Genomic DNA, 71,878 nt, shown 5'->3' on the forward strand with positions numbered 1-71,878 from the left:
TGACATGTGCTGAGGTTTTGGGTTTTATTTGTTTTTGCCCTTTGAAGATGCCCTAGGTTTGTTTTTCAGCAGCTCAAGTGTAAGATGCCTTGGGTGGGCCTCTTTGGGTTTATTCTACTTGGAACCAACTAATATTTTCATATACTTGTCTTTCCTCAGATTTGGGGTTTGGGCAATTATTTTTTTTAAGTAAACCCATTGTCCCTTCTCCTCTTCCTGAACCCTCATAACATGTATTTGGTCAATATCATGATATCTCCCAAATCCTTCCAATTGTATCTATTTTTATTCATTCTTTATTCTTTTTATTCCTCACAATATTTTTAAATTACACACCTTCAGGTTTGTCTGTTTTTTGCTTTCCAATGTTAAATTGTTTATGTTGCTCCCTTCCAGTTCATTTATAATAATCTTAGCCCCGTGTTTGGTTATTTTTTTATAATTTGAATTTCTTTGTTAACACTCCGCTTTGTTCATGTGTTATTTTCTTCTTTTATCTTTTTACTTCTTTCCTTTCTTCCCCCTTAGCTTTTTGATCAAGTTTGAGGCTATTGTCTTAAAATCATGGAATAAGCACTCTAAAGCATGAGTCTCTTGAGCTTCCGTGTCTGGAGATACATTCTCATTCTTTGAATAAACTATCTTTCCTTATTTCATAGTATGCTTGTGGGATTTGTTAAAAGTTGAGACTCTTAAAGAATATCCAGCTCTGCAGACTGGCTCCTTGTAGAAGACCCTCAGTGATGAGCGGAAGTGATAGTTGGGGATCTCTTCAAGTCTTTCTGGAGCGTGCATTTTACAGGTCTGCGTGCTTATGCACTTGCATAAGCAACAGACCTTAATTTTTCTAAGAGTCTTCTTGGAGACTGCATGCTCTGCTGTATTCCTCTGCCCCTGCAGCTTATTCCCAGGTACCCATGAGTCTATCGCCTCCTTGTTACATCTTTTGAACCACAATGCTCATGGCTGCTTACAACATCCTTCAACCTTTTCCAGCCCAAAGTTCCAGAGCCCTTCCACAGTCTCCCCAGAAATACATGTTCAGGTCTGTCAACAGAAATAGACTACTCTTTGGTACCAATTTCTGTCTTAGTTGAGGGTTTTATTGCTGTGATAAAGCACTGTGCTCATAAGCAACATGGGGAGGAAAGAGTTTATTTGGTTTACAATTCCACATGACAGTCCACCATCAAAGGAAGTCCGGGCAGGAACCTGGAGGCAGGAACTGATGCAGAGGTCAGCTAAGTGCTGCTTAATAGCTTGCTCCCCATGGTTGACCTCGCCTGCTTTCTAATACCATCCAGGACTACCAGCCCAAGAATGGCACCACCACCCACCATGAGTTTGGCCTTCCCATGTCAATCATAAATCAAGAAAATACCTCACAAGCCATTCTGGTAGGAATATTTCTCAACTGATGTTCCCTCCTTAAATGACTCTAGCTTATCAAGTTAATGTAAAACTAGCCAGCACTAAAAGGTAGTATTAATTTTTGAAAACTAAACCAAAGTTAGAACAGCAGGAGCTACAAAAATGGCTCAGTCAGAAAAGTACTTGCCACACAAGCATGAGGAGAAGCTGAGTTCACATCCCTAGCACCTGTGTAAATGCTGGGCACAGCTACACTCACCTGGAACCCCAGCAGAGAGGGAACGGGAACTGGCAGGTCTCTGGCACTGTCTGGACAGCCAGTGGGGCTACCAGTTGAGCTCCAGATAAAATAATCAATGCGAGAGTGACTAAGGGAGGCACTGGCTGTCCACTTCTGACCTCACACACACACCATTCGTGTGCATGCAGTTGTACATGTGCACATGAACACACACACACACACACACACACACACACCACAAAATTAGAACATCATGTTCAACTATAGATAACTATCTGACCAAGGCGAGCACGGCCTCCCTCACCTTTTCTGAGTGCCTCCCGAGTTTCAGTGCCTGCTGCTGTGACATATCACAACATCCGGTGGGTGTACTTTGGGTGCTTAGCTCTCCAGCAAGCGAGCTTCACTACCAAGAAGCAGGCAGTTTAGCGGAGCTGAAAAACAAAAAACAAAAACCACGTGCCGTGGGGTTATTATTTATAGCATATTAAAGAGAAGATGTGCTGTAGAGGAAAAATTGAAACATGTCGGAAAGGAGAGAGAGTCAAGGTTGTAAGATTAACTAGAATGATCTGGAAATGGCCACATGAGGATCCAGTGTGCAGAGACTTCAGTGAAGAGGAGAGGTTAGGTTGCTGTCTAGGAAAAAGACCATCAGAGAGAACAGCAGGTAAAGGTCTTGAGGCGTGAGTGACAGGCTGAGTGACAGTCACTGAAAAGGCTGGTTGGAAATCAAATCAGAGAGCTGTTAGGGTTGGTGTAAGTCCTAGTAATTGCCCAAGTCCTTGCACGTCGCCAGTCCTTGGACCCTTCCTCCGTGTAACAAATGGGTGCCACGGCATGTTCTAGCACAAGAGTCAGATGATTTGATTTGCATTGTCAAAGGCTTGCTCTGCTCTTTCTGCGTAAGTCTAAAGGGAGTTGGCGGTTGTTTCTGCCATTGTAGGTACATTACAGCTAACACTGACACAGAAGAACAGAGTTTCCCGGTCCCTAAGGCTTTTAACACACACATAGAGGAGCTAAAGTTGGATGCACTCCTTCAGAAGGTAGACCGTTTACGGATAAACGAGTCTGACAAAGTGGAGAGTTTTGAGCTACTTTGTGACCACAAAGAAAAGGTAAGAGCTGCACTAGAGCAGCATGTTCATACAGTTTTCATTTGTTTATTAACGTGTCACCCCACTCAGATTGAAACTATTAATACTATGTCACAGTTCCCAGAAACAGAATTATTGATGTATTTTTTTAAATAAAAGTGTGTGTGTGTGTGTGTGTTTTAAGTAAGATTGAGTTAGTTCTGTTCATCTAAAGTCACAAAAATAGGAACCCACCTTATACAGATTGATTTTGATTTTATTAACTTGGGTATTTAATGCATATTTTATAATATGAAGAATAAGGCTTTATGCTTAGGCATAATGTTTTCTCTGGAAAGAATAAAAATTGTATTTTAAGTTTTCTTTTTATTGTTGTTTTGGTTTTTGTTTGTTTTTTAAGACAGGGTTTCTCTGTTCTGTAGACAAGGCTGTCCTTGAACTCTCAGAGATCTGCCTGCTTCTGCCTTCCAGTTGCTGAGATTAAAAGCGTGTGCCACCACACCCGGCTAAGTTTTCTACATTGATATCAATACAGAATCTATCGGTATTTATGGCTATTTCTATCAATAGTCATTCTGCAGTGCTTAATGGTGGACTTGAATGGCTAATCCCTCTCACCCTCAGCACTGACTGAAAAGATACAAGGGCTCATGATAGCTCAAGGAGAAATAAAATCTCTTTTTTTTGCCCATGGGAAATTAAGCCTAACCTTAGTCAACTTCAACATACTGTGTAAAACCTGTGAACCCTAACTGATCAACATAGAGTGTACAAATATATCAAATGATCAGACTATATTCTGTAAGAAGGTACAAGAATTGTCTGTCAGTAACGTTTTTAAAACTTTTAAACTTATCTACAATTATAATTAAGTCATTTAGGTAAAAATTGTAATGTCTTTTTTGAGTATATCACTTCAGTGCACAAATAGTACCTAAAATGCGCAGTCAGCTATTTATTATACTGATACTGACAGCAGATAATTTACAGAGGATAATAAGAGAGAGGACGTCCTAGTTCAGGGGGAATGTGTAGGTTCTGGCACCTGTCAACTCTATCTTCTACACAATTAGATCTAGTACCTATATAATATTAAATGATTGAAGATCCAAATGTAATACTATATTTGGCCATATATCTTAGCCATAAATATTTATATTTATATATTATCCATATGTATAAATTCAGTTATCTATAAATACCATTGTACCTGCCTACATTTTTAAAAATACAATGAAAGCAATTACAGCCCATCTGGACAAATTAACGTATTAACCTATCTTTCAGTTTAGTGAAGAGATAGAGTTTCTGTGGCGGCTTGCCCGTGCCTATGGAGACATGTATGACCTCTCTACAAACAAACAAGAAAAGAAACATTATGCTAATGTTGGTAAGTAATTTGTCAGGACTGGGTGTTCTCAGCTGGCTTTATTTTCCACAATAAACCATCAACGGGTTTTAATACAAGCAAAATCATCTAAGTTAAAGACTTGATCTATTTTGATATATTTGATAACCAAAAACTGTACACAGTCTCAGAACAAAATGGTCTTCTGGGACCAGAGTGAATGTTCCTTAAATTAATTGAACTAATAATACTAAAAGGGGGAACTGAAAAAAAAAAAAACAAAAACTATTTCACTTTTTAAGTTTGTAATCTCACAGAAGGCTAAAACACCTGGACTAATACTTGAGGTGCAATAATAAGCCAAGGAGGCTCGTGGTCTCCATCTGTGACCTGTCACAGTTAAACTTACCATTCCCTTCCCATAGTATGCAAGTCCGGAAACACAGAAATAACCTCTCAGCTGTCAGGGATTTCCAAAAGTGTCTGAATGAAACAAAGTCAGCCTTGATGATTATTTAAGATGATTACCTTATGCTGCCATGTATAGATTTTGCTTATATTTGAAATTTTTCATAATAACGATAATCACAATAAAAACTGAGGAGAATGTCAAAGTACTATTGCTGTTTGTGTTGTTTCATTGGATGTCAGAATGCTTTCTTGCAAAAGCTCCTGAGCACCCTTCTCTCTGAGCTTCAGAATAATTGATGTCATGGTTGTTTTTATTCTCCTTCTGTTCCAAAGCTGTCTCTTTTCCTCGATTTTTAAAAATGATAATATGAGAAAGAAATAGCAAGTGAGAACTCCTCCCACTCCAGTCCTGGGCATTTTTATTTCCATGAATGAAATATGACTGGAACTGTGGTAGTCTCTCTTCCACTAGGAGATTTCATTGCTGAGTGTCCTCTGCACTTTAATTGCTCCCTCGTTGGAGGAAGATGGGAAATTTCCCCTCTTGTTCTATGCATATTTACCTGTCACCTTTCCAGCATCAGTTTTCTGTAGCAATCCAGTTGGCAGGCACTGTACATGGTAGTTTTAGAAAAGAGATAAATTTCAAAGAAAAGAAAATTTCAACCAGAGCCTGAAAGGATTTATATTCTTATCTGCTGGGGAAGAAATAAAGCATCTTAATGTAAAAAACTGTTTTTCATCAGCAGTAAAGTGTCTCTTTTTCTAGCACTTCATTCTCTTGGGAGTTCTGTTAGCAGAGGGGATTAGGAGTACAAAATTGATGAGGTCTCTAAATAGACTGGGGGGGGGACACTCTGATTTTGTTGGGAAGGAGATACTGTTGACATAATAATATGTAAAGGGACAGAAATGTGCTGTTGTTTTAAGAGAACGCAGGGTGTTGCCTGTGTATAACAGAAAGGAGGGGTTCATAGCAGGAGCCACTTTCATGTAGGGAAGTTTTCTCATAAAGATAACCAGTTCACGTAGGTACAATCCTTTACACTGTGTTTTTAAATGGAATGGGAGCTTGAGTGAGTTGATTTCTACACTAGATAGATCCCATAGTAGGTAAAGCTATCACGTGAACCTTGAGCAATTAATAAATTAGAGAATTATTTTAGAAGATCCCTACTTAAGGCTAACTCAGCCACTTTTTGTAGAATGTCCTTTTGTAGCCACTGGGTAATGTCTTCAAAGCACCAAGTGGGGATGGGAACAGGGAAGAAAGAAGTATAGAAAAAATATTCCTTTTTTTTTTTTTTTTTTTTTTTTTGAGTCTCAGAACACAGTCAAGCCATTAGACAACCTCTATGAAAAACAGTCCTTACAAGATTAAAAGCTGACAAACTGAGTATAATAATTTAAGGCCAGTATTTATTCCCTGAACCCATTCCAGTCGTGAATGAGCAGGCCAAGGTCCTACCCCTTCACACACTGTCTACTGTGCTCTACCAACTCCTATAATGATGCTAACCTCAGTCTCTGTCTTCCAGGAAAAACTTTAGGAGAAAGAGCTATCACCAGAGCTCCCATGAATGGACACTGCCATCTGTGGTAAGCACAGGGTCCCTGCAGCCATGACATCCCAGTATACATGCCTCTGTCTACCCCGCAGCGGGTTTTGAAGAGTAGGATTGCTGCACTGAATGGGTCAGGCACACTCACAGAAAAGGTGGTGGACAATGCTGCAGCTGCTACTGTTCTGTTTATTCTCGCATGTTTCTCGTTAGATATGTTTTAAATGTGAGTATTTCATGAGAATCTAACAAGTCTCATGACTTTGAGGTAAACTATAATTAAATATACCAGGTTTGTTTGTTTGGTTGGTTGGTTGGTTTTTTTGCAAACATATACTAAAGTTTGGGCATGTTTCTGAACAAATTGTGGAACGAATGCCCCAAACAATGAAATCATGGAGGTCATTTTCTTTGACCTGATAAGCCATGGGAAACAAATTCCACAGGTCAGGGAAAATCCAGTCTGAGCAAGACTTGATGTCCTGCAGCGGGTTGGTGGGAGGAGGAGGAACTCCTCTTTTCTGAGGAGAAGGAGAGGGGGAAGTAGGAAGGAAGGTGGGAGAGTGGGAGTGGGAGGAGAGGAGGGAGAGGGGTGTGATCGAGATGTAAAGTTAGTAAATTAATTAATTAATTAGAAAAAAGAAAGAAAGCACAAAGCAACATAGCTATTTGGGTGGGAATAGGATGGGCACCTTTGGAGCAAAATAGAAAAAATTATTTTCTGGTTCTGTTTGTTTTGTTGTTGTTGTTTTGTTTTCTTTGAGGGGGTGGCTCTCTTCTACACTGAAAAACAGAAAATTAAAAGAACCATATTGTTTTAAGTTATTCTTCCATTTATTTGTTGTTTTACAACAAATTTGTTGTTTTACATTTTTAGAATTTTAGTTGCTGCTGCTGCTGCTATGGGCTTTGTTTTTCTCATGAGCTATCCATACAGTTACCCTAGATATTAAAAATATACAGTGAAAAATTAACTTATGACCATTTCTTTAATGTATGTTTCCAGAAATCTGTCCACTTTTGGGTTATTTTCTTTCTTTAGGAACATCACTAGGCAAAATCTGTCTCAAAACAACCACCTTTTTGCTGTTCCCGTCCCTAAGGATTGGTTCACCAGACAGAGCTGTCTGTTTATTCTGCGCGTGCGCGCATGCACCCCAAATCCTAAGAAACACACCCGAAAATGTGAGCTTTACGTGACTCAATTCCCCCAGCACGCCATACATTGGTAGTAGCCCCTTGAATAGAAAGAGAGTGGAAAAGGCAACGCTGGCCTTGGTGCTCCTGTCAAACCCGGAAGAAGCTACCTGCTGGCACAGCCTTGCACTTTATATCTTCAGTCACTTTGCCCAGGTCGTCTAATCCCCATAGTATAAATGTATACCTACAAACTGACACGTGTTAACACGTTTCTGTTTCCGCACTTTAAGGAGTACCGTAATAAGTTTGTACTGAGCAAGCTATTTTCTCTCTTCATCTCCTTGGAAACTGGGGATTTGGGACCTAGTTAGGCAAATAAATATTTATTGGATAGCTGGAAAAATATGTCATCTTAGAGAGAACTTCCCTGTAACTTTAAGGCTACATAAACATTCGACAATATTCTAATATCTTTATCATTTCAACCTAAAACACTCTGGAATCAAGATAATAAAGTATAACTAGGTGGCGGCATCACACACCTTTGATCCTAGCACTCGGAAGGCAGAGGCAGGAGGATCTCTGAGTTCAAGGACAGCCAAGACTACACAGAGAAAGCCTGTCTCAAAAATAAAAACAGCCACAACAAAGATAATAAAGCATATGTTGTCCAAATGGGTTTGGCTGTAAGTGTAACTATATCTTCAATAGGAGTTATCCTCTCCTACCCACACACCTACAGCATATGAGCCACAGGGCAGTCTGTTTCCATTTCTAAATACAAAGCAAAGCCCCCTACGTACGTGTGTGTGTGTGTGTGTGTGTGATTAGTAAGCAGCAGCACACAGTAAGTAGAGAAGCAGGAACTAGATGATGTTGTCTGTTGCTGTTTCCTGCCATCCTTCTATTCCGAAGGGCTCCCCTGATCCTTCCCATATATGTAATGTTGGTGCTGAATCGCAAATAGTGCAAGAAATGAATGGAATTATTTCAGGAGTTGTGGAAATAATGACTGCCATACATTAAAAGTGTATTCAGTTCACGATGCAAATACATACATATTTATGCATGTATACATGTATGTGTACATGCATGTATTATATGTAGAATCAGAAATCTTGTGAAAGCAACAGTACTTCAAACAACCTCTAGATGGAGGTAATTCACCATAGTGTAATGTAACTTTCTTTAGGATTCCCATCAGACTGAGTTTGAGAAATTAAAATATTAAATTACATTTTTAATAAACACTATAAAAATAGCATTTATATAGTTAGAGTTAATTAGAAGAAAGGAAGTGATGACCTTTTGGGAAAAAGTAAGCTAGTGACCTTGGAGTTTGTGACACAGAAGAAGGCAAATCATGTTTTAGACTCAAAAAACAGGTTTCAGAACAGATTATAAATACCCTAAGACTCCAGGGACATATTTGAGAGGAAAAGAGCACTTCCTATAATGTTTATAATTCATGGAATTTCTTTGTCTTTTCTCCTCACTCACAGTAATTTGGGAAAAAAATGGATAATAAGAACAGATTAAAAACCTAGAGGTTACATAAGTAACCCTGATCTTTTCAAAAAATATAAGAAGTATTTTTCTAAAATTGCAGAAAACACGAAAGTAGAAGGTACTGGATTTATGAAAGATGACAGTAGTAATTCAAAACATTTAGCGTGTGCTGAGGTACAAAACCCAGTCTCCTTTAAAATCTGTGAGTAGCAGTCTGTCTTAGCTAGGTTCTGGGGTCATTCCTAACAGGCTGACTTGATTGTCTCTCCGCCCCCCCCCCCCCCCCCCCCCCCCCCCCCCCCCCCCACTTCACCCCTCACCCTTCCCCCGTCTGCCCAGCCTCTAACTGTATGTAGTGCATTCCATTGGCTGGAAAAAGAACAAAGTCAGCTGACAGGGTCCTGTTTCCTGATTGTGTGTGAGTGAGTGCTTGACTTCCATTGTCCTTTGTCCCCCAGAATGGTTTTACTCTTCCAAATTAAGAAATTGCCCACTTAATTTTAGTACTTAGAAGTTACACTTATTCAGAAAAAATGACTGAGATAGCATTGAAAACCGTATTCCCAAGCTCAATTTTTATAACAGTGCAAGATACACTCTTAAAATAGTTAAATGTGTATATTTTGCCTCAGGCAGCAGCATTCTGACATCCGCTGAAGACTTGCACAGGTGTGAAAAACAGTGTATCCTCGGTTTTAAAGTAAATAAAGTAACTAAGCAAGTTGCTGAACAAATACTGCATCCAGTCTGTGGTCAAATAACCATTTCTGTAAATGTGGTTTTCCCAGTGGCAGGGGGCAGGGGGAGATGTCAGTCATCATAGATGCGCTCTTGTCCAAATGCAGTGTTTCCAGCAGGAATTGAGAGAAAAGGAATTTTTTTTTCAAAGCATGCTGTAAGATTATCTTTAGTTTTATTTGATTTAATCATGACGGTGGTTTTGTTTTCAATGACATTTAAGGAGGTCAGGAAACCTTCAAAGAGACAATGGTCCTTAAATGTTGGTTTAATATCTCTTAAATTTTATTAATCTGTTAACACATTGTTATCCAATTTAGTACATGACTAGACTTTTTCTGGCAGCCTAGCACCTGATGGTGGCATCTGGCATTGGCTGAAACCTCTTAGCTGCCAGGCATTAGCATTACATTCTGTGGCTCATTCGCCCTCAGCACATGGGTATGGCATAGACAGTGTTCCTGTGCCCAGTTATGCTTGAAGAAGCTGGCTTCATTTTAATGTCAAATATCTGTTTGCAGGGCCCCTGCGTCTGTATTAATGCCTCTGTGAGACATTAATATATTATTATTAATATATATTTTAACTGTTATATGATAGTGGCGTTTGATGAACTTTTTGCATGACAACCACTGTTGTTGTTGTTGTTTTTTTTCTCTTCATTCCCAGGTATGCAGTTTTGTGTGGTTATGTATCTGAGTTTGAGGGCTTGCAAAACAAAGTTAGCTGTGGACAACTGTTCAAGGTACTTCTTGGTGTTCACACTGTCTCGTCTCACTCACTGGTATGAGATTGTTCAGCATGTTAAATTCTAGCAATTTACTTTGATGTGTAAACAGCATGAAATAAAATGGTGAATACTGTAACAAGAAGGGTCAGACCATTTGTTTGGCTAAATATTAGCCAAGATGACACAGCATAGTACCGACACAGTAGGTGCATGTTGGCGTTTCCTACCCCCAAAGATGGAAGATTAGCTGTTTGGGCATGAGCTCACTGACATCACAAAATATGGCTGGGAGTCGGCAGTCAACAGTCTCTGCTTGTAGTGCCTCTCAACCTTCCCAATGCTGGGGCACTTTAATATAGTTCCTCATGTTGTGAGCCCCAACCATGAAGTTATTTTGTTGTGGGCTGGAGCGATGGCTCAGCAGTTAGGAGTACTGGCTGCTCTTCCAGAGGTCTTGAGTTCAATTCCCAGCAACCATCTGTAATGGAATCTGATTTCCTTTTCTGGTGTGCATGAAAATAGAGCACTCATGCATAAAATAAATAAATAAATCTTTAAAAGGTTATTTTGGTGCTACTTTATAATTGTAATTTTTCTGCTTTTATTAATAATAATGTCAGTATCTAATAGGCAGGGTATCTGCTATGAGACCCCAAGGGGCTCAAGACCCAGAGTTGAGAACCATTGCCTGACTTCAGGGCTGGGAGTGGGGAATGTAGCTTAAAGTTAGCATGATGAATGATCAAAGTAAGCAACTTTCCTACAGAGCATATACTGTTTGCTGTTGATTTTATGATCCAATAACTAATCTGTGTGACTCAGTAATTGTAGTGGAAGAAAACCGCTCTTGCCTGTATCCCAGCTTCCAGTACTCAGCCTGACAGTGCTGGGGGAACCGATTCCCGGCCTCTCCAGTGCTGCTGTTTCCTTACATTAAATCCTGCCTCACGCTTTCTGCTACCTACAAACTCACTTCTGGTCAGTGTGTCTTCACTGGGAAAGTCTTGGACCCAGAGACATTTGACATGGATGTATTCTAGTTTCACTGTGGTGCCTGGCACACTTAAGCATGCCCTCCTTAAGGCACAGTTGCAGCCTTAGATCCAGGTGTAGGAAATGTGACGTTGGATTCTTGCTGAGATTTGGCTGTGTTCAGGCTATGGAATGGGGAAGTCGCTGTGACGTTTTCAGACCACTGAGGGCCATGGGCTTTGGCACACAGGGTTTCAGGAGAATCTGAATCTAGGTGATCCTTCTGTGAATTTCTTTTCAGGAGCATCTAGATATGGCCATCCAGCTCTTGCCTGAAGAACCCTTTTTGTATTACCTCAAGGGAAGATATTGTTATACCGTAAGTTAATGCCATTGCTTAGAATACGATGTGGGTATTTGATATATTTGATATATTTTCAATAGCCTACTTACTCTTTTACGTTTCTATCTGTTGCACACTAGAGAGCATTGTAAAATTACTTTTTAATGTATGATATGGGTGTTTTGAAATTGAGTATTAATTTTCAATTATGATGTATATTTGTCATCATTTATAAACTTATGTTTTATATATCATTTTAGTTGTGTGTGTGTGTGTGTGTGTGTGTGTGTGTGTGTGTGTGTGTGCATTTTCTTCTTATGTTTCCATGGGATCGCAGAAGTCATACCTGGACTCTCTCAGGCTGAAGTCAAATACCAGTCGCGTGTTGTGTGCAAGTGTACCACCCACGGTTCTGTGGAAAGATCTCTTTTTATTTATAAATTGTGTGTTTCGTTGCTGGCCAGACAATGACTTGGTTTTTGGTGCAAAATACTTTTTTTTTTTAAGTTTGTGGTGCCAAGGATCAACCCCAAAAACACCTTACACATTCTAGGCGAGTGTGCTACGAATCTGCAGCCCCACAAAGTGTCTTTACATACGGTATAGTGCAGGGTTCCTTCAAGGAACCTAAACTGAGGCATGGAAACAGCTCCAATAAGGGCAACTGGTCAGCCCAAGGCCCAGTGTCTTAAAAATACTATTAGTTTACAGCCGAGTTACAGAATGTAAAAATGTATCTTAAAAAGTGCATGAAGAAAGTGCAGGACCACAAGATACAACTTGTAAATAAGGAAACTAGAGTGTGCAAATGAGGACCCTTCTCATTGAGGCCAAAGAAGGCCTAGGGAGAAGGAGGAGGCTCTCTTCCGTTATTGAAGACCTGCTGTTGCTACGTGTGCATTTTACGATTTACATATCTTAACTATAAATAAATAATGTGCTCCTGATAACTATAAAATAAAACTGACAAAATTATGAAAATATGTCTATACTTTCAAAATCCTGGTGGGCTTCACATGCTTCTTGACGGGGTTGGGGTAGTGTGGCCTGTGTGGCTTGTGCACGTGGGACCAGCAGTTAACACCAGATGTTTTCCTCGGCGATTCAACACCTTATGTTCTGAGACAAGATCCCTCTGACTCTGAAGCTCACCAGTTCTACTAGACTGTCTGTCCAACAAGGACATGCCTGTGTCCATCCCACCCCTCCCCCAGGGCTGAGCGCACAGTCAGGTGCCCTGCTCCTTACCCTTCACTTGAGTAGTTGGCCACTGGACACGGCTTCTTAGGTTTTCCTGTTTACACAGCGAACCATATGCCTGACCCCTAACCTGCCTTTTTAGATAATTAAAGGATCAAGAATATTTTTAAAAGATTCCTATGTAAAACACATAATAAGGATATCAACTTCCACACTTAATAATGTATTTAAATGACTGAACTTCAATTATACCGTCAACCAGATTAAAGCAATGTTAGGTTAAAAAAAAAAAAAGGAAATAAATGGTGTGATATACTTTTACAAAGCTTAAAGTAACAAAATTAAGCAAAACAATAAGTAAAATTGTGCCGAAAAGCACGTGGCCTTGTCAGCCACAGAGCCGTAGCCTTGTGGGTCCCTAACAAGTGCTCTCCCTCGGATACATTCCTAGTTCCACGGGTTTTGTTTCTTTTGTTTTGCTTTGTTCTATTTTTTTGTCCTTTGGTTTTGTTTTTTTTTTTTTTTAAGGGGGGGGGGTGTTGTTTTGGTTTTTGGATTTTTGGTTTTTTGTCTAACCAAAAGCTGACTACCTAGAAGTTTTCAAATGGGTTGAGAAGGTGCTTGATTTCACTGAGAGCACACACATGGCGCATCCGTGCCTCTAAGCGGCATTTCTGAAATATGATTCATGCCCAATATTCAGATTTGGGGAAAATGAAAAATAAGCCAAATGGCAACATGAAGTTGAAACTGATCACTTTTTGTTGTCTGAACAGTTCACATGTGCACATAGTTTGTGTTGTTAAAACCCACCCCCATTCCTTCCCCTCTAAATTCTCTATCCTTCCCACCGCTCTTCCCTCTCAACTTCACATGCTTGTTCTCTTTAGCCGCTGAGTCCCCTTAGCACTGCCTGTGTGTGCCTGGGTGTAGGACCAGGCTATCAGCCGATAGCCTCCAAGGGCCTGAGTACTCACTCGGTGGGTCTTCTCGGCCTCTGAACTCTGTCCAGACTAAGAATCGTGTTCTGTGTCTATGCCTTAGAAAGCGGCTGACTCAGGAGGATAGCTGGCAACGGGAAGTTGCCAGGCAGGAGCAGCCGAGGCAGGGCCAGTCACCACTGCATACTGTGATATTCTAGTGTGTTTATTAACATGTGTTGTAAGTAAGTGCACATAGATACATATATGCTTACATATGTAACTAGAGAGACATCATCCATTCAAAAGATGAATAGTTTTCCAAGAGCGATGTTCCTTTGTATGTGTAGGTCGCAAAACTCAGCTGGATTGAGAAAAAAATGGCTGCTACTCTGTTTGGGGAAATACCCTCGTCAACAGTTCATGAAGCTTTGCAGAACTTCCTCAAGGTATGTTTATCTGTCACTCTAGTCTCAGGCTGCCTACCATCTGTACCAACATCAGCTGTCCTGTTGTCAAGGAAATATGTCTTCTCTCCACGTGGAAAGCTCTAGTTGAAGGCCTGGATTGAACTATAGCCTTTGACGGTGTTGTTTTTAAGACTTACAGGAGTCATGTTATGTTTCAAAGCTTTTTGGATCCGAAATTATGCTCTTAGTCCGAGGAACAGCACAGTAATTTTCTTGGTTTGTCTGTTTTTAAGACAGGGTTTCTCTGTGTATCCCTGGCTGTCCTGAAACTCACTCTGTAGACCTTGAACTGGCTGGCCTTGAACTCAGAGATCCACCTGCCTCTGCCTCCTCATGCTGGCCTTAAAGCCTATGTCCTATGCCCCACTGGCACACTATGTTTTAAAAGCAATTTGGTAGCCTAAATAAAGGTGTAAGGATGGGCTGGAGAGATGGCTCAGGGATTAAGAGCAAAGGCTGCTCTTTTAGGGGCCCTGGGTTCAATTCCCAGAACCCACATGGCAGTTCACGACTGTTTGCAACTCGAGTTCCAGGGGATCTGACACCCTCACACAGACATACATGCAGTCAAAAGACCAATGTACATAAAATAAAAATAAATATTTTTAAAATAAAGATGTAAGTAGAGCAAGTGTTTCTACCAAATCTGAGAGCAAATTATTGAACTTGCTCCCAACATTCCTCATGAGCTTGACACAGAAGCAGTACACAGACTTCAAAGAGTCTGTTGTGTGACTTTTCTTGGGTGATGAGAACAAATGTTCATTTGGACCAGACAGGACATTGATGCCAAATTGATTCTAACCAATCATAGCTGGGTGAGCCAGAGCTTTTGGGGTTAGCTATGGAAGCACAGATGTCTTTTAAAAAATAACCTATTTAATTTTATTTTACATACATTAATGTGAAGGTGTCAGTTCCTTGGAACTGGGGTTACAGACAGTTATGAGCTGCCATGTGGGTGCTGGTAATTGAACCCGGGTCCTTTGGAAGAGCGGTCAATGCTCTTCACCACTGAGCCATCTCTCCAGCACGGATGAGTTAGAGCAGCTGCACCACTGAAAAGAACACCCCAGTACAGGTGATGGCTGGGGAAGCAGCCTCCCTGCAGCTCCCCATCAGCCTTTAGGCCACTCCACTGAGCAGTCTCTTTCCCAGCAACTGTTTGCCCACCTTGAGGGGAACGGGGCTTGTGAGTCTCATAACTCTCTAGACTTCCAAAAGTCTGTTTAATATCCCTGAGTTTCATGTTCGTCCCAAGTTTCCTTAGCTTCTTGGGTCCTGTGAGTTTTCCTCCTCCCTCTAGGAAAGAGTGTTTCAGTTGAAGCAAATAGCTATTCAAGAGATGTGAAAAATTATCTCACAAACCACTTTGCAGGTTGCAGACACTTGTAGAGAAGGTTCTTCAGGCATCAGATCAAACCAGTATTTTGAGTCTTGCTTTAACATATGCAACGGCTTTGATGATATAACTTCGAACAATTAAGTGAAGTATTGCACACATCTAAGCATGTGGTGTATCACCTGTTAACTTAACCTCCTGTTCAGCTGGTCTCCGCCTTACTCTGAAAGCCGTCATCCAGTGCTACAGCCACAATCTGGATGCCCCTCATCAGAAACCCACAACCGGAAATGCCCCCCACACCTCCAGTCTTGGAGTACCTTCCTGTCGTCTCTCAAACTTGACACATATGAGATTTCCAGCTCCCAGAGTAGACATGCCTGACTCGTGATGTCTGTGCATGTGTTCTGGTTATCTTGAAGAAGAGAGCACAGAGCAGAAGTTATCCAGATAGCGTGTTCACAGAACTAAGACAAGTACTGAACAGAGAAGGAGGTGCAGTGGAGTGGTCAGCCTGAGTCCTTCTTGGGATGGCTCAAGAAAGATTCTTATCAAATGAGAAATACCAAGATGGAAGTGACTAGAGAAGAAAAACACCCGGTCAGCCAGAGCCCGCCAGCACGATGGTGGTCCTCTGGCCCCTTTTACCCTCCAGGCTCTCCAGTACATCCAGAGCTCTAGCCAGGACTGAAATGACAGCTTCCTCTGCTCCATCAGCAGCTGTGCTGTCTGTCTTCCGTGCCAAGGCCGTATATTGTTCACCTGTCACTCTAAGTCTCTTACAAATGTCGCTACACATACAGACAATATATGGGAGCAAGTGTGTTCTTTGATAATGAAAACTGAGAACAAATATAAATGTCTAATGGGAAGTACTTAATTTAATGAGATTGTGTGCAGAGTTTGAAATGCACCTTTAGGAACAATGAAATAGTTCTAAGTATGCTAACATGAAAACGTGTCTGTGGCCCCAGGAAGAGAAAAGGTATAGAAAAAAAAAGTCCCCATTGTAGATGTTGTTTTAAAAATACTATTTCTGTTTCTGTGTTCAACAAATCATCTGGTGGGATGACTGCTGATTGCGGCAGTCCTGGAACTCCTGGAGAGTGATACCGAAGCTGAGGATAAAATTAGAGAGGAGAAAGTAAACTTTTTAATGTGTAACTACCTCACGCTCTAACAATTTTTCTTTTTTTAAAGTCTTCCCTTAGGTTCTGTGTTCCTCCAGGCTAGGCACTGGAGTCAGGTCAGGAGCTTGCAAGCCTAGCCACCTCTGCCAAAGGTGGCTCAGAGGCAGACTGAGTTGGATCCTTAGAAGAGCTGTCGTCTAGTCCCCCATCTCTGAAGGGATTCTTCTCCCCCAGAGATTAGGGACTGAGTGAGAGTGGAGATGGACACACCAGTAGGACCCACTCTGTCTACTGCTCGGACTAGCTCTTTCAAGGATCCTATGTTTCCTTGAAAAGCACTACATGAGCTAGAACCCAGGTGTTATTGAAGTCCCAGTCACGTGGCATGTGTCCATAAGCAATCAAGTCTTAATCTAATAAGAGATGCCTCCATGGGGTGACAAACATGCTCTACTCTTTTCCTAAACCGACTGTGGAATGAAGAGGACCTGTCCTGGGGAGAGTATGTTGCCAGGTGGGTTTGTTCTCAAAAATAAAAAAAAGATGAGAGAGGCTCAAAACAATAAAAAGAAAGGTAATGACTGTATATGAACTAATCCTGTTACTGTGGAGGCTTAATGACCATAACGGAAATGTCAATTCACTTTAATAGCTATCTCCGAAGGCTGTGTTTCCATACGAAGACACTTAAGCCAATAATAATATTAAAATATGAAATAAGCCGAAGTCGTGTTGCAGTCTGGTTCCTAGGTCTGATTTGTTGAAATATATCCTTTTCGTTATGACCAGGACTCTTGTCATAACATTGCCCTGTTATTCCCTTCTCTGCTTTCTCTTAATTCAGACTGAAGAATTGCAGCCTGGTTATTCTATATCTAACTACATGTATGCGGCCAAGGTAAGGAAGATAACTGCTTAAAGACCACTCCTTGCAGCCAATATGGATTACCTTTAGAATGTCTTTTTTCACTTTTAGTGCTGCGTTGAGCTTGGGGAACCCCAGGATGCTTGGAGATACTGTAACTTGGCATTATTACTGCCTGTCGCTACCAAAGAGGTAAGTCTAGGCAGTGACAGAGTGTGAGGGCCTCACCAGCACCGAGGTTCAATTATGAACAACAGGAGTTTTCTTTGCTCGTGTAATAGTTGTACTTGTTTTATGATCCCAGATTTACTGCAGTATAGTTAACAGATAACTATGCGTATGAAAGGTACACACTTGGCGTTTTGTGTGTGCCTATAAGGTAATTACCACAGTCAAGCTAACAGATGCATCACCTCACACCACAGTTTTCATAGTTGAAACCACCAAGTAGTTGATGGAGAATTCCTAGCTATCGCTAACGTGCTGGGCATTAACTCTGCAGAACTTTCTAATAAATGCAGCTTTGCTTCCTTTAACCACTTGGAAGAGAAAGGGAAGATACTGGAAATCATGGCTATTCTTTTTCCCTGTGATGAAATTCTCTTTTATAATAAAACTTGGATTTTATATTACATTAAAGTTTTAAAAGTAGCTAAGTCTCTGAGGAATAACTTGTCACTAGGAGGTCACACACACACACACACACACACACACTCACACACACACACCTTCCAGACACATACAAATCATGAGCTGTCACATACACATCCTGGTGGTTACTGGGTGTGAAACTGCAGGAAGGGGCTGGCCAGATGTGTTGGTAGATAAGGTGCTTCGTATACAACTTGGAGGGCTGAGGTCAGACCCCAGCACCACAGCACACACAACGCTCCACACTCCATGCCTGCCATCTCAGCCCTGGGTAGGATGGAGATGAGTCTATTCAGGGTCTTGAAGCAAGCCAGTCTAGACCATGCAGCAAGTTCAAGTGCAGTGAGAGACACTGTCCCAAAACATAAGGTGAGGAACGATAGAGAAGATGGCCAACACCAGCCTGTGACAAACACACAGACACACCAGACAGACACACACCAAACATGCACATAGACACACCAAACAGACAACACACTCACACACACACACACACACACACACACACACACCAGACATATGCACACATATAACAAATACACACCTGTATAACGAACACACATGCACATATATAAAAATGCATACATACACATATAGCAAACACCCATGCATGGATACACACATGTACACACATTCAATGTATACACACATTCAAGCATTACAAACATACATGCATGCACACAGAGGAGAACAGCATGATTCTAAAGACCTGTTGACCAAATAGTCAGCAAAAAAAATGCTAGGCAGATTGCCAGTTAAAAGCACATTGATCAACAGGTCTTCAGAATGGTGCCGTTCCCCTTTGTGTGCATGCTTGTGCGCTTGTTATATGGGCACATGTGTGCTTGTTGTGTGTGAATGTGTTTTTACATATGTGCATGTGTGTTTGTCATATGGTCACCATGCTCAGTCCCTACAGTATATGGCTATCCATGACCATGAAACTAAATAATAACAATGTGTATTACAGAGTTTCTTAGTTTAAAAAGACACTTTTGTTGTGTCTGGCCATGGTATGTAGCAATTCAGAATTCTGGAAGTGCTATAGGTTCAGACATTCCTCAGGATTAGCATCCAGTCTGCATGCCCATGAGTCATCTGTATTCTGAACGAATACAAATAAGACAGCATTTTTCTGCTCCAAACATTGTCACCCGCAATTCACAAAGGGAAAGAACTGGCTTGGGGAAAGCATCACTCTGTGCTGGGACACTGATGTTTGTGGAGATCCGGGGTAGAAAAGTGAAAACGTGCCTCTTATGTGTCTTGCTTTGCACCTGTCATAATCGTAAGCTCAGGGAGCTTCTGAGCAAGAGAAAAACAGTCAGTGCACATCCAGACACGGTGTGTCACAGTCAGAGAACAGAGCACTGAGAGAGGTACTATCAACTCACTGCAGAGATTTCCAAGGGGTGAGATCAGTTTCTTCAAGCAAAGACCAGGATATCCCAGAGATGGACTCTGAAGTATCAGTATAATGTGCAAGTGTGGACAGAGGACATCTCATGAATGTAAGCACGGAATGAGAAATCAAAGATGTTAGTTAGCTGGGACGGAAGGAGCATACAGTGCAGTCATCGGAAATAAGACTGAAAGGGAGCTAAATAAGACCTGCCAAGAAACTAAGGGCTTAGAGCCAGCCAGACCCCATGGCCACCTGGGCAGGGCATGGTGCTGCTATGTCTTCTGTATGTTTGGGATTTCCATTGTGTCTATTGTCCTTCTGCCACATTAGTAGTGGGTTCCATCAGTTAGTAATAGTGACAGGGTAAGCCCAGCATCATGGAGCATACCTGTAATGCCAGCAGCAGGAGGCAGACACAGGAAAATTACCACAAGCCTGAGGTCATCCCAGACTGCATAGCAAGTTCTGGACCAGGCAGAGCTAGGTAGAGAAACTCTGCTTAGAAAACAAGATGCAGAATAGCATGGGTCCCTGAAATCTTTCTCTATAACACAAAGGTTTTGGTTGACAATGGATTTTGTCCCTCTGGTTTCTTGCTGTGTTGATGATGGGCACCTTATTATCTTTTAGTGTAATTTAGTTTATATACAGTCATTTCAACCAAGCATCTGTGTTCGTATTAGAATGTCATAGTGCTAATGAGGTGCGGTGCCTGGTTTGACATGCAAGTGTTTATGCATAAACTTGAGAGCTTCACGGCTGGGCTAGATACTGACAGTGCTCAGAGTCGGTCATTGGTCTGTAGGTCTCTTATCTCTTCTCCAGTCTTCTTCCCACCCTTAAACCTCTATCTTCTCCATGGCTTCAAATGGTATCTACATACCAGAGCCCCTCAAATTGAAACCTCTAGACCTCTTTTCCAAGTTGTAGACTAACTTCTTACCTGACAGGCATCTCTGCTTCAGTGTCTCTCAGATGTCGGATTCAACTTGTCATCAGATCTTGGATTTGTTCTCACCAGTCCTCTTTAGAAATCACACAGACAAAAAAAAAAAAAAAAAAAAAAATCACACAGACACACTCACACACACATATATCAAGCTGAGAAACCATGAGCCATCTTTAATGCCTCATTTGCCCTCAGCACCCCCAAACCTAGACAGACAAACACCTGGTGATAAAAATCTCTCAATTCCTCTTCTAAAAGGTGCCTGGAGCCACTCTGCTGGCTCTGTCTCCAATGCCGCTGCCAGGGCACAGTACCAGCAGCCTTTCTTTTGACTACAGAGCCTGAGAACCTTCCAGCTGGCCCCACAGTTCCCATGTCATCCAGCAGACCACCTGATACCCCTCTCTTAGTTTCCCTGCAGACCGTGCAGCACAGCTGCGATTGCATGGGTCTTTGTGTGATCATTCCTTTATAGTAGCAGCAACCCTATTTTATTCATCACCATATTCCTAGTGCCAAGTACGCGGCCTAGAGCCTCTTCCTCTGTGGGCTGGCTAGGTCGACCCGCCAGGGGGAGGTGATCAGAGAGCAGACGACTGAGTTCACGTCAGAGACAGCCCCTGCTCCCCTTACTGGGGAACCCACTTAGAGCCTGAGCTGCCATGGGTCAGACTGAGGTGGGGGTCTAGGTCCTCTCTATGCATGGTCCTCAGTTGATGCATTGGTCTCTGTAGGATAAAGTCAGTAATAAATTCCATTATTATGGAATGGTTTATACTGTGGTTTATACTGGAGATTACTCTTCTATGAGTGATTAATATCATCTGAAAATATTGTAGAAAGTTAAAATACAGTTTCTCTTTCAGATTAGTACCTCTATCACTGTAAAGCAAAGAAAGCATTATAATTTCTTTCCCACCTGAGGCTTCCCCGTACACTCCAGGCCACTAGACTTGAGTGTTTCCTCTAGGTAAACAATGGCAAGGCTATTGATGAAGTCATTAATTCAGCAATCACTGAATATTTACTTAGACATAGGAGCTCCTTTTATTTTCTGTTTTAAAGAATGTTTCTTAGGATCTGTGATTAGCTCCTTACAGTGAAGAGATGCTCACAACAATAATTGAAGTACTGTAGTTTCGAATTCTTTGAATGCAAAGCTGCTTATACACATTAATTTGGGCTCTAGAGACCAAATGGCTGACAGTCTGAGTAGCAACTAGACGTGTGATAGGTTTATAATATCCTGGTGAGAGACAGTAGACACATCGACAAAATAACTGTAATGCAAAGAAGTTACAAGGGCCTCAGAAAAGATGAAGGATGCTATGAAAGCTCACAGGCAAGGGAGACAGCGAAAGGTGGGGTGTCCTCACTGTAACTTGCGGTGCTGTTAGTTTAGTAGTGAATAAACTAGTTACAAAATCACTGATTGGAAGCCCGGCTTGGTGGTATGCACCTGTAATCCCAGCACTTGGGGAGGCAGCAACAGGCAGATCTTTGTGAGTCCAACGCCAGCCTGGTCTACAAAGCAAGTCCAGAACAGCCAAAGCTACACAGAGAAACCCTGTCTCAAAACAAAACAACAGAAAAACAAAAACAAAAACCAAAATCACTAAGTGGCCCTAATTCAGACTGAAAACCACTTTTAGAGGCAGGTGGCTATACACATAAATCACTTTATCCTATGTTCTTTACAAAAAGGAGATTGAATTCCTGACTCTACATATACAACTTAGAAAACAATAATACAAAGACTAGAAAAACTAAAAACCCACGGTGATCATTTGCTCATGCTAGTTTCCTTATTATAGAAATAGTTTCATAATGTCCGGATTTTGAGGCTCCATCCACCCTAGAGCTGCTTACAGTCACTGCTGAAGCTGTCCTCCTCCTAGTGCAATGGCTGCTGTGGTTCTTCGCACCAACGCTTTCAGAGTGCTAACATGTAGGCTAGGGTCAGACAGTAGGGGAGGACCTCCCCTGTCAGTGGGCTAGGGGGGAGGTGTGTGGGAGAAGGAGGAGGGAGGGTGGGACCGGGAGCAGATGAGAAAGGAGGCTACAACCTGGATACAAAGTGAATAGATTGTAACAGTAACAAGAACCACAACAACAATAATAATAAATGTACAACATTAATGTGACATATTTGAACGTGTAAGCTATGTTTACATGACTCTTCCTGGGTAATCTTGGGTGCCTTCAAGTCCTGCTGCTGGGGCTATGGCTGCTTCACACTTAGACAAGGGAGACAGCGCTACTGCCGACATGCTGGTAGACCTGTGTAGGAGACTCTCCCCTCCTGAATCCCATTCCAGCTTTCATGGAGAAATAGCTTCCCCATGAACTACATTCACATAGATCCATATCCTGCAGGGTCCTAAGAAATTCACAGTCTATTTGTAATAGCCTTTCAGGAAATATTCCTACATCCAAGAATAGTCCATTTCAGAGTACTTAGAATATCGGGATAAATGTTTGACATTTCATTGTACATTTGTGTTTTCTTTATAGGACAAGGATGCACATAAAGAGGTGAAAAAAATAATCTCTTCTTTGAAGAGGTAAATAAAAGAACTTATTCTTCCGCAAACCCAGTACATGGTTCTAGGATTTATCAGAATTGTATTTTTGATAATGCTTTTTTCCTTAATGTAAAGATTATGTGTTCTCATTTGATTTGAAGGTCTAGCCATGTGTTCTGTAGCAGCTGTACTATGAGACAAATCATGTTGTTTGGAAACAGTATTTACTCTGATGTTCACATATAATGACCTCTGAACATGTATGCTTCATTTTTTCATGTCAATAAACTATGGCCTTTAGAATGTTTGTGTAGCTAATACTTAAATCAATCTAATAAAATGTACCCTAGTGAATGGTTTCGTTGTTTCAACAGACCTTATAAAATAAAATAATTTCATTCATAAGGATGAAAATGTAAACAATGGGCACAGTTGCTAGAAAGGACAAAAGAAGAAATATAGCTAGTAATCAGAGAATTGTAAAGAGAATTACAATAAAAATACTGTTTTACTATCAAACTTTGAAGTTTTTTTTTTCTTTTTTCAGGAAGTGGTCAATATTAGCAGTATTACCACAAGATGAAATGTGTTTATATGTTGTTAGTGGGAGTATGCTTTTTGCTATAATTCTTGGGTTAAAATATAACTAAAGTCCAAAACGTGTTAAGTCTAATCATGCATGTCACATCATAGGAATAACCCTAGAGAGACAGCATGGATGTGCATTCCCAGCAGCCTAATACTGTGCCCAACAACAAGAGACCAGTCATTCATGCTAGAGCTTCACTGCAGTAGAAATAGTTTATATTAAAAATAATTACATGTTCAACATGGTGGCACACTGGTAAATCCTCTCACTCAGGAAAACGGGATGGTATGATCATGAGGCCCACGCTGGTCTGGGTTAGAGAGCAAGTCCCTGTTTCAAAAAATACACACACATATATGATATTATGATATGATATAAGATATTATATGGAGAGAAGCAGGAAGGTCATGAATCCTACATGGACTAAAAAGCACGACTGTTTCTCTCACCCGTGTGTACGTGTGTGTGTGTGTGTGTGTGTGTGTGTGTGTGTACTTTATAGGAAAGTTCATAGAATATCTTGTGAACAAGACAAAATAGTACATTGATGTGGTGTCAAACTGTGTAAAAGTACGCTAGAAAATTATTAGTAGAAAACAAACTAAACTAATACTAGCCCTGCTTCTGTGAGTCTGTGTTTTATTTGCTATATTTCCCAATTTTTAGTAATAAACTAAGACAATTTTTAAAAATTAAGTTTAGTCATCAGTGACTAATAAAGATCCTCTGGTATACTTCGACCATTCTAGAAATCAGAGTAGAACTTGAATTCTCTGTTTACTGTCCCCAACACACACACACACACACACACACACACACACACACACACACACTCTCTCTCTCTCTCTCTCCCAACTCCCAAGCCATCACTTAGAGACTCCAGCTAGTTAAATGGAACTGTTTCTTCTCTGTTTGAGAGCATATATGGCCAGTTGTGGTACCAAATCATTCACTTTCCTCTACAGGTGGTCTACTGGCTACATGGGGCAGGAAACACATAGGTCACCTCACAGCCTTCGCAGTGCCATTGACAGTGACCTGCTGGCTCTAAAAAGCTAAAAACAATAAATACTGCTACCAATGATATGCAAGCTGAAGCAGGCTCTTCCGGCTAGCAAGAAATGGCACGGTTAGTCATACCATAGGCTCCTTGGAAACAGCTCCCCCGCCCCTCCCAACAGAAAGCAGTTTAGAGACTTCCTCTAAGGAATCTGAGAAGGAGAAACAGTGTCCTTGACAAATAAAAAGGACTTGAGGCTCTGGTCCTAAGACTAAATGCTCACTGATTTTAACCGAATTCCTATCTGCTCCCTGGTGTCAGTATATCTTCAGTGGGCAAGTTGGTAGCCACTGGTCAGATAATGCAACGTAGTTTGTGGAAAAGTCCTTGATCCAATTAGTAGTGTGACACTCCTACTTTAGCAATTTCTGGCCACATGGCAGTTTCTCCCACAAAGTGTTACCAGAGGAAGGTCCCCAACCAGGACCCCATCAGAGTCACACCTCCTGAAATATGCTAAACCCAGGCAGTCTGAGCTCTACCCCATCTCCGCCGCCTCTGGAGCACTCACATCTGCTGTCCTCACCGAAACATGCGCCACACGAAGCACGTGTGACGGGACCAACTCGAGCGTCGGCATCAAACTTCTTTGCCTTATAAAAGCTCTTTTCTCTTGTACCACCAACTGCCTTACTTAAAGAATGTTAAATCCCTCCAGGGAATTTCACACAAATTTGCCTGTGTAAACACTAACTTTCTGTGGTTGCTTCGCTCACCTCAGGATACCTGACCACGGAAAAGGCAGATCGCGGTATTCATCCTACGTGACCTGAGGATGTCTTCTGGTGGATCGCCGAGGCCAGGCTAATGGGACCCCTTCCACTTAAAGATGGAGTACACAAACTCTGACCTCTCAGGAGACTTCGTGCGCAGTGCTGGGAAAAGGGAGTTCAAATCCAGAGCTTTGACTATCTCCCAAAGATGTGAATCAAAACTATGTTACAGTTTCTCATAAAACATTAAAGAAGTAAACAATGTCCTGTTGACATCTTAATACTTCGATGTCCCTTGAGTTGTGTTCTTAGCTGTCCTTCCTGAAGGACGAATGGAAAACCAAAGTCACTTCAGTTGTGCCCCAACGTTTATAGCGAAGCTTTTTATTTTGCAATGTCTTTATAGTTTTGAATTTAGAAATGTATTGGTTAAAGCTGAAAGGAAATGCAAACACATCTTTTACACCAGACTTCCCATTGTAACAATAAATAGCTTAAGCTCTGATGTAAGAGGAACATAGGTGGGGCCACAGAATTTTACTGGCCAAGCCAGGACTCTCGTGTATTCTCAAAGCTGCTCTGAGCCTAAGGCTGCTTACATGTCATGATGAGAGTCCAGTGTGCCCGGCATATGATGGGCGCTTTTAAAATGCCTTTAAAAAAATCCTGACAGACTTTTGGAGCTTTCACTTCCTCTCCAAGGGTCTCTAACATCACACAAGTTTTGGTACACTGTGTTTTCACTTTTATTCAATGGGAAATTTAATTTCCATTTTTATTTCTTCTTTGACACATGAGTTATTTAGACATCTACTTAGTTTCCTCTATTTAAAGATATTTGCAGAGATCTTTCTGCTATTGGTTTCTATTTTAATTCCATTGTGATCAGAAAACACATTTTCTATGTGTTGAATTTTTTAACTTGTTGAGACTCTACAGTACAAATAGTTTCTATTTTGGTTAATGATCAGTGTGCATTTAAAAAGAACATGAACTCTTTTTCTTTTATTTTATTCTTTTTTGAGAGAGAGAGGGAGGGAGAGAAATCTCTGTACTGTCCAGATTGATCTCACACTCTAGCTAAGTGACTCTTCTACCTCAGCTTCCTGAGTATCTAGGCCTGTAAGTATTAACTATCATTGCTGGCAGAAAACATATTCCTTGTAGATCAATTATGTCAAGTTAGAGAATAGTGTCACCAAGTCTTTCAGTTCCTTTGGTCTCCACCACTTTCTCAAGTCAGTAGAATTGGGTTTCCACTGCATAGTCCAAAAACTCTCAAGGCGGTGAGCTGGGGCAGCTGTAGGGTTCCTGTTGTGGCTCATCTCTTAGGCACCACTCCTTCCATCTCTTCTGTCCAGTGTCTTAAACCACTGCTGCCCTGCTCTGTCCCTGTGGAACTTTGGAAAGATGCGTTTGTACATAAACACGCATCTCCTTGCCACCTTTCTAGTCCCACAAACTATTACTTGGTATGCAAAGCAAACTCAGAAGTCTCACATTCCTTTGTTAGGCAAGCATTCGTAATTTTCAAATACATCTGCTTTATAAAGTGAAGCAACTAATTCACCTAGGAAGTTGGACTTTCGCCTAGAGCTGAGAGAACTCTTGCTTGTTTTTAAACAGCATCCTTGCTCTTGGTGATAAAATTAATTGCTTATGGGAAGTAAAGTCTTACTTTCTCTCTCCTTGAGCCTTTCATGTTGGTTCATCTGAAACAATTGGAAAATCTAATTTAATCCTAGGGAAATCATGTGCTGGGAATTACTGCATTGGAAGTTATTACTGCCATGTAACCGCAGTTCCAGCAGAGCCTCATTGGACAGTCCCTCGCAGCCAGTGAGGCTGGCCCTGCAGTGCTGGCTACAGAGCATCTGGCTCACAGTATAACCCGCTAGAATTCTTTCAGCGTCTCGGTCATAAAGATAGCAGTTTTACAGCCGAGCCATTGCTTGTTTTCATTCTTTTAAAATGTATTTTTATTCCCCTTGTTTCCTTTTGTTCTGGGAGCTCAGGGTTTCTTGCAATTGTAATTAATCAAACATTTATTGAGCTAATATTAAGAGACCAAACGCTGATCCAGATTGTATGGGGACCTGAAGCTTATATAATTTGTGGAATTTTAATAGAGAAATACAAGAAACATGAATACAAATTATCTTTGAAAGTGATTATATTTTTTTACAGTGCAAAAGATACTCCAACAAATTATAAAATTTCAAAAGCCAAAATTACAATAACCATTATAAAAATCCAGAAAAAAAAATAACCCTTTATTATAATCAGCTGTAGGGCATGGCTTTGTCGTGCTCCAGCCTTTTACATTCTACTCTTTGTTCGTGTCATCATATGAGCCTGAATTTTTCAACGCTGTCAGCCTTTCCTCTAGCGTTATAGAGTAACATCTGTGTTTCACAGCAGGTAATGTAGACAAGCTCCTCTCGGCCCCAGTCCACGTTTGCAGTGGCGCGTGGCGGAACTTCTCAGCGCCCCTTCTTCCTAAAGTGATTAGGCTGCCACAACTATGGGACCAGTTATATCTGGCTTCTGTGCTTCCAGAGCGCCCCTCCGTCCCCCATTTCATCTACAGCCTGGAAGTTCCCGGGAATCCTTGAAGCTTGAGTCATGGGGCCCCTCGGCAAGGAAATGGGGTCTTGTCTTTAGAAGTCAAAATAGACGACTAAAGAAATTCTTAAAATTTGTATAATTATTAACTTGGCCATACATATAATAACATAATATTATATTCTTGGCCAAGAATATAATAACAACTGCCTCCCATGAGAGAGGGAGGAGATGAGGAGGTGGTTCACTGGAAAGGAAAACCGTAATTTAAGGGGAATTTGGGAAAGAGAGCTTGGTGGCCATATGAGATAAATTCATGGGAGTGGCCTTGTAGGGGACAGTTTACTTGTCCCTGCTAGTGGTGATTTGTCCAGATGTTTCTCGGTTATACTTCATGTTCGCTTTTTATATCACATAAATGTAAACTTTCACTGCTACAGAACTGCAATTTGTACTTCACAACATGCCTGAAATCATGTCTTAATGCTTACAAATCCCCACCTGAACATCCCCTGAACTGGCCAGAGAAACTTGGGAGCAAGGGAGTTCATCTGGGTTCTCCCAAACTTGCTCAGCTAAGTATTGTTAGCAGCCCATTTCTTTACAAAGCATAACTTGCTGGCTACAGTGATGCCACATTGTCTCCTGACAATGGAACCTTTTCAGGATTCGCAGGGCCTATGAGGAATGTAGTGATCACAAATAGCTACCCACTCCGGGTAAGGTCTTGTCCAAGGGAGAGCTGATGAGTTGGATCAGTGCCTAAAAGAATGATCCTACAAAGTAGCTAATATAGCACAATGACTCGGTCTGTGACTCACTCAATGCTTTTACTAGTAGTTTCGGAGACCAGCTGCATACTGTGGACCTCAAAGAGTTCTTTCAAGTGAGTGCTGTCTCCGATTTTCTCAAAACTCAAAAGCTTTCTTGTTTTTACATCATATGTACTGAGCTGTAGATTATATACAGGAAAATGCTGATAACTGAATTTATCATTTGATGAATCCTCAAAAATTTACATGCAATGTAATCCCCGGCATAATTAAGATATAAAATATTTATATCACTCTTTTACCCTCTCCCGTTCAGGTTCCCCTCCACCTCCATCCCAGCCCCATGAACCTCCTGATCTGCCTTCTCTCAGTCTAGGTTCATTGTTTCCTAGAACTTCTTAAGAAGAACATGGAGATCCCCAAACATGGCTCTTTTGCTGAGCATGTTTTTGAGATTCACATATGACATAGAAATGTGTAATTTTAACTGCTTTTGAGTCATTTCTAGCATGGAAACACCAGTTATTTCACCGCATGCGGTGACTTGGGGCTTGGAATTATGAAGAGCTGACTTGAATTTTCATGCACAGGTCTTTCTGCAGATTTCATTTTGGTTGGTTGATTGGTTGGTTGATTTCTGTGTAGGTGTGCTTTTGTCAAATGAAGAAGAAAGTAAAACACTGGAAGCGGTGTTGGTGTTTCTCACAATGAGTGTGCATTAACTTCAGAAGCCACCAAGCTACAATTCAAACACGGGTACATTTTGCGTTTTGATCGGAGAGGCACACCTTCTGGCTGCTCCCCACACTCCCACCTCATGGTGCTGTCCACCTCAGTCTTTACTCTTACACGCTCTCGTGGCTGCATCTCCGTGCCCTTTCATGCAGATGTTCATGGTTGCTGATGTGGAACACCTTCCCCGTGGGCTTTGAGCATCTTCTCCCTTGACTGGCTCAGTGTCACCAACTCTGATGAATTCTACACACAAGAGCATCATCGTTAGCCACCAGGAAACTGTTATTTTGGTTTTCCTTGACATTTCATTCTTGTCAGTACATTAACTAATAGCTCTTCTTTTCCTCCCATCTCAGGTGGAGATCACCAAACATGACCTTTAAAAGTCTTGTCTGTGAGAAGATGGAGCCTGTGTCGTCATACTTGCCATTCAACCAAATGCATAGAAACTCCCCTGGATACAATCCCATCAGCCAGTTTGTCCTTGACCTCTCCCCACACTTTCCAGACTTCTTCTTTTGTTATTCAGTTACGTTTTTTGCTAAATTGTTATCTCATCCATAAGGACACATATATATTCCCTAGACATTAAAAAGACAATGTGGGCCTTTAATCCCAGCACTCTGGAGGCAGAGGAGAAGGATCTCTGTGAGTTCAAGGTCAGCCTGGTCTATAGAGAGAGTTCCAGGCCAGCCAGGACTACACAGAGAAACCCTGTTTTGAAAACCAAAACACACACACACACACACACACACACATACATACACGCACACACAAAGATAACTTGGTTTACCTTGAATCCATGCTCTTTCCCTTTTCCTTTTGAGACATTCATTCTGAGGTAAATTTTCTTCTACATTTCAGAGAAATCATTTCGTGGCAACCCAAAATTTCATCACTAGGATATTATGAGATTCCTCTCTGCAACCTCCTGCCCTTGTTGATGACATAAAACAAACCTCGTCTGGCCTGGGTCTTATCTCCATGAAATAGTCAACATATTGTTTTGAGTTTTTCACTGGATCTATTAATTTTAAAACCCAACGCATGCCTTGGTTGAGTTAAAAAATTGCAGAAACCCAGGGAATAAAAAGGAATTCTTAATCAAGATGTTAGCGGCTCCAGTTTTCTTTTTCCTTTTTCTGATGAGAAATACTGACATCTCTTTACTTTTCAGAACCTCCTGGGGGATGCTTGGGCAGAAGTGCTGAGCAGAAGTCACTACTGTGCAGGAGCTAGGCTGTGGGACTTCATGAGGTCTGGATGCCTGATCTGCCTAGAGATGCGCCAGCTCCTACACCACGACACTCTACTGTGCTAGACCTGGTGCACAAAGGCTGGACCAAGGCTGTGCTGTCCTGCACCCCAATACTATAGTTTGGTGGCCAGGTGGCAATGGTAGTGAGTTCTGGCAAGCTTAGCTTCTCTAACTGTCCCAGATAGAGGAGGCTCAGGCATGAGCGTCAGTTGATTTCAGAGAACGTAAGCTTCCCAGTGACTGATTCTCAACAGACCTTCTGTTAATCAGGAGGATAACCAACAGCCATAAGTTATCCAGAAGCATTCAAGATCCCAAAGTATATCCTGCATTGTCACAGAAAGATTAAATTGTAGGTGATGATTAAAATACTTTAATATGCTGCTAAACAGTAATTCTATTAAAATGCTCAAAATCCAAGTTCTCCAAATTTTTCTTGTTTTGCTTGGTTGGTTTTGGATTGGGGGCTTGGAAAGTTTTGGTTTTGTTTTGAGACAAGTTCACACACTGTAGTTCAAGGTGCTCTTAAACTCATAATTCTCTTGTCTAGATCTCCTGGGTCCTGGTTTTAACAGAAGCATGTTCCCGTACTCGGCTTCCAGATATTTTAATTTGCACTTTACTCATTATCATTATTATTATTATGTACATTTAAATAAAGATGTGTGTGTGCCATAGTGAGTGAGTGTGTGTGTGAGTGTGTGTGTGTGTGTATGTGGAATTGCTTCTCTCTTTCCACATTCACATGGATTCCAGGGGTCAAACTGAAGTCTTTGGGTTTATACAGTGTAAGAACACGGTCTAGGAATGGAGTTGTGAGGAGGATGCTGAGTGCCTGTGAGAACACTCCAAGAAAACAAGAGTTTTGTGACCTCAGTTTCTTCAAAACAGACTTATCCTCAGAATGTGTTTTCGCACTGCTCCCAGGTCTAGCGGATAGGAGTGGGTTTACTTCGGATTACACATTATTGCTTGCCGCTGTTTTCCTCCCCTGCCATCTGCCCATAGCTTATCAAGTCTCATCAGGACTATCTGGATCCTCTTCCTCTGTGGCCTGGCAAGGCCGCATCACCACGGGGAGGTGATCAAAGAGCAGCCGACCAAGTTCATGACAGAGACAGCTCCTGCTCTCCTTACTCAGTAACCCACATGGAGACTGAGTTGCCTATTGGCTATATCTGAGCAGAGGGTCTCGGTCCTCTCCATGCATGGTCCTTGGCTGGTGCATCAGTCTCTGCAGGACCCTCTAGGCTCAGATTTTTTTAGTTTTGTTGGTCTCCTTGTGGAGCTCCCGTCCCCTCTGTGTCCTTTTATCCTCTCTCTTCTTCTATAAGACTCCCTGCACTTTGCCCAAAGTTTGGCTGTGAGTTAGCAACTGCTTTAGAACTTGTTTATTCGTTAACTTCCCCTAGCACCCTGGTGTTCACTCACTGAGGGACAGCAATTGTGTCTCACCTGTCACATTCTAAGCATTCCCATTTGTATCATGACACAGTAACAATGACATGGTATGAGCATGCTCAACACAGTAGCCAATCAGCAGAGGTGACAGGTACATAGAGCAGCATAGAAATGCCAGGTAGGAAGGATATAAAGAGTTAAGAGAAATGAGGATGGGGGTGGGGGTGATGAAGAGAATAGCCTAGTTTGACACACTAGCTAGAATCCTTTAGGTATGGCTCAACCTGAAAATACAGGAATGAATACAGAAATGGCTGTACTACAGAATGGTGAAGATCTCATCACAGGGATGCCTGATGCATCATCAGAGAGGAATACATCAGCCCTGAAGTGGCACAACACCAGGGGCCCACAGTCGTGGCTCTGCATGGTCTCAAGCATGCCTTGTGCCAGTTGCATCCAGCTCACAAACGGAAGTACACTTTCCAAACCCCGGAAGGTGCCCAAACTACCAGCCTTGTTTATGACAGGCGCTCACTTCACTCTCACCTTTTACCTTCATAGAAGCCCCGAGTGACATGGCCTACCCAGAGCCAGTAAAACTTCTCATAGTTTTTGGTCAAAGAAAGTTAAGGCTGGGAGCCATGGACTGATCAGCATCTTCTTGATGCCCTGTCCAGGTGCAGGTAGAGAAAGCAGCTTTGCCTGCGAGCCTCCTGCTCCATTTGCATTCACATTGGCAGGCAGTGGTGATGGGCATAGAGCTAGGCCAGACAGGCAGCAGTGAGGACATTCCTGGATTTAGAACTCACATCAGAGCTCTGCTCTCCTGTGCTGACATACAAACAAGGGGGCTCCCAAACTGGGGGTCACAACCCCTTTGCAAGTGAACGACCCTTTCACAGGGGTCACCTAAAACCATCAGAAAACAGATAGTTATGCTATGATTCATGACAGTAGCAAAATTACAACTATAAAGTAGCAACAAAAATAATTTTATGGTTGGGGATGGGGTCACTGAACGAACACTGAGAAACCTTATTAAAGGGTCGCAGCATTAGGAAAGTTGAGAATCACTGCTTTAGCAGGTTTGGTAACACCACGGAACTCTTGGGCTCCTGCTAGGGAGAAACAGGGCCAGGGGTAGGCAGTGCTGAGCTGGCAGATGCAGGGTTCTCTGCTCAAGTCTTCTAAGAGGGCCGCCTGGTGAGGATAGTCCTGTACTGAAGGGTGCAAGGACAAGCAAGGCTGTCGATGGAATGCTGGTTTTCTATTTCGAGATTGGGGAAAGGCAGTACCAAGAGCAGAGAACAAAGGGACGTCTCTGCAAGAGCAGAGAACATAGGGAGTCCATCAATCTCCTAGAAATACGGGCTTCTGGGGAAAGGCAGCATGGTAGAAAGGAGAAAGGGGCATAGCCTGGAGCCTGAGTCCAATCCAGACCTTGCACGTGATACTAATTGCACCTTGAAATGAGTGGCATCTCCCCAGCCTTCCTCCCTGAAGGACAGGCATTCTTGTGGCTCTCTATACCCTCCACAGATACCCTGACTTGCTTTCTACATCCACGCCCCTGATTTCCTGCTAACATGACTCACATTTGAGAACTCAACAAAACACGTTGACTGTTCCCCTAGATCCTGCTTGTTTAATAGATGTCTTCAGAAACAGTCAGCAGTGGGTTCTCTGCCCAGTATCTCACAGGGGCTTGGGAACACCACAGGGCCCCATGAAAGTCTCAGGAGAGGAGCTGTCACTCAGTTCTCATACACTGCTGCCCAGAGAATGAGCCACACACTCCCTAATGGGTAAGTGGATGCCAGTTCTGAGTCTCAGAGAAGCTCAGAATTTTTGGTGTGAGCTATTGGCTTCCCGTCAGCCGTGGGGGACTTGTAAGAAACTCAAGGATGAAACTCTCCAAAGTGCTTTGCACACTTGGGCTCTCCTAATCTCCCATGGGCCATGATTCCATTGTCTAGATGATTAAAAACAAATAGAAGTTAGATAAGTCACACTCACAGCCAGAGCTGGAGACCTCCGGAGCCAAGAGTCGCAAGCAGAGAGTTCAGAACAGTGAAAGAAAAATGCTGAGCTAACTGTGCAGTGCTATGCAGGGTCTGTAGGCCTGGCAGGACCTGTGGAACTTGGCATTCATTCTCTTTACTCACAGGACCCTCATCAGCACTGCCTTCCCTCTCTTCAACTACCCTTAGGTCTCCTCATATCTCCCCTCTCTTTCTTCCATTATTTGCCCACCTCGACTTTGGGAGCCTGCATTTTAGCCCGCAGAAATCTGAAGCCTGGGCAGGGGCTTTCCACTGGCTGGCCTCTGCCCTGGACATAGGAGTCCCTGGAGGAAGCCAACCCAGGGTCTCTGAGACACTAGTCCAGAAAGTAGTTTGTTCGTTGTGACTCTTTCCGCGCACCATAATTTGACTTTGCTTTTCTGAGGGTGTTTTTGGGTTTTCCCAACAATCTAATAAGCTGAGTGTTGCTAGCCCAGTTATCTTTGTGCTCAGGGGAGAGGGCCAAAGGGAAACTTGATACCCATTGTGCAGTGAGTTCTTTTCCGGGAAATTCTGAAATGTCTCCTGTATGGTTTGTGGCTGGTTATCTTTGCCTTCATCCCAACCCTTTGAGTTGGCTGTGCCTTCAGCAAGTACCTCAGCATTTTGAGACCAAGCCTTGTTCTTTTATCTTCCGAGGTGTCTATAGCAAAACGGAAAACACACATCTTCAGTCTTTGCATCCAAAGAACCTAGAATAAAATCTTTCACAGAGAAGACTCCAGGTTTAAAAAAAAAAAAAATATTTTGGAATCAGAGTGGAAAGCAAGCTGATCAAAATGAGCCCTTCTCACAAGCATGGGCTTGGGGCTGATGATGTGTTGTGATGGGTAGCAGTAGAGATACCTAGGTCTTGTCAGACATGACCCTAGAGTTCATGCCTGGGGACGACAGTGCCATTTCTTAGCATCCCCCAGCACAGGGTCCTCCATTTGTCACCAGGTCCAAGCCAGCATGTCTAACTGGGCCACAGCCAAACAAAGTATTCAGTTAGTTCCCTTATACTAAAATTTGAGTTTGTCAAATGACAAATAATTCTGAGCAATACTTATATGCCAAATATTATGGAGCACTTTGTAGATATCATTTTAATTATTATTATTTCTCTACATTGATAAACTCTCACTTTGGAATTGTCCTGTAAGACTTTAGTGATTTGAAATCGTCTTTATTTTACAAAGAGGAAACTTTATTGATTTCTGCTGTAATTTGTTGCTTCCTCTCCCTTTTTGTCTTTTTAGGTTTACTGTAGTTCCTTTCTATAAGAGCAAAGGTATAACCTAGGTATTGATTTGGAGGCTTTATTTTTTTCTAATGAATGTATCAAAGTCTGTAAATTTCTACTTTTTTAAGATTTACCTATTTTATGTCTAAGTGTTTGCCTTTGTGTATCCATATGCTTGTGTGGCACATACAGAGGCTCTGCCAGAATGGGAATTACGGACAGCTGTGAACAACCCAGATACGGCTGCTGGAAACCAAGCCCAGGTCCTCCGAAAGAGGACCAAGTGCTCTTGACAACTGAGCCATCTCTCCAGCCTTTTTTATAATTCTTTTACTGCACAGATTGTATTAAGGTGTATTTTTATTTCATTTGGTACAAAATATTTTCTAAACCTTCACTTGATGTCTCTCCTTTAGTGTTTTGGTTTGGCTTCGGGGGGGCATTTTGGAGGAGGGTTGTTCGGTTATCTTTCTCTTGATTTTCCTGTAGGCTAAGACTACATTGTATGGTTTCCTTTTTAATGTTTAAAATGTTTTTTAACCTGGAGTGTGGCCCCTGTTGGTCCTTGTTTCATGTGATCTAAAGAAACAGTACTGTGCTGTGTGGTATGCGGTAGTCCACCAGTATCAGTTAGAGCCAGATCATTGCCGGTGCAGTTAGATCTTCTGTATTAGCGCTGAGTTTCTAGTTGCTTTACCAATCCACTCTTGAAAGTGGGTGTTAAACAATACAACTATTATTAAAGCAAACAACCAAAATACAGCTTTATACATCTACTATAAAAGGACTTAGGTTTTGACTGTTACTTTTATATTATGACATTGGTTGTTTGCTTTGGCAGGTGACATACAGACATTTGTATAGAAGATTTTGGCACAATACAGTCCCATTATAAATCTCTGACTCATCCTATGAAGTTTAAGATGTAAATATTCAGGTTCATTCTTTCAAATAGTAAAGTAGTTTTGTCAGTGACATCAGTTTTGACAAATGTTAAGTTTACATAACTCTCCATGTTAATGGATCTGAAGAAGAAGGACCTACTACTTCCTGTCTTTCTCTTTCCCAAGGACTTTCCTCATACAAATATTTCCTGCATCTTTTCGTCTTTCCCTATTGGATCAATATATGTACATGCCTAAATATAAACCATTAAAATATATCTCAATCTTGAATCCCTTCCATAGACCCCACACCCAGCTCCAACTTTTAAATTTTTTTCTTTCACATTCCTGAGAAAGCAAGTCATGTAGAGTGTAATAATTAGCCTTAGGTCTCTGGCAATTTTGAAGAGGTTTACAAAGTCAATACGGCCTATGCCCTAGACTCTGTTAGCAGGTGAGAAGATGGTGGGTGTTGGATAAATACCCACACTCCCTGAGCCCTTACACACCCACACAGATGCATACAAGACTCTCCCACTGTGGGTGCACTCTTCTCGGCTTCTTCATTGGGTTCTTCTACCTTCCGCCCTTCTCCACCCCAATCCCTTCCAAACCCCCAGCGCTAGGTAGGCAAGAAAGAAGATTAGAAGGGAAAGGGGGCATAGACCTCTTTTTAGACTACTTCTTCCTGAATAAGACCGTTGCGTTCCCTGGGGCAAGTCCAGTGTTTGTAGTCAGAATATCCAGCGATCCATCAGTAGCAGCAGCAGCAGCAGCAGCAGCAGGAACCCGCCACAGCAGGGACCAGCAGCAGTGGAGGCAGCGGCAGAGGGGGCAGTGGGAGCAGCAGCCACCGCAGGGCCCCTCATTGCTCTCCCATTTATACCCTTTCCGGAATCCCCGGACTTAAACTATCTGCAGCTGGCAAAAATCATGCCCCTCCTAGAGCAGGGGCAATCCTACTTAACGGCTGTGGGCAATCTGAAGCCGCCCCTGGGTTTTTTAAAGAAACCAACATTCTCACCACACACCGACACCATTACTACCCCTAGTCACCCAGCCTGCGGCTACTTCCTGAGCGCCGTGGGGCGACAGTGCTGCAGCGTGCACTGGGGTTCCAGATTCTGTCTCTGGGTTCCCCGGGCTGTCCACAACCTTCCTACCTTCCTCCTCGCGGCAACATTCTATCTCTCTGGGTAGTTGCTAATTGTGTTCTTCAGCACAGCTCAAATGACACCATGACACCTCCTCGTTGGAGCCTTTCCTAACTGTTCTCTCCCCACACGCTCAGCAAACTGTATTAGGAATATATAAATGCATTTCTTCAAATAGAAACGCTGCCTCTGAGTCAGTGTATATGTTTGTTTTTATAATATTCAGTTTCGTAACGCTTTCTAAAAATACCTAACAACATTTAGAAATATGAGTTAAATGTTGAATAAGTGATGGTCTGGATGACCCGACTGTATATAAAATTATATTGTGTTTGAGAACTCTAACAGTATATGGGAATTCCCCAAAACACAATTCAGGGTACCTTTATGATTAGATATGGATGAAACATGTTTGATGGTACATGCAAAAAATTTGAAGCTATAGCTAACTACAGAAACTATAGAATCATGGGGCCCATAGAATATCAGGAATTATTTATCCTGGCTTCAACATCTTGCCGATTAACTGGCCTCTCCCCATCACCTTCTCTCTGCCACTCTCCCCAGCCTCTGGCTATGACCACAGTAGTCTCTGTTTCTACAAGTCTCTACAATGTTTTATGTAGAAACTAGTTTAGATTAGAAAAAAGGGACATTGGATGTGCTCCCTCCCCCCAAAGAAATGAAAAAGGTTGGAGGATGGTGGATATGCTAGTCACAGAATTATCCCTAGCCGATAAACTGTGCGCCAAAATGTCGCCTAGTGCCTCATAATAGGTATAAAATTATTTCCTGGTTATAAATAGAATAAAGCAAGAATTTAGTCCCAAAATATCAGAAAGGCAGAACCAAGAAGAAAATAAGCCTTCAGGATTCCAGGCCACAACACTCCTCCAACTTGCCTTAATGCCCTTAACACAGCACATAGCTCTGAATTCTGTCTTCTAGGAGTTGGATTCCTCAGTCTACAATACAATGCCAAGATTTTCAAGGAGTGTGGAATATTGCCTTCGTGAAAAACATGACTGATGTGTTTCTGTTCCCTGGTGTCTCCTTTGGGGATCTTGGCTTTGCGGGGACTTTTGTCTCTCTGTGGGGCAGCGTCAGCCTGCCAGTGAGCTAGTACTCTCCAAGGCCAGCCAAGACACAGGCACAAACAATCACATGGAAGTGCTTTCCCAGCCAAGAAGTGCTTTCAAGCATGGAGAGGTCGTTATTCTCATTAGTCAGAGCTCTGAGAAGTTGGTCATGTAGACCAGGATTGACAGGATTTTTCTGCAAAAGGCCAGATAGTAAATATTTTAGGCCTTGCAAACCATATGGTATCTGTCATAGCTACTGAACTTCGCCATTGCACCATGCAAGCAGCCATGAGCAATAAGAGAACAAATTAACATGGCTGTACTCCAGCCAGTTTTACTCACGGACATAAAAATTTGAATTTCATAACATAACATGTTCTTGTGTCATGAAATATTATTCGTCTCTTGATTTCTCTCAACCATCTAAATATGTAAAAAAAAAAAAAATACTCATAGCACACAAGCCATGTAAACATAGGTGGTGGACCAGACTTGGTTCATGGGCCATAGTCTGTTGGCCTCTGATATCATTTAGGATGGCTGGCAGGGGAGGAACCACCACACCAGAGGAAGAACTCAGGAAAATGTCCCATTTATGATGGCTGTATTTGAGAAACGTTAGCTCTTGCAAATTCAATTTAAACACAGCTCTGATGATTATCTTTTGCCTTGTTTTTTGTTTTTTGTTTTTGTTTTTGTTTTTGTTTTTTTGACCTGAGCCTATTTTCTACTGGGGATTTTGGCCTGTCTGCCTGCCGGTGAAGGCCAGGTCAGGATGATTCAACCATATGGAATAAGGGAAAGGGTGGAGAACCCCAGGGTGAAGGATCCCGAGGAGATGAGAAAGCACACCCAACTGCTCATCATCCTCTAGGTCAAGGCTTCATGCTTAGCCCTGCAAGAAGAAGCAGCCATGTTTGAGACATCACTCCTGGGACAGAAGTTCTCAGCCTGTCGGGGGAAGGATTGGGGGAGTGATCATACACGCTCTGGTGGTCCCCTCCATTCTCCCAAGCTCTGTTCTACACAATTTCACATTCTGAGGAGTGGGATAGAACCAAAGACAGACAACAAACCCATGTTGACTTTGTGCTCTCTTTAGATACAAGCTGGGATTGCCCAACAGAGAGAGAAAGAATAGAGCAGGGCTGGGTTTTGAAACAGCCTGGAAGAGGGAACCAATAGGTGTTAGACAGAGTGGTGGAGAGAGGCTTCACTGAGCTGAGGTCTACACTCCAGACAGAGAAAACAGAGGAGAAAGAGCTTGGTGCTGAGCTCTGCAAAGTCCAGGGCAGGTCTATTTGATGACCCAACCCCACCCCAACAGACTGTCAAACATGGGTTTAATATAAGGCTTGAGGAAGGCAAACAGTTGTTGGTTTTCATAATAGATTCTCAATAGATGTTTCTAGAGCCACTTCCAGAGGTTTGCCAATAGAATAAGCGGCAGACAGGCTCACCTTGTTTCCATAGCAACTGGCTCCTGGAAGTCACATTGCAAAACACAGTGAATTATCAACCCCTTTCTTCCACTGCTTCATCCAGTGCCCCCCACACTTCCTTTCTGTGTCAAGGCCAAACTCAGAGCCTCTGGATTTGCTGTGGGTCTGTGGAATCCGAGGGAAGAGAGCCTTAAATTTAAATAATGATGCCTGGGAAGATGGGAGGAGAACAAATGTGGCCCTTAGCCTGACAGCATCAGGGCAACCGTGAAACTTGAGCCAAGAGAGCAGAATGGATGGCGGCAGAGTTGGGAGAGCAGAATGCCCTGCCATTCAGGCACAGATTTCCCTCCCAGAGACCTCTCTGAGTTGGATGTAACCTGATGCCTGGTGTCCCAAGGAACTGTGTGGGTGAGAGAATAAAGCCAGTGCCAGGAAGAGCCGCCTCCAGGCAGGGGCTCAGCAGCAGAGGCTGTGTGAGCTCCCTGAACAGCCCCACTCCAGCCAACCCGGTCTCAGCAACCCAGGTAGGATTTGGTGGTAACCTTTTTCGGTCATATATAATAAAAGCGTGTTACCACGACGCAGAGGTGGAGTGCCAAGTATTCCAGAAAACCCGCTGAGAGTCACAAGATCAATTTGGAGGCATTCAGTACACACAACATTAAATAAGCCCACAGATCACTAGAACATACTTTTTTGTTTGTTTTTGTTTGATTTTTGTTTCTAAGAGAGGGTCTCTCCCAGGCCAGGCAATCCTCACACTCACTATGTATCTTACAATGGCCTCGAACTTTCTGCCTCCACTTCTGAATGTCAGGATTGCAGGCGTGCACCACCAGGATCCATTATAACTTGTAGTTTTACAGACACTGTTGAAAAGGGCATTAGCTCCAGAGGCCTGTTGTCTACTTCCTCATTTCCAGAACGAGCCAGTCAAGTCAGAGAATGGTCTGAAGCACACCAGCACTTTGGCAAAAACAGAAGCCAGGGCAGATTAAAGGCTAACCCACAACATCTGTCATAGGGTGTGCTCACACTATTTTACTTCAAATTGCCCAGATTTTAAGTGAAATCAGCTTACTGGGTGTAGGCAGCCTTTTTGTTACTGCTGTGGGTAATCAGTATGCTGTCTGAGAACTCCTTCTTCATCTCCTTCCTGTGAGGGCGTAGGCAGAAGCTGATACCCTTAATGCCTTGGGGTTGCTTTCTTTAGAGGGCCTTCATGACTGTTCATTATAAACAGTCCCCTACACACTCATACACACTTGCACACACCACACACACACATACACCACTCACACACATACACATACTCATACACCACACACGCAAACACAGACTCACACACACACATACTCATATACCACACACACACATATACACACACACACCATACACACACCACACACATACTTCCAGACACATACACACACATTCACACACATACTGCACACACATACCACATACAACACATACACTTTCACACACACCACACAAACACCGCACAAATGACACACGCATCACACACACGCACCACCCTGTGTATTGTTTTCATCACAACTACCTGAAATGTCATGTTTGCCTCCGTCCACCCATTTACCGACTATAGTCTCCACGAGCCCAGAGCCTGGGGCTCACCCCTGTGTTCCCATACCCACAACACGGCATCAAAGTCAAACTTCTCCGACTTGCGGGAGGCTCGACCCCAGAGGCTGGCGGTCCATCTCCTGTTGGACTTGGAGAATCTGGCAAGGATGTCAACATGGGCCTTGGCCCTTCTTCATAAGCCTGGACTTGGCCTGCCCCTCAGAGCATCCAGCCTGTGGCTTAAGCTCATTTACACCAACTCCCCTTTAAAGATTTTTAGCCTTTAATTGTTTTGTTATAATTTTATTTCTCATAAAACTATATGTCCATGTAACGACTCGTATGATGAAGAATCAAACCCGCTGTTCTCCAACTAATTGCATGAGTGGAATCTTGCAGTATATAATCTTTTGGACTTTTTTTGGTCTTCTGAGACAGGGTTTCTCTGCGTAGCCCTGGCTGTCCTGGCCTCGCTTTATAGACCTGGCTGGCCTCAAACTTATAGAGATCCACCTGCCTCTGCCTCCCTGAGTGCTGGGATTACAGGCGTGCGCCACTCCACCCTGCTAGGCTGACTTTTTTTTTTTTTTTAAACCAACATGGCTTCCTTGACAATTGTCCACGTGCTATTTTTACAGTTATCTGCTTCTGTGGCTCTATTGTGTGGCTGCATTTCCCCCCTGCAGGATGACTATCTTAGAGTTGTTGGCTCATGCTGCCATTTTGCACTCCCGAAGCTCTGTGTGAGAATTCCAGCAGCTTCCCATAGCCAGGAAGCTATGGGAAACAAAACTACTAATTTAGGCACCAGAGTGGATTTGCAATGGTCTGTCCCTCAAAAGGAAGGGAATTTCTGTGCACAAAGATTACAGACTCAAAGGTGACAAATGACTCTGCATTTCCAAGCACAGGCCCCTTTGGGAGAGACGAGTGATGGCACCAAGGCAAGGAAGTGAACTTTCAGAACAGTCCAGATGAGCACTTCTAAATTATTTCATATATCACCACTCATGCCATACTAGAGTGTGTTTAAGCTTACTGTAGTACCCTGACCCCAAACTCCTAAGTGTTTAGTATTCCTTCCATTTCTTATGCTCTTGCCTGATACATGCTGAAAAGCAGGAATAACCACTTTTTTAAAATAGGTTTTTAATTGTCTTATCAAATAAAGGAATTAGGAACATAATCTGGTGCTTGAGGTTTGCCCGTGTAAGTGTTCCGTGACGTGTGCGCGTATGTGTGTGGTCACTGGCTGGGCAGGTTTGGAGCCCAGAGACTGACACTCGTGATATCATCAACCACTTTCCACCTGACTTCCTGAGACAAGGTCTCTCCCTGAACCCGGAGCTCATGGTTCCAGCTGCACTGGGCCCAGTGGAGTTATGAACCAAGGTTACAGAGGGGCACGGCCACGCCTGACCCCTGTGGGAGTGCACAAATCTCAGTCTTCTCGCTTGTGCTTTGCGTGCTTATCCCCCAGATAGTTTAGTCCAAAATACCAGCACAACTGGTTTCTGTAGTTTTTCTTCCTTTTCGTCCCTTTCTGAGGATAACTAAGAAACCCAAGCCAGAGGGCCTTTAAAGGTTCGCTGAGCTAGGCTAAGAGAGAGCTAAAAGACAGTTACGCAGAAAAACGGAATGACTTTATAAAGTGCTAGAATGGCTGGAAGCTTCCAGGGGCACACCTGGCTGATGGCCAAAGCTGCCCTCATTTCCCAGCATCATTTAGCCTGGACTCTACTAGATTGTTTGGGTTTACTCCCTGTCTCTCCCAACAAAACATCTTGACCCCACCAAGATTTTTATTTCCCCTCCAAGAAAATATCTCTCTCAATTGTCCTGAATGGGTCTCACCATTTTCCAAGAACATTTATCATTTATCTGGAAAATAAGTGACTGTTCCTTGAGACCAACTCACAACCGTCCTTTTTGGGCTGCTAAACTGAAGTTCCCAGCCCAAGCATTGATGAAATGGAGTGTCTTTTTGGCTTTTCTGCTGCTTTGCCTGTTTTCATAATAATAGGAGTGGTTGTAAGGAAAATAAAAGGGGAGGTGGCGGCCTCGGGCATTGCCAGGCCTATGTGTGTGGAACAGTGAGGCCCTGCCCGTGGGTCTTGTGACACCATGTCACTTACCAAATAAACAGGTCCTCAGAAAATTCTCCTCACAGCACCCTGCAGTTTTCTCACCTGGCCTATTTGACTAGGCGTCAGCTGCTCTTGCTGATCAAGGTGCTCAAATCTTAAAAGTGAATGAATTACATGCTCAATGAACATTTCAGCATGTTGACTTGATAAATGTGTCCTGCATTTTTCGGGTGGAGCAGAAATATTAGGTCAGCATGTTAAGACCTCAATCCAACCCTTCAAAATTACAAATTTAACTCTGTGTCAGCCTTTATAAATTTGATAATATAAAGACCATGGATTTGCTAGAAAACTGGATACTGAAAAATCATTGAATAAAAAGTACTGGAAAAAAACAGAAGAGCAAACAGGCTAAATTATGAGGTGATCAAAGAAGAAGTTTGTAACACATGCTTCTGTTGTTTATTAGAGAGTAGCGCACTGAAGTGTAGCAAAGTTGAAGGCTGGCTCCTCCCACACAGTGGTGTGAAAGCTGAATTCAGAACCGAACACCACAGTGCCTCAGTGGAGGGGCACATAATAACAGAAGTAATGGCCAATTAGACTGTATTACTTGTAACATAAAAACAAATTCCATAGAATTATGAAAGTGGTTTTTATTATTTAGGTAACAGTATTTCGTGACAGATAATGACTGACAGAATGTTTAAATTTTAATTATATCAAAAGGTAGAGGCTACCCCTTAGTTACTGCTCTGTGCGTAGGAAATGTTTTGGTTATGACTGTGTACTATGTCAGCTATATACATACTAAGAAGATACATGATAAAGTACAAAAACTCAAGAAAAGGCTAAATAGGAAGTTATTCTTGGGTTATAATCACCTGGTGACATATACCTTTTATCACACGATTGTGTCGAAGCTAAAAACATACTAATTAACATACAGGGCCACGTATCTATTTAATCTAGCACAGCCCTGTTGTGAAAACAATAAGAGTGCAGTAATATTTCACAGGTAAAGGCTAAGTTCTGGGGCATGAACTCATTTGATTAATCTACAAAACACACCTGAGGCGTCTTTTTTGTTTTGGGGGGAAAAAGAGCAATGTTCTGACGCAGTCCAAGCTTTACTATACAAATGAGGCATTTAATAGAAATACTAGAAACATACTTTTGCTGCACTGACCCATGTAAAAATTCTGAGTTACATGACATCCTTCTGTAGCAGAAAATGGGCTTTCTGATCAAGCCCATGATCAGTTACAATAGCATCCAAATCTGGTAACTGTTACTCTTTTCTGGTTTGTATCCTCTCTCCTTTCACTAGGTTCTAAATATACATCTGGTCTGGTCGACTTAATGAGGGGTCCACATTGGTATGTGACTTTCACTATTGTGAGTTTCCCAAAGAGGCCATGGGAACCCAGATCACTGTCCCAGCCCTACTGAGACATATGCCTTAAAAAGGTCTAAAAAGTTAAAAAATATTGCACAGTTAACTTTTGGAGTTGAAATTAAGGCTTTAAAACGCTGACACAACTTGTGCTTCACATTCAAGGGGTTTTGTTATGAGAATTCTTTTTAAAAGCGTACATTAATGTTTTATAGTTCAATTTCCAACTACAAAAACCATGTAGAGGTGGGAGGGAGAGGCAGAGGGCAAGGGCTCTGAGGATCCTTAAAGTACACTTGAAATTTAAGGCCTGGCACCCTGAAGATCTTTTCTTTCTAAACTTCCATGCTTCAAATTTTATAGTTCAATAAATTAATTTTGAGTGAATGGGAACCATTCAGCCATTGCTCTTCATTCTCAAACTCTTTCTTCCTTGGGGCTTCTGGCCATCCCCCCACACACACACAAAAAAAATCACACACGCCTTCCTTTGTAATTTTGATACAAAAATGCCAAAAAGCCTAATGAGCAAACAGTGAGCTCTCTGAGTGCGGCAGGATTCTTTTGTTACATCTAATTGCAATGAAAACAGAAATAGGAAACTCCCACCCGCCCTGTTCCTACTTTTTCCCTCTTCCAACCCTGCTTAAAGGGGTTTTTCGGATTGTTTACATAATCCAAACACATACAGTTCTTCTTTCCCAGCTACCAAAAAGTAACTGTTCACAGTGTACCACCCTAAATAAGAGAGGCGATTTTAACTATCTCCAGCATCTTACAGAGCAGTCGCTAAACAACCTCCTAAGACAACCTTCACATTCTGACTTAAAAAAACAAAAACAAACAAACAAACAAACAAAAAAACAGACCTTAAGACTCAACTTAAAAAACAACACTAACAATAACACTTAAAGAGAAACTGCTCAGCTGTAATGAGTTTCCTATTGTGTGGCCTAAGACAAAGAACATCCAGAAAATCCATGGCCTTTTTTCAGCATTCGTCCTCAGACAAAGGTCAGGTGTCTCACCTTCCATGGAATAATGATTCTATTTCCTCTAGCTTCAACTGAAACAGAATAATCAAGATGGATTTTAAGTTAACTTAAAATTGAAGCATGCCAAGAGTTTGAAATCTTAATGTATTGATGGGGTCAATTCGAAAAGAAGTCTCTGTGTTGTAACTTCAATTACTAGATAAGAACACATTTTGCTGATTTGCTTTTGAGTGTTGTCCCTTGTCTGAACTGGGAATGAGAAAAAAATCTTTCTGTTACTTAGTTCCCTGTTGTTAAAACAGATTGACTTAGTCTGCCTCATTTCCTGTATTTGATCGAATTTCATTCAACTGATTATTCTTTTTGGTTTGCAATATGGCATAAGAAATACATTATACAAATATTTTTCTAATCAAATACTATTCATGTGATGATTACAAATACTTCTGTAACAAATTTATATGCAGTAAATACTATTTGGTGACATGAGGCTTTTTGTTTTGTTTTGTTTATCAGACTTATTACTAAGACCAGTTTATTTCAATCCCATAATTGAAAGCTTAAGCTGGACTGGCAAATATTTTTCCCTGTTATAACTGGAATACTTCATTTTAACAGCCAAATGAGATACATCTTTAATTTGTAAGATTTTTTTTTTTTTTGCCACCTAAACAATTTACCTTTAAATTCACAAATTTCTGAAAACTGCTGCAGTTATTAAACCAACTATTAATTCCTTTGGGGGAAACTGACTTCTGTGCTCCATCCTGAAGTGGGAGGCACATCTCATCTACAGGCAAAAAGAAAACCTCACCCAGGGCTGCTACAGAGGGGTTAAAGCATTTTCCTAAGCAGGTTGTCGCTCGGTAGAGAATGTCTGGTCTTTACATTTTACACTGAAATCACTCGTTTTCGATTCTTGAATATATCCTAAGCCTTTGCTTAGTGCAGTTTCCTATGGGGTCCATGTCTGCACAGAGAAGTTCCGGCAAAAACCTCCCCAACAAGGCAGAGTTCCTGAAATACTGTGTAAGATAGCTGTGCACGTATGCTGATGGGTGTGCATGTGTGCAATTGTAAAAACAAAAAACAAAAACAGGATCCAAATTCCTTGGGCCCTTTTACTGTTCGATTCAAAAATATTTCCAGGAACTCCAGCATGGGCTCATGAGAAGCCATGAATTGGTAAGTGTGCCTCGCCTTCAGGCCACTTGGTCTCTGCTCACTTTAAAGAAGTGATGCCAAAACGAAGCTGGGAACATAAATCTGTATTTTCCTCCCCAGTTAGAGGCGGGTGTTCTCATGTTTCAGCTACCTCTGGCTTCTCACTGGGAAGCTTCCTCAGCTTGCAGCTTCTGCACAGCCCTATCAAGGAGCTCCATGGACTCTCTGAGAGACACATGGATTTTAAAGGACTTGGGCTTAATGGTCAGGCCATAACTGAAGGTCATGTTTGAGGGCTCATTTTGGTTAGCCTTGAAATCGCACTGATGAGCGAGGATGGAGACGAAAAGAAACAGGAGCATCTTAGACAGCTCTTCACCGATGCACCGCCGTTTGCCCACTGAAAAAATCATCACACTGCTGGCGAGTTCCTTGTTGATGAAGCCGTCCTTGTCCAGGAATCGGGCTGGATCAAAGTCCTCTGGGTTAGGCCACTTGGCCGGGTCATGGTTCACAGACCACTGATTAACAAAAACCACCGTGTTCTTCGGGATGTAGTAGCCCAAGACGAAGGTGTTGGCCGTGGTAGCATGAGGAATGGTGACAGGCAAAAAGCTGGAGAACCGCATCGATTCATAAAGAAAAGCCATGACGTACGGCAGATTGGGCTGGTCACTCATGCAAGGCAGGCGGTCCCTTCCCACAACCTGGTCCAACTCAGCCTGCACTCGAGCTTGCACATCAGGATATCTGTTTGGATTTTAGTGTGAAAGAGAAAGAGAGAAGGAGAGAGGGGGTGGGAGAGAGAGAGAGAACACATAATTAGTTCATCTTTCACCTTGCAGCACACTGCAGTTCTGTTTTAATTCCACAAACTATCTAGGTCTGTGACTGAATTACAATTTCTGAAAGAAAATCTAAAACAGGTTACTAATTTCTTTCACCCGATATTACAAGTTAAACAATAACATTTTTTTTTCAGTAATAAGCCTCTTATGGCCTAGGATTTATTTCCCACTGTGAGAAAATAAACTCTCAGGTTTTTAATAGTCTAAAATTGCACAATAGTATACATTTTAGACACCCGGGAAAATATTTGCCTATCTTTTAACACCTTCAGACCTAAACAACTGGACTTATAGGTGAAAGTTCTAATACACATTTTAGCAATTTTTTTTTATACCAATGGGGTCATAAAATACATTTTCAATGTTTTAGAAAGAAGTCTACGAAGACAAAAAAAAAAAAAACAACAACCTAGGCCCACAAAAGTTAAAATGCTGCACTGAAAACAAATTATTTCCCTTCCCTCATATCCTTAGGCAATTTCTTGTTCTTATTTTACAAAGTATTGTTGGTGTCCCGATAGATAAAGCTACACATTTTCTAAACTCAAAAAGCAAAGCCCCAGTTTGTCAGACGGGGATACAAATTAGACGTGTTGCACCGTTGTTGACAGAAACGGGCAAACGGGCAATTCCTTGGAAATAATGCACAGCAAGCTCTATAAAGGCAACAAGCCCTTGGCCTCTCATTTCTAAACCTAGGAATTTATGCCTGGAAGCCTATTTTCAGAAAATTAGCTTAACAGCATAGAATCATAGCAATACTCAAAACTTATAATGCAGCCAAAGCCATTAATTAATGTTAAAACTCAAACCTGACTTTATATATATATATATATATATATATATATATATATATATATATATATATATATAATATTAGAGCAACATAGTAGGTAGCCATCAAAATTACTAAGCCCTGGGCTGAGAGGTGCCTGGGTGGTTAAGGGCACCAGCTGCTCTTGCAGAGTACCTGACCTTGATTTCCAGCACCCACGTGACAGCTAACTGGCTTCTATAACTCCAGTCCCAAGGGATCCACCCTCTCCTGGCCTCTGCAGGGACCATGCATGCACCTGGTCCACAGACAAACATTCAGGCAAAATGTACACAGACGTAAAAATAAATTTAAAAATTAAAAATGTCTTTTAAAAGAAAAAAAACACTAAAATCAATGTTAAAAGATGAGGGTGGTTCCACTATAATAAATATAAGGCTCAAAAGAAGGGGTTGGGGAGGGGGGGAATAACTGTGGCCACTGAAAATATTTTTAAGCATTTAAATGGTGAAATAATGGGTGTTATTAAAATTACTTAACAGAACGTCCCAACGTTCCCCATGGAGGGACAAACAGTAACCATTTTGGACCTTATGGATCCAACAGCTACTCAGTTATGCTCTAAACAGGCACTGTAATCTACCCGCTCTGATTATATCATCTTTTCAGGGAAAAGAAAAAATAATGTTTAATTGAAAAAGCCCCTGAAAGTGTTCTTATTTCTTTGGCACAAGTGGAGAGCTACTTACACAGCTGGATGAGCACTGTCCTTTTTTCAAAGGGTACACGCTTACCTAGCAGTCCCACACCGGAAGGCCTTTTTTCTGATCTAGCCCTGACTTCCCTTTATTCTCGTCCTGTCTCCCCTGCACCCTGCGTCCCAGTAGTCCCAACATACGTTAAGATTTGATTGAAGTTATTTTACATATACTTTTAAAGGGTGAACGTAGATCTACAGCAGCTAAGGGACTAGGAATCGTGTGGATTCCGAGAGGACGCAGACGCTGCCTACCACGCTCGGAGGGGCGGGCTTACTCGGCACATTCGGTGGTTCTCGGCCCTCCTGACGCAGTGACCCTTTAGTACAGCTGCGGTGTGCTTTTAATACCTCATGTTGTGGTGACCCCCCAACCATAAAATTATTTCCGTTGCCACTTCCACAACTGTAATTTTGCTATTGTTAGGAATCGCAACGTATCGGTTTTCTGACAGGGATGGAGAAAGACCCCCGGCTTGAGAACCGCTGCCCTGCGCTCTAAGAAAAGGCCTATTGTGTCTAGACAAGATACAGACTAAATCCGAATTTCAAGTAAACAGCAGGTGACCGTCAAGTTCCCCTAAAGGACGCATTTGCTTACACCACCTGACTGCGGGGGGGCCTACTTAGTCCTTGCGGTGCTGGGGGAGTCTGTGCCCTGGCCGGGAGATCAGGACCCCCTCCCACCACCCCCACCCCCTGGCGGAAGCTGAGCTCAGGCCACCGTCGTGATAGATCCTGCTTGCTCTGAGGAGCAGCCGCCTGCGGCTAAACCTTCTGCCCAGGTTGTCCTCTGAGGATCTCCCCACCACACACACTGGCTTCCTTTGCCTAGTGACAGAGCCCAGTGTTTGGAAGCTGGACGTTGAGACCTGGGCTGGACATTCTCAATGGTACCAGCTGGTGAGCCACGTTTAGTGAACATTTTACTGCACCAGACTTAAGCTTGGAACCGGTCCATCTCTGCTTCTCTCGAGCTGCAGAAGGATCAAAGCTTATCTGCTCAGACGGTACAAATCTTGCTGTTGTTTTTGGGGTGGGGGCGGGGCAGCTCTTCAAAGTTTTGTTTCTCAGTCACGAATATCAGAGATGCTGGTTAAGTCCTGGCAACGCTAGGCGGGGGCGCGCCTCTCTGCCTACCTGCGTGGTCCAGGCCTTGTCTTACCTGAGGTCTCGGTTTTGAGAAACTGCGGGGAGGAGGTTAGGGAGAAAACTTCAAATTCCGCGCCCAGCCCAGCTAATGACCTTTGATCCTCTTGCCCCCTTTTCAAAGGAGGGAAGCAAAACCCGACCCATCCCTCCTGGTGAAGGCTTTACCTGGTGAAGAGGATGAGCAGCCAGAGCAGCGCCGTGGAAAGGGTGTCCTGGCTGGCCCCGAAGATGTCCGTGACAGTGGCCGGCACGTTCTCCAAGTCCAGTCCGGAGGGACCGTCGCCAGGGTCCCCCGCGGCCTTCTTTTCGGCGGAGAGGATGAAGGCATCCATCATGTCGCGGGGAGCGGCCCCGGGCACCAGGCTCTCGCGGTGCCTCAGGAACTTGTCCAGCACGAAGCTGCTGAAGTTGCGGTTGAGCTGCTGGAACTCGCGGAAGGTGGTGCGCACCGGGTTGGGGAAGAGCTGCAGCCAGGGCAGCACGTCCACCAGGCTGCCCGCGCCCACCGTGCGCCCGAACTCCTCGTTGTGGCCGAGCAGCTCCAGGAACTCGGCGTCGTCGTGGCGGTAGCGGCAGCCGAAGCACACGGCGCTCATGACGTTGGCCACGGCCACCACCACGGGCTGCGTGGGGTCCAGGCCGGCGCCGCCCGCGCAGCGCCGCACCAGCACCGCCACCAGCTCGCGCGCCTCGCCCAGCGCGTGGCCCTCCAGGAGGCGGCGGCCGCGCGGGTGGTGCGTGGAGAAGGCGCGCATGGCGCCGTGGGCCGCGCGCCGCTGCGCCCTCCAGCGCTCCGAGTAGCGGCCGAACGCCAGGCTGCGGCCGCCGGACACCACGCCGAACGAGGCGAAGGGCGGCCGGTCGGCGAAGGCGCCGCCCTGCTGCACCAGGGCCTGGTGGATGGCGCTCTCGCCGTTCAGGACCACCACGGGGCAGCTGCCCAGGCGGATCTGGAAGACGTCGCCGTAGCGCCTCGCCAGGCGCGCGAAGTACAGGTGCGACGCGCGCCCCACGGCCGCCGCGTTGCCGATCAGCGGCCAAGGGAAGGGACCCGGGGGCGAGCACCCCGGCTTCCGCCGCCACTGTCGGAGCAGCCACTGGCCCAAGTGCACGGCGGCCAGGACGGAGAGGAGCACCAGGAGAGTGGTCTGCTCGGTAGACAGGGGGCTCGGCTGCTGCGAGCTGTCAGCGCCAAGGCTGGTGGCCATGCTGCTGACAAAGAGGCAAAACGACACAGTCACCCGACTGTGTAGAGGGAATAAGAAACAAGACAGTGTGTCACACACACACACACACACACACACACACACACACACACACCGAGTCCCGGCCCCACCACGGGGCCACAGCACCTGCTGGGGTAGAGAGGAGGCGATGCAGAGACTCAGGGAAAGGCTGGGTTTCTGGGCAAGCCGCTACGACCTTTCCACACGCAACCCAGCCTCCAGCAGAGACCTGCTGCGACCTCCCGACTCCCCAGCCGCCTAACGGTCCCCGGAGTTCCCACTGTCGGTGGCAGACACAGAGGCAGGTTCCTTTTCAAGGATCCATCACCCCACCCCTGACCTTCAAGAACTGGTCCGAGGAGGCCACGGGACGGTGGCTCCGCGCACAGACTGACCTGCCACGGAACGTGGTTTCCAGCGATGCAGAGCAGAGGCTTCTGGGAGAAGCCCTGGAGCCTCGGCCCACGGCAAGACTTCAACCTGAGATTCTCCGGGGACCGGGAGGCCCGTCCCCGACACCTGACAGCTGCTGCTCTAGCCCCTACTCTTGGCTCAGTCGGTACCTAAACTTGGATTGGGATGGAGGAGGGGGAAAAACTGTCAAGTTTGCTGAGCCGCACTGCACCTGGGGCTCCGCAGTCAGGGCTTTCTCGGAGTTGGAGTCGCGGTTGAGATGGGTCGGGGGTCGGGAGTTGATACAGCGGAGTCGAATCCCAACCCGCTGGTGGCTGGCTTTCAGGCTGGCGTTTCAGAAGTGTCCGCAACGCACCCCCGAGACGCCCCGCGCCATCCCTCTCCTCGGGGTTTTAAGGACTGGATAGCGACGGGGGGGAGGGGGGAGCGGGGACCTCGAGGGGGAGGGGCGCGAGGGGCGGGGCGCGCTGCCAAAGCCCGCAGGCGCTCGGCCTCCGGGGTCTCGCGTCTGCCGTCGGGGTGACTCGGGGTGGTCCAGTGGGAAGTCCCAGCCGCCCGCCGGGACCGTGCTGGGACAATAGCTGGCGGCTTGGTTGGAGTCACCTTGAGACGTTTTCCTTTGGCGATAACGGCTTGTCATCCCCCAGCCAAGACACGAACTCCTGCCCCCAAGCTCCCCCCCCCCTCCGCTCTTTCCCCACGACCTGGCCCGGGACAGAATTTCTCACGCCTCTGCGCGCTTGAACAAGAGCGCACCGAAATGCGCGCTCTCCTCCAGTGAATTTCGGTGCCTTGCTCACCATTCTTAGGCACCGAGCCAGGAAACTGTCATTTTAGGAACAGGGACAGCTTTCGTCCCGACGGTTTGCCCCGCATTCATCTTTCTCCTAAGCTTGTGCAAACCGTTTGGCCCTACCACCGAGGCCCTCTGTGTGAGTAGATCTCTTTCCACCTCCGCCGGAAGCCTTGAAAGCTGCAGCTCTCCCGGCCCAAGGTGTGCACCAGCCAGCCCTTGGCACACCAAGTTCGCAAAGGGCCGGGGACTCCGCCACCTTCCGGACGCTGGAGACAGCTCGGGGCGCGCCCAGGCAACGCTCCAAGCTTGGGCGCCGAGGACGCTCCTGGAGAGCGAGACGAGAGAGGGGGCGGTGAGTGGGAGGAGGAGGCGGCCCTGCTCCTGCGGACGGCTGGGTTGAAAAGTTGCTGCTGTCGCCTCCCCCTTGCGTGCGGAGCTGTGCCTCGCGTGCGCCGCTTCTGGGAAGTCGGCTCCAGTCATCTCCCTGGGCGCTGCTCGCGGCCGCCCCTCCCGCGCTTCTCACGGCACCTGACGCGCCGGGGCGGCGGCCAAGGGCGGGGTGCCTGCCGCCACCACCCTCCGCGGCGCACGCACGGCTGAGCCCGCAGGGCCTGCCCCCGGGATGCTCGCTCTCAGCCAGCTCGCCAACCCTTGCTCGCTCAGCCTGCTTCCCAGACGCGGGGCTGCCAGCCACCGGGACGCTTTCTGCAAAGGGAAAGCCAGGGCGGTCAAATGCCCACCCCCCTGCCCCCGGAAGCAGCTGCCCCGGTCCCTACAGGCCATTGCATAGAACCTGAGAGAACAAGGTAGCTGCTAGGCTCTGAAAAGGGCGAGCCGAGGGAGAGATAGGATGCTTCCAGTTAGGCAAGCAAGAATTGTAGCTCCGGGGCCACTGATGTGATCTCGGGCCAACTCACTCCCAAGGTTTGTGTTGTTGCTCATTTACAAATAAACAGATTCAGAGAGATTACGAGATTCATCCAAGCCACACAGTTCCCAAGAGGTGTCGACAGAAAAGATTTGAACTCACAAAGCCCCGCTCCGAACCCCTCAGACAGGTTTATATGGAGTAAAAACACACTTAAGAGGCCCAAAGTCGTCTTTCTTTAAAAACAAAACAAACAAGCAAAAACAGACACAAAAATCGGCTAGGAGTTGGCCAGAGGCTCAACAGCTAACTGCTTGCCAACAAGCCTGACCACCTGAGCGAAATGCCTGGAAACTTACAGGGTACAAAGAGAGAACCAACTTGCACAAGTAATCCTTCGACCTCCACACCTGTCCCAGAACACACAGGGGCACCCATAATAAACGTGGTAAGTTTGTAATCGGCTGGGAGGATTTGTGGCGCTTTCATGACTGAGGGTCGTAAGACTCACATAGAAACAGGATGCTCACTCTCCGCACTTAAGCTGACTGTGAGGGAGGCCAGTGGAAGGAGCCTGGCAGCCGACACTAGAATAACCGATTACATGATAAACAAACTTAATGACGGTGTCTGAAAGACAGTCTAGCACCTTTCAATAAAACGCCTGGCCTGCTGAGAAGAGGTCTTTTTATAAGTCTTTTCTGTAACGCTTGCAATGTTTTCTGAATGAGATCTTATATGCACCACGGTCCAGTACTCAGACCGGTGATGACACTGGCCTGAGGGCAAGTGCAGTACTTTAATAATAAAAACCGGTTTCTCAGAGCTGCACCGCTCCAACAAGTCTCTTTGTTTTTCTCGTATTGTAACAAAATGCTCGAGACTGGTCCATTTGTAGAGGGAAAACAGGTTTATTTGGGATCACAATTCAAGAGGCAGGAAAGTCCTCCAAGAGCGTTATGCCAGCTACTAGGAAGAGAGAGAAGGGAGGGGCAGCCATGGCTGCAGTCCATTAGAGCAGAGTACGTTCAGAAGAGGCAACAATACTTCCTGTTCTTTGCCTCCAGTGTCTAGAAGCTCCCACTAGGCACCACCACTACCCTGAGAAACTAAAGTGGCAACACCTGCACTTTTGGGAGACCTGCAAACCATAATATGCTCTTTCAAAGGGAGTTTATGGTGATCATTTAGTACCCAGCTTTAGCAGGACCCTGGCTATTGATCTGGGACCCTGCCAGCTGCACTATGGGCTGGCGCCCACGCTGAGCCTCTCTCACGGTCTCTCTGCCGAAGTTAAGGAAGGTGGAAGCTGACTTCAAGCCAAGTGCTGTTTAAAAGCAGAAAGCAAGGCTAAGCCCTCCTGGTTAGCAAATGTTAGGAAGCCTTTTGACCATCGTGTGCGTGCCTACCACAGCAAATGCTGTCCTTGAGCGCAGCTCCTGTTCTAGGACGTGTCTCAAAAAGTAGAGGAACCAGCTGGACAGAGGCGGTCAGGGAGATGGGCTCTTCTCAAAGAAGATAAACCTACGTGGCTGGCCCTTCTGGGCTTTTATGGTAAAGGTACCAAAGAGGGGCTTTAGTCCTCAATTAAAACTTAAGTGGGGGGGAGCGGTGCACATCTTTAATCTCAGCTCTTGGGAGGCAGTGGCAGGCAGTTCCCTGTGAGACTGAAGTCAGCCTAGTATGCAGAGCAAGTTCGAAGACAGCTAGGGCTGCACAGAAAAACCCTGTCTAGGGGCGGGGGCGGAGGGGAGGAATCCCTTCAGATAAATCCAAAGCACCGATATGTATTTGTGAAGCATCGGTTCTTTTCTGTCTTAACCAAGTTGGGGCTTTGGGATAACCATCATAATTTCTTAACCAACCTTTGGGTCTCAACCCAGAAATCTTTTCTCAGTCATCAACACAGGAGGAGGCATTTTATCCTCCCAAATCCCAAACTTGACTTTTTCTTTCTTTCTTATTTTTTTCTTTGCCTTCAAATAACTTTCAGAAAGGGTAGTAGTGTTATTTGTCTCTATAGACCATGCCCAAGAGAGCGCTGCCATTTATCACCTCTGTGTGGGTGTTGTTAGGGACGCTGTGAGATTCTCCAATCCCCTCCAACCATGTGCGCATGCGCACAGAAAACAGCATGAGGGACAAGAAACCCTTGCTTCTGAAAAGTCCTGACATTGGGAGAGTAGAGACCAGTAATCAGGTGCTTGCTGTTATACAAGGGAAACAGAAATACAGAGACAGTGCACACAATATGCTAGGATTTGAGAAGGTTCCTCAAGAACGCTGTGTTCCAACTGTAATTCCTCCCTGGAAGACTGAAAAGGGGACCACTAAACTGAAATTTCCTCTAACCTCAAGACCCAGTGCTTGTCAGTTAAGGTGCTAAGCTAACAGGTGGGGAGGCATCCACCTGTAGTGGTGCCCTTGACTCTATGACACACCCCGACTTCAGAGACGTTGAAAGCGCGAAGTTTAAAACGTGTGCTTTAGAACTGATAAAGCATTATGCATGCTCACACGGCCAGGGAAGAGGGGGGGATCCCTGTTTGTCAGACTTTGACACCGCCATGACAGCAGTGCAGCTGAAGGGAGAATGTTATGACTCACGGTGTCAGAGGGCCCAGTCTGTGGTCACTTGGCTCCATGTTGCTGAATGAGGTGTGCATCAGGAAGTGGGGACGTGAGGCAGGGGTCGTTTACCTCATAGCTGATAAGAAAAGCCGAGAGAGAAGGGACGGGGAGCCACGTAAGACTTTCAAAGGTACACCCCATACACCCCCATGACCTAGTTTGTTAATTTTTTTGGCAGAAAGCCTGACTTTATGGGGTTCACGCCATTATCTGGGGACCAAACCATCACCATATGAGACTATGAGAGATATTTCATATAAAAGCTAGTAACATTCTCCCCTAGCCCCCAACATACCATGATCACCTCATAATACAAAATGCATTTTGTCCCTTTCCCAAAGTCCCTCAAATCTTACAGTTTTGGCTGTGAGTCTAGTCTTATAGCTGACCCATCCCTCCAGCACCCCTCAAATTTTAGGAGTCCTGTATCATTTAAAATTTTAAGTCCGAGGTCTCTTTAGAGACTCAAAGCCAAGTTTCACTGCTGAGCCCCTGCATAAATCAAAAACGAGTATGTACCCCCAAGACACAATGGCTCCGAATAAAATACTTCACTCCAAAACAAAAGGAGGACAGCTTCTGCCCCCAAACTCTTAACCATGTCAATGCATCTGAGTCTTTTTCTTCGCATCCTTTGATTGCTTTTGAAAGAGAACTCTAACCCACCGACAGTTCCCTGACCTTGTCCTCAATTGCCATCTCCATCACCGGCTCAAGGGTCCACAGTCAAGGCCGACAGTGCAGTGCTGTTACCAACAACAGCCTCCCAGCTCCATTTGGCTTCCTTCTTTTTTTCTTGGTTTCCTTTCTTTAGGGCTTCCCCTCATTCTTTCCTTCCCACTTTCCCTTTCCCTACGTCCATTTCCAGCTTCCACATCTCCTTCCCTCTGAGACCACCTTCTGCAAACCCTCCCCCACTCATCTGTATCTATCTGTATCTCTATCTTCCTCCCTTCCTTTCTTCTTCCCTTCCCCTCCCCCATCTGAAGGATGGAAGCCAGGGCCTTATACATTCCGTACAAGTGCTCCATCACTGAGCTACATCCCAGCCTCTCTCTGTCTGCCCTACCCCATCATACACACCCACTCATGCACTTCCTACTTTCTCTGCGCCCTCTTCCTTCTCACTGAAGAATAAGGAGTAGACATAGAAGGGACAGAGAAGTAGGAATGAGAGAAATAGAAAGAGAAGGGGGCAGAGCAACTAAGAAAAAGGAAAGGGAGCAAGATACCAAATTCAAGGGATGAAAATTAAACTTTGCGGTAATTTCATCTCTCAAATATGTGAGGACAACTGGGCACAGCAGTGATTCCATGGGAAGGGAAAAGGCGCCATGGGTTATGATTAACTATGCACCACGGTCCTTTGGAGTTCTACCACAGCCTGCCCCCAGTTCTGAAATGTGTCTAACAACAGAGCAGGAGGATAAAAGCCTTCTCCTGATCCTGTGAGCTCACATGAAAATCTTTAGACAAACAGAGAATATTGTTTTTCATTTTTCTTTTTTTAAATTAAGTGCTTACTAGGTTACTTAAAAAAAAAAAAAACATGTTGTGACAAATAAAATTCCCAAAGTAAATAAATACATAAATAAAGACAGAATGTGCACTTGGGCTCTGCTGGCTCGTATCTTCATATCTAGCTAGGGAAGGCTAACAGCAGGTCCAGGTTTGTTTGTTTGTTTTTTTCCATTAGCCTCTTTATTTTATATCTGCTTTTCATATTACATCTGCTTTTTTCTCTATTTCCTCTATTTCCATAATGAGATAAAAATTCAGGTTTGGGAGAGAAAAGGCTAGCATGGGGCCAAGTTTTCAAAAAAAATAAATAATTGGTAGTTAAATAGTATAAGTAACTGTTCTCCCTACATAATCCCAAATGGAACAAAAGAGCTGGATAATTATATGGCAGCATTTTTTGGCCTTGACCTCAACAGAATTAACCCTTGTGCTATTAAAGAAACCAGTTCTCCTCTATGGCCTTTTATTTTGCTGGATTTCTTTGGTTAGAAAGCTCTGTATATTAGGAAGCTCCTTCCAGTAGCAGGAAAGTTCCAGAATGAACTTTGTTATCTTAAGATAAATCTTGAGCTACCCTTTGAAGTCCATCTGGACGAACTTACTTTTCCAGTTGCATGCCCAAAGACAGCTGTCATGTTGCCTCTGAGCCATTCCCTGGCATGGAAACAATGCCCTGGTCCCTTAGTCACCATCTAAATAACCTGCTTTCAAGCATTGCGCCCAGTGTCTAAGGCCCTGGACACTGTAAGTCTTCAAAATCCCTGTCTAAGTATGTGCCTGGAACTGAACACATCCCAGATCTGTCATCTCGTCCAGCCCAGAGAGACATGGCTGCTTTCTTTATTTCTTTTTTTTTTTAAGTTTTATTTCATTGTATATGTGCAGATGTTTTGCCTGTGTGCATTTCTGTGTACCACGTATGCGCAGTACCCAGAAGAAGGACCTTAGAACTGGAATTACAGGTGACTGTGAGCTGCCACACAAGTGCTGGGAATTGAACCTGGGTCCTCTGAAGGAGCAGCAAGAGCTCTTAAGCACTGAGCCATCTCTCTAGCCACAATACGGCCACTTTCTATCACACGCAGTGTCTCTTTTCTTGCTGACAATCTGCCTCCCAGTTAAAATATTTACAGTTGACTAACAGTGTAATCAAGGCTCACCCACATCTTATGAAAGTGGACCTGATAGCTAGCTCAGACTTTAACTGTCCGGTTTTCAATCAATGCTCTTTTTAAATGTAAACTTTACATTTATTCTTCGCAAATGCATCTTATACCTTGAAGACAGTTTTCTATCCCTGGAGACCATGTTGATACTCTTGGTATGACCCTCAGTTCCATCCCTCCAACTCCTCCCAGACTCCCCTACATCCCTTCATCTTTCTTCTATAAAATACCCACTGATCCCAACTACTGCTACCTGTGTGTATGCGGTTGTGTGGCTGCAGACGGGAGCATGGAAAACCCATCAGGGGCCACACCCCTAAAGAAAACTGTTTATCCTAAAGCACGCTTGGGCATCACCAGTCCCCACACATCCATGCTGGACCATTAAGTGGCTTCATCTTGTGTAGGTCTTGTACAGGGAGCACCGGCTGCTGTGATTTCACAGGTGTAACAGCCCCTGTTGTGTCCGGAAGACACTGTTTTACAGCAGGCTTCCCAAACCCCTGCTTCTTACACTCCTCCTACCCCCTGTTCTGGTGTTCTGCGAACCTTGGAGGGAGAGGGTGTGATATAGATATTTGGGACTGAACAGCCCATGGACACCTATTCTCTGTGATTTGACCACTTATGAGACTTTGCATTAGCTACTCTCTACTACTGCAAAATGAGGCTTCCCCGATGAGGGCTGAGAGGTGGCATTGAACCCTGGGTTATTAATATAAGTATTTAAAAGGAAATCTGAGACTATGTCTGATTAGGAAAAAAAAAAAAACCAAAATCTTTAGGCCTGGTGGTGGTGGTGCACACTTTTAATCTGAGCACTCAGGAGGTAGAGGCAGGTGGATCTCTCTATAAGTTCAAGGCCAGCCTGGTTTACAGAGCAAGTTCCAGGACAGGCAGGGCTACACAGTGAAACCCTGTCTCAAAAAAAACAAAAACAAAAAAAGAGAAAGAGGAAGGAAGGAAGGAAGGAAGGAAGGAAGGAAGGAAGGAAGGAAGGAAGGAAGGAAGGAAGGAGAAAGAAAGAAAGAAAGAAAGAAAGAAAGAAAGAAAGAAAGAAAGAAAGAAAGAAAGAAAGAAAGAGAAAAACCATCTTTATACTTTTGTCAACCCTCAAAGGCAGACTAGAACAGGATAGTAAAGACATATGAAGAGCATGTATAGTGTGGCCAGGTGACTGTGGCCTTCTCTTGATTTCTTCAAGACAACTATCTTTGGGTCATGCTTTGGACTGTACTCTTCACTTACATTATTCTACAATCAAAAATTTGCACATTTGATTGTTTTCTGTTTTGAGAAGACATACACTTAAAGATTTTTTTTTTAATTTATGTTTCTACACATGTGTGACAAAAGAGGGCATTGGCTCACCTGGAACTGGGGTTACAGGTGGTTGTGAGCCATCACTTCAGCTCCAAGAATACACTCTTAAAACATGCATGCATGGTATGTAAATAGATTCTTCTTGCAGGACTCAGCCAATAGATAATACACAGAAAGCCTGGAAAGGTGCACACTCTCACTCCTTTCCAGACCCAAATGTAAAAACCCTGGACCTTCTGTTCATGTCCATATTTTTATGGACTGAGATCTTATTTTAATTATTACCGTTTGGTGACCTTTGCCAGGTGGACAATGCTGACCTCAATGGAAGGTGTAGATCAGCTTCTTTTGGGCTGCTGTGGAGTATGGTTCTGACATAATTTATTTAGCCATAAGTGATGGCTTGCGTGATCATTTGTGCTGTTCTTGACTCTACTAGCAATGACTCCACTGCAGGAACTTTACTTTTCTCTCTATTTTTGTAGTACCTGCAAGTGTTGAAGCTGACCCAGACATATAGAGTACTCTCACCCCACTGTCATTTGAAAAAGCATGCCAGCTTGCATGCCTACGAACTTGATTTTTATGCCAACTAGCATATGCCCAGAGTACCCCGTTCCTTTACCTTAGGTTTGCAAACGTGGAACACAAAGTTAAAAATATCCTGCCTTTCAAACGGGTCTTTATTCTAAAGGACATGTGTGCTTGTGTTCAGAACATCCTTTCTTCCTGACAAAGGAGGGAAACTCCAGGTTAGAGACAGTGAACCATTAAAAGTGGGGAATTCCAAATCTCCGCAACCCAAAGGGAGGTTTCACAGAGCCCAGGGAGGAAAACTGCAGCCCCCCACACCCAGGTACCCTCTGGAATGATGACAATTTTACACACACATAAACACACACACCTAGCTTAGGCTCAGATGCCTTCTAAATTCATCTAGCCCTTTACAAGGTACTAAAAGCCTTGAAGCCTGCACAACAGTCATCGGGATCTTGGCAGTTGTGGGCATAAGGCTGGATTCTCTTACATAATTAGTAATTTTAGACCTGTTACAGACTCCTGAGCCTCAGTTTCCTCAGTTTTAAAAAGCATAATATCCCAACCGTAATAATTGGTCATGAGGAGTAAATGAGAAAAATCAATTAGTATAGTTCATGGCAGAGTGAACCCTCAAAAAACTTACCCTGTAGTGGTAGGAACATGAGTATTATATGTACTCCTTCTAAGTCTTTATTTCTGATCTGCAGACCATGGTCTTGAAGAAGTGCTTGGACTTCTGTCAGAAATAAGTACCTAGTCAGTGTGACAGCTGCTAAGACAGCAGCCCCTCACCCACCTGCCAGCTCCTGCCAGCACAAAGTCAGAACCTTGACCTTCTTTCTGCTTATCTTTCTTAAGCAATGCATTGAATGTCAACCAGACTGCCAGGGTCTGACTGCCAAGAGCTGTGGGAAAACTAATGAGTGAGCACATGTCAAGCTTCTAGGCCGGTGCCTACCCCATGGCTGTCACTCAATAGCATCAGTTATTGCTGTTCTGTGGGAGGCCATTTGTTGCTGACTCTAAAAGGCTCTCACCCAGCTTTCTGCTCTTGGCAAGAGGGCTTAGTGGCAGTGGCCAACCTGTGATTTCCTCCAACTCCAGCTGGTGGCTCTGTGAGACTTCTTCCTCACCCCAGTTCACCTCACCCAAGTTTGCCTGTGTAGAGATGTTTACTTGCAAAGGCTGCCTACTCCCAAAAGCTCCCTGAGAGGCCACACTAGCCTCCCTCTCTTTTCCCAGGCTCCTGTCCAGCTCTCTCTGCTGGCTTTTATGGGTATGTTTGCAGCCTAGAGGTGATGAGGCTCCCAGATAGTACTCGCCAATCCCTGGCAGCAAGGCTGAGGAAGCCAGGCTGGGTGAAAATTCAGGGGTGTGCTATGGGGCCCTCCCGAGGATGGCACCAAGAGAACAACACTGTGGTGCTTTCTGGAAGATTCATCTGTCTCCTTCTCTTCCAGCCCTGGCAAGAAGTGCACATGGCCTCAGACCTGGGACATACGACCCCTATGACAGCCATACTGTGATCCTGTCACAGGCGCCTGCAGCAGAAGGCAGGGCACGGAGATCTTCAGCTCTCCCTCCTAAGTGCCAGGGAGGAAAGTGTCCAGAAGTCTTCCCAATCCAAACTGGAAAATTACACGCAACAGTCTGTACTTTGGCACTGTCTAACCGCCAATTTTCCTTTTCCCCTGTGCTGAGTCAGTCCCTGGTGGGTCATATGTTTTAAGAATTTAAATGCAGGAAGAGGCATGTTAGCGTCCAAGCTTTGGCAGCCTGGCACTGTGACCTGTGTGAGGATGGCTGGGGCATCCATCCAGCAGCATGCCCTTTGAATTCTCACTCTGCTGTTTCAGAAACGCCCTGTGCAGTAAGGATGCGCCCGGAGTCCTCAGAGTACCAGCCACATCCCAGAGGAATCTCTAGGTCACGAGCTACCACAAGGACATGGAAGGGACTCTAAACTAGCAGAGGACCCATTTCTGCACTCTTTCACTGCCAGGTTGTGAGAACTTACCTGAGGTTTCCTGCAGCAGAACGAAGAGGTCAAAATCAAATTACATATGTCGTTAACAAGGAGTGTACACACCAACGTCTTGAGGTCTATATACAGACCACTACGCCCAAGGATGAAGTCTCTTCTCGGGTGTCATAATCATAAGTCAGGGTCTGTGGTTATAAATAGAGGCTCGTGTCCCCCTGTTTATTTTCTTAGCATCCCCCAAACAACAAAACCGGTTGGAGACCGAGAAAGGAAAGGAGCCAGTATCCCACTCCACCCTCAAGTGATAGACCATGTATCCTGTAATCTAAATCTTATTTCATTTATTTCTTCTGAGCACCCTCAAAATACTGATGTTAGACTATTTCATATAATAAAGGGATTTGTTGTTGTTGTTGTTGTTGTTGAAAGCCATAAGTCATGGATTGGCAGTGAAGATGGCTATCGGCCCATTTTGCGTTACCATAACAAATAACACAGAGGGGAAACAAAAAGGGATATATTTGACTTACAGTGCGGGGGGGCTGGAGGACCCCGACAGCACGGTGAAGCACCCGGCAACGACCCTCTGACTTCACCACAACATGGCAGAGAAGCAGACAGGGAACTAGCTACAGGCACCAGGGCTGGGTAGGGGCAACTTCCATCTTCAAACCCACTCTCAGGAGGCTTCGGTCATTTCTTCAGGCTGACACTACTCTGTCCATGAAAATGGAGCTGCTGTGACATAATGATCTTTCCCCAAGTCCCACCTCTTAAAGGTTTCACCATCCTAACGCCATCACCCTGGGGATGATTGAAAATATGAATGTTCAAGTCCATGGCCACACCACAGCAGGGGGTGAGATTTGAACTCAGGTCTTCAGACTCCAAAGACTGCCATTTCCATGCCAGTAAGCAAGTTTTCATTGGCTTACTCCCATCATCAAGATTTGGCAAACCTCTCTTTCCAGCCTCACACCGTCTAAATGGCCTGTTACGGCCGTAGGCCATACAAGTCCCCTTTGGGCCAGGTAAGGTGACTTCCTACAGGAGCCTGTGATTCTAACAGGCAACTGTCTTTGTTCCAGTGACATGGGAGCCAAGCTCTCCCACCTCTCCCTGTGTAAGGCAGCCTTAGCCTTTTGCTGGTATGACTTAATGCCTGTAATTTACAGATAAATCTTGGGCCAGCATTTCCAAGCTTCCTTTAAGACAGTGGTTAGAAGATGAGAGAGCTGGCATGAAACTAAAATGGAGGCTTAGTAAGTAGGTCTGCTACACTCAAACCCATTATATTGAAATCATCATAAAATTTACACTCTTCCAGTCCCCAGAGATGACAGCTTTATTCAGAAGGAGGTGAGCAAACTGATGACTTCATGGGCCACGATGCCAAAATCTTAGCTCGGTATTTTCCTTTCAGGGCCTCTTCAGAACCTAAAAACTACCATAGAGTCCAAGGAACTATTGTTTATCTTGAGCTATATATATCAATATTTACAGTTTTAGAAATGAAGTCTAAAAAAAAGTAAAAACATTCACTCGATAGTCCATTAAAAACAATAAAGATAGTGTGCAGTAATACAAATATTTTAAGAAATAATTGTATTTTCCAAAACCAAAATGTTTAGTCAGAGGGACATTGTTTTGTGTTTTTACAAATCTCTTTAATTTCCAATTTAACAGAAAACAGCTGGATTCTCCCGTTTCTGCATGCAATCTGTTGTGATGTCAGCTATCATGAAGATCACTAGTAAACTAAGGGGTAAGAGTGAGAAAGGCAAAAGACACCTTATGATCATAGTTTCAACCTGATGGGTTCCTCAAAAGGGTCTCAGAGACATGGGGTTCTTGAACCACACTCTGACGACCACCCTCTGAAAGAGTATGATTTTTCTGCTCATGTGGAAAGTTGACAGGAGCAATGGCGGAACTCAAAAGGAGTGATGTCCCAGCTACTGATTTTATGAGGCAAGTGTGTAACCTTACTGGCCCAACACGAAGGGGTCTCAGCAGGGTCTCGCCAGAAAGCCGTCACCTTCCCATGGCGGTCACCAACCTTCTAAGCCTAGGAAGGTCCAGGAGAAAGATATAAATCTAGTCCCCAAATTCCAGGAGCTCAGAGCCCATAGGTTCCTGAGTCATGTGGGCTGGAAAAGCCTAGTTCAGGAAGGCAGTACTCTAGGATGTGGGGCCAGCAGGCATCCAGCCACAGCCTCAACTGGCAGTGGCATCTTGGATGACAGTTATGCCAGTAACACCAAAGGTGACAACAGTAATATATCACTAATAATATAGTAAACACTACTACAGATTGAGCACTTTGAGGCAGGCGATAGGCCAAGCATCTGATATAAATCTTTCATTACTAATCCCTCACAATCAACTCCTGGAGATAGCTATTATCCTAATCCCCCTTTTATAGATAGATAGAGCAAGGCAGGAGAACCTGAGGTTACCCATCAAAATCGCAGGTCTCTATTGTGGTTTGAGATGGAATCTGGCTTTGGATCTAGCAGGTTCCAAGAATTCTCCTGATGCTCGGCTGCATAAAGTGGGAAAGTTGCTGACAGTGGAGATATGACCAATGTTGAGGGAGAAGGCTGCTGTCACCCTTGGGCAGTGTTACTGCTCCCATTAGAGAGAACGTGTAGACAGCTTTGCTTTTGGTGTAGGCAGCCTTTGGGAGGTGGGGGCGCTCAGAGCCGAACTGCTCGGGGGACACGACAAGACTTAAGAAAGCGGGGCGCTGAGGCAACCACAGCCTTCGGCGGGCCCTTGGTTCCCCGAGGCTCAGAGGTCCTTCCAACCCACCTCCATCTGTGTACACCGTTAAGGACCAAGCCGGCTTGGCATTGTCGCCACCAGCTGAAGTTCAGCACCCCTGCCTTCTCCTCTACGAAAACTATGCCCCTTTGAAGCTCTGACCCAGAGGCCTTTGCAGCCCCGTCGCCCAGCAGGCTGTCTGGCACAAGGCCCACTTTCACAGCCCACCCCATCTAACCCCAGCCTCCCAGAGGTGCAAGACAGTCCCTAGACGAGCTCTAACCGCCCCCATTCCATGAGAAAACAAACAGGGAGATTGAGAGCGAATTCCATTCCAAGGCATCCTCCCTTCTCCCAAACCAGAGGCTCCAAAGAGCTCAGCTCTGCACGCGCTTGCGCTTTTAATTTGCGTGCAGACAAGCACAAAAGACCTAACCGGATATACCTGTTATTTCCCAATGACCTGAGAGCCTGAAGTTTATGTTAAGCCTTGGGTTACGGCAGAGCTTGCACGCAAGGCTCAGCAGCTCCCTCCCACAGGCGACTCAGAGGTGGTAGCGTGGAGGACAGAGGACCGGCTCTGAAGTGACAGCACATAATTTAATTCCTCCTAAGCTTTCCAAGCATGCAGACTGTTCCTTTTTTGTCAGCATATAACCTAAGTGATTTGTTCTACTCAGGAAAAAAAAAAAAAAAAAAAGTCTGATTGGAACCATATTGCTGTTAAACCCATAGCGAAGAATGAAAATTCCCTGAAGCTTAGCAGGTGACAGCTGAGGCATAACAGCTCCCTAGCCCCCCCGCCCCCCCCCCCCCGCCCCCCAGCCCCCAGCCTCGCAGCCTCCCAACCCCCCAGCCTCCCTGCCTCCCAGCCCCCAGCCCCCAGCCCCCAGCCCCCAGCCCCCAGCCCCCAGCCCAGCCGCTGTGCTTATGGCTAGGGATTCCAAAGTCACGGGGGGGGGGGGGGGCGCACGGCTCTATTCATGTATCTGCTCATGAACAGCTTTACTTTTAGAATATTTGCAGAACAACACCCGGAGTTTGAACTCCTCCTGAGAGAACCTCACAGCTCCAGCCAGTCTGTCCTTCACTGAGAAACAGGGCACGTTGGTGGTGCTGATGAGAGGGCAGTAATCTTACCCAAGCAGTCAGGAGCAGGACTCTGACACTGCCTTGCCTCTACCAAGCTTCGGGTTGCAGGTCAGTGAACTCATCTGGAAAGCGGGGAAACTGGTCCTCACCTACGATACTCCCATTTGCAGTTTCACAAATAATAATCACATTGTTGTGACCTTTTTATCATAACTGGTATTTCCAAAGACATCTCCATCCATGCGAGTCCTCTGAGATCCTCAGTTTAAAATATATTCTCCAATGACACGAGGAGGAGGAAGGCTACAGCCGTCTGGGCAGCAAGATTTAGAGTGTTCTATGCCTGCCTCGCCCCAATCCCGTCATCTCACATCCTCTGCAGCTCCAGCAGCAGTGGGCTCTACAGCCTGTCTGAGGCTATGCTTCCACCTAAAAAGCCCTTCTGGGAAAATCCTGCCCTTACCCCTCCCTCACGTAGAACCATTTCAACCCCAGGGCTGCCATGGCCTGTTGCTTCACTGGTTTCTTTCTGCTCTACATGATTTGGGGGTTTGTTCTAATATATCACCTCTCATCTGGAACCTCAGGGGCGTGGTTTTCTGTGGGGCTTCCTCCATCTTTCCTTCACCACTCACTGGACGCTCATTGTGGATGAACTAACGTGCTGAACCATGTGGATTTAATCACAGTAGAATCACAGTAGAGAGAGAACGCGCCACGGGGCTGGGAGAGAAGTCCACCTCCTGGGGTAGAGAGCACAATCTCCAAGGATGCTGCCCTCCCTGGCTGGCCAGTAGGAGTAAACACTAGCTAGCTGTGACCATGTTTTCAGGAAAGGATCAAACTGATCACCATTGTTAAAAAAAAAAAAAAAAGTGACCACTGCAGGAAGTGTTCAGATAACTAGAGTATGTCCTTGGAAGACCCTTTCATTTTCTTAAAGAAATATGAGCTTTTGTACTAATAATTGGTATTTACAGAAAAAATAAGTGTATGTGGTTGTCCCTGTGAGGGACCAAGAGAACGAAGGCTTGTGTGTTTTTCACACACAAGGCACAGGGGAGTTCAAGGGTTACATACTGGGGAATGGGGGGACCCTGTGACTAAATTGAGAATGCAATGTATGTGCTGTCTAAAAATCAGCGTTTTTTTTAATCAGCATTACAGAACATCTTCAGAAAGTGAAAAGGAGGAGAGGCTAGTGAAGGCAGAGGGGGAAAAATGTGAAGTTGAGTCATTCTCAACCTTCTTAATGTTGTGACACTTTAAGACAGTTTCTCCTGTTGTGGTGACTCCCAGCGATAACACTATCTCGTTGCTACTTTATAACTGTAACTTTGCCACTGTTATGAATCGTAATGTAATATCTGATATGTGGGATATCTGATATACAACCCCTGTGAAAGGGTCCTTTAGCCCCCAGAGGTCGAGACCCACAGGTTGAGAACAGCTGGGATAAATAAACGTTGACGATATGAAGCAGGTAAAGCAGACTGCCACCATGAGGGGGAGGGGCACAGAGTGCCATGTGGTCTGGGACCCTCAGGTCCCAGCAGGCAGAAGCTCTCTCTACTTCTTCTACAGTTCAGGCTTAAAGGAGCAGAGCTTTGGTTGTCTTTCACAAAGCATTTCAGAAATGCTAACGAATGTGGGCAAAGCTGGCTTTGGGGTGTCAGGGAATTGAGTGGGAAAGGCAGTGGCAGAGGGAAGCTGGAGTTGGCCAGGTCCTGTGGAGAACGTGCACTGGCTTGAGTGGGCAGAACGCTGGCAGTGTGAGTGGACCAGAGAGACTGAAACACCAGAACAAGTTTGGGAGCGTCAGAGAGGAGACCATTCTGATCTGAAAGGGAAATTTGTGCTGAGAAGCATTTTTTTTTTCCCCAGGGGGAGAAAGGGCCCCTTTCCCCATGCCTGGAAGGTTTCTAGTTATCTGATCTTAGAATCTCCCACAACAATTTCTACAGTGACTGACAGGTAGCCTGGGGAAGTGCCCCTTCACCTGAAGTAGATAAATGTCTGTCTTACCAGTGCCAGGAAATTAGCTTTGTTTGCAGAATTTCACAAGTACCTGTGGTAATGGAAGGCTGCCAAGGTGTATATTGGTGACACAGGAGAGGTGATTTCTCCAAGTCTGTGGGCTTCTAGAGATAGCACTTGGGGCTTCTAACCTCCATAGAGATCTTTAACCTAAATATAGAAGAGGAGAACATTTATCTCAGAAAGTCACAGTGACACAGAACCAAGTCTTATAAAGGCTCCGACTGCTGGAATATTTAGCCTTGAAAATTCACTACCAGAATCCATGTAGAGTCTGCAGGTAGACATAGAGTGAATTAAATATCAAGAGACTCTATGGAACAAGTGAATTCTGTCTGCTTGCATGCAAAAATTCTGCCACCCATGGTTCTGTCAGAGAAACAACAACGTGGAAAGGGAATGGCTCCATTTCTATATATTTAGTCAAATGTGTGCTGGCTGAAAGCAATTCCAGATCGGCTCGCACCCCCCCCCCCATGCTATTCTTCCTTGAAGGAAAGAACACACGTGTGCAGATAGACCACTCTCAAATCATGTCACTGGTGGTACAGACCCTGAGCCAGCCACGGCATTAATCATTAAGCAAGGGCTTGGCTCTGCAGGAACTATATGTTCATCCACGGCACAAGGAGATCTTAGGTGTCAGCCGTTTATTAGCAGTAAGTGGGGAAGGAAGATCAGGCTGCTATGTTGGCCTTGTGAGAGCAGTAACAGTTCCTAATTTCCACCGTTCCTCTGTGGCATGTGATACGTTTCAGAAACTCACTTAAAATCAAGAAAATAAGCTGGCTGTTCCTTAAGTAACACAAACAGCTCATTTATAAATCTAAGAAGATTAAAGAATATGGTTTTACTGTGTTTGTTTAGAACCTGTGCCAAACTTTTTTTTTTCAGAAGCACGAATCTGATTTTTCTTAAAAAACAAAACAAAACAAAACAAAAAAAAACTTTAATAGAGCCCGATTTTTTTTTCTTTAAGAAGAGGGACTTTCACAATGAGAGTGCAATGTTCAGAGATCTTGACAAGTAATTCACCTCTGCTTTGGGAGGGAGATTTCTGCACTCCATTATACACATACCTCTGGGATGGATTTTTTTAGGAGTACCTCATTGGGTTATTAGAGTTCTGTATGATTTAATATAAAAAAAATGAGACCATTCTCCAACTGGTTGTTTATATTCCTCTATGATTTCATTTCCACAAGAAGCCTTTTACAAATGAAACTTCAGCCATGTTGCTCGGAACTCAACAATAAGTTCCCCCCGGGGTTTGTAGGAAAGTTCAACTCTCTGACTTTGGCCGCTGTCACCAGGACCCTGTGCTCTTCACTGTGACCTGCTTCACAGGGAAGCAGGTACTCTTGGGTCCCCTTCCCATGCCCCATGCCCCCCGTCACCACCATGCTTTCTCACCTCCACTGGGCTTGCTGCTGTTTCATCTAGAATGTTCTCTCCTGGCCTTTTCACTGCTGCCTTTGTCACATACTCTGCCTCTTGTCCTTCCTTTCTAAAGAAGTGTCCTTCATCTACCATTGCTATCTGTCCCCTCTCTCTCTCATTACCTGGCATCCACTGCCATGTGCTCATCTTGTTTCTTGGGTAGTTTTTATCTGTGGGTCTGGATAGGTTACAAGTATGTCTCGCAAAGGTTTGTGTTGATAGCTGGGGCCTCCGTGAGGCAGAATTAAGAAGTACTGCCCTGCGTGGTTAACTAGATCACCGGAACATTGTCCTCGGAAAGAATTAACATCATTCTTGTAGGACTGTTCACTCCCTTGAGAGTGGGTCATCACAGAGAAGAGAGAGGTTGGGCTATAATGAGGTACAGCAAAAGAGAATGCAGCTTTCAAAGCAGCACAGAGAGTAAAACCCACGTTTCCATCACTAGTTATATGTCTGTATTTTAGCATAGAGAAGGGTAGGAAAAGATGTCTACCCAAATGTCAAAATGGGAATCTCTCATTCTCTTCTCTGGATCGTGTTGTAATGGCTAAGCTGTTCCACAATAAGCACTTTAAAGAAGTGGAAGGAGGGAGGGGTTGCCTGCCTGTGCGAGGCTCTCTCCTTCTTTCTCCTTTGCTCTGTTTTCTGCCTTATTCATTGAGTTCATCAGCCCAGTGTTCTGGAGGCTCTGAAAGTTCATATAGGGTCAGGGATGCTGAGCTTTCACCAGCAGTCCTGGAATTGAAAGGTTGCATCTCTTTGGTGCCTAAAGAGTTAGGTCTGGGGTGGCACTGAAGGTTTTATTTTCTGGGATGTGATTACAGCACAGGGACTCCTCTCCAAATGAACACTTGTGGAGTTCCTGCTGCATGCCAGTGGCATGCAGGGCGATTTACATGTAAGAGACTCTTGTTTAATCCTTACGATCACTCTACAATAATAAAATTGCTATCTTCATTTTACGAAGAAGGAAAAAGGGAGGTGCAATAGAATTAAAAGCTTGTAAAAAACCCAACCCGATTATCTTAGAAGGAGAAACCAAAGACAGCTCAGACTTGACCGGTTCTGAGCAGGGGGTGTGCTTACATCAGCAACCAGTCCATTGGCCCAGCGTAGCACTGGGACTGGTGCAGACCAGCCGTTGCTTTCTGGGTAGGCACTACGTCTGCTGACTACTTCTCCTCAGGCTGTTGTGAGGAACAAACAAGATGATGAATATGAGAACAGGGAAGGACCATCAGAATGTCGCTAACACTTATCTTCTGTGGTCATTGTTTCCATCGAATCCTTGTCTCATTTCCTCTGGGCTTGAACAATAGCACATCCTTTTTCTTCCTAGCTTTGTCTCAAGAAAAGAGAACGAGAAGAAAAAGTGAGATAGAATCCTAGAGTAGAAAGGTCCTGTGCTTTTTCAGTGATGCCCGCTGCTCACATGGTT

The 71,878-nt window shown here is 44.3% G+C and overlaps 2 protein-coding genes across 2 annotated transcripts; one reads left to right on the forward strand and one right to left on the reverse strand.

Moving 5' to 3' along the window:
- The first annotated feature begins 956 nt into the window (after positions 1-956).
- Positions 957-25,548, forward strand: Rmdn2 (regulator of microtubule dynamics 2). The gene is made up of 11 exons (XM_055622181.1): positions 957-1,045; positions 2,559-2,733; positions 4,000-4,102; positions 6,010-6,070; positions 10,090-10,165; positions 11,424-11,501; positions 13,936-14,034; positions 17,372-17,425; positions 17,504-17,584; positions 22,912-22,961; positions 25,293-25,548. Exons 1-11 carry the CDS (start codon positions 957-959, stop codon positions 25,342-25,344), a joined length of 918 nt encoding a protein of 305 aa, XP_055478156.1. The 3' UTR covers positions 25,345-25,548.
- Positions 25,549-46,563: 21,015 nt separating this feature from the next.
- On the reverse strand, positions 46,564-52,637 carry LOC129687001 (cytochrome P450 1B1). The gene is made up of 3 exons (XM_055621262.1): positions 52,255-52,637; positions 50,799-51,842; positions 46,564-47,851 (listed from the first exon to the last, which is right to left on the reverse strand). Exons 2-3 carry the CDS (start codon positions 51,839-51,841, stop codon positions 47,263-47,265), a joined length of 1,632 nt encoding a protein of 543 aa, XP_055477237.1. The 5' UTR covers position 51,842; positions 52,255-52,637; the 3' UTR covers positions 46,564-47,262.
- Positions 52,638-71,878: the final 19,241 nt, after the last annotated feature.

The sequence above is a fragment of the Psammomys obesus genome, unplaced genomic scaffold, assembly GCF_907164565.1.
Source record: "Psammomys obesus unplaced genomic scaffold, mPsaObe1.curated_primary_1811, whole genome shotgun sequence".
Taxonomy (NCBI): domain Eukaryota; kingdom Metazoa; phylum Chordata; class Mammalia; order Rodentia; family Muridae; genus Psammomys; species Psammomys obesus.

Excerpts from the sequence above, each read along its gene's own strand:
- Rmdn2 (XM_055622181.1), top strand. The coding sequence starts at position 957 with ATGCTCATGGCTGCTTACAACATCCTTCAACCTTTTCCAGCCCAAAGT. Across the intron at positions 6,071-10,089 it reads AATGGACACTGCCATCTGTG|GTATGCAGTTTTGTGTGGTT; the intron begins GTAAGCACAGGG and ends CTTCATTCCCAG. Across the intron at positions 14,035-17,371 it reads CTTTGCAGAACTTCCTCAAG|ACTGAAGAATTGCAGCCTGG; the intron begins GTATGTTTATCT and ends CTCTTAATTCAG.
- LOC129687001 (XM_055621262.1), bottom strand. The coding sequence starts at position 51,841 with ATGGCCACCAGCCTTGGCGCTGACAGCTCGCAGCAGCCGAGCCCCCTG. Across the intron at positions 47,852-50,798 it reads CTGCTCATCCTCTTCACCAG|ATATCCTGATGTGCAAGCTC; the intron begins GTAAAGCCTTCA and ends AAATCCAAACAG.